Genomic DNA, 66,457 nt, shown 5'->3' with positions numbered 1-66,457 from the left:
GTCCCAGGTGTGTTACAAAGTATTTTAACACGGCTTCCAGCCAATCAGAATCAAGAACCAGAACTAACCGTTGTATAATGCAAATTAAACCATGGTCGGAACAACAAAAGACTGAGCTGGGGAGCCCACCCACGCGTATAGCGGCATATCTCAATAAAGGCTTTGTTGCCATAAATTAGCTGGCTTCTAGCAGCCGATTCTAGCAGCCTAGCAGCATTCCGTTCATCATAACGCAGGCGCCTTCACGAGTATCCTGGATTTGGCGTTCATATTATAATAATATTCTCTCGTTCAAAATAAAGCAACTGCCAAAAGTTAAAAGTCTTTATTGAGATATGCCGCTATAGGCATAGGGCGTAGGTAGGCACCCCAGAACTCCTGCCCTTTTCTTTTTTAAATAATCTTCTCTATTCTATAATCTAATTCTGTCAAAATGTTCCAATATACATTTAGGTTGCAAAATCAGGACTTTATTCATAGGCATATTTTTTATCATTATTTTTATTAGGCCTACACCGCGAATCTTTAGTGTTAATATTAACTGTAACCCTACTAACACAGTGGGTTGCAGCAACGTTGCACATAAGTTGTACTTAGGTAAGTTGCAACGTTACCATCAGGCGATGTTGTGACAACGTCCATCTAAGGTCGAAAATAACTTTACCCTCCTAAGTCTAATTAGACTTTTCTGCAACGTTGCAGAAACATTTGCAATATGGGTCCCTGCAACGTCATTAAATAAACGTTGCAGTGACGTTGGATTAAAGTCCTATTAGGCTAGCATTAGGATTGCTATCGGGCTATCCCGTGACGTCACTGCTTGCTGGTTCACAGTTAAAGTAGGCAGGATTCTTTGCCAAACTGCTCCTGTCTTTTTTAATTTTTTTAAATTTTCGCTTATATCCTTCATATTGTACTGTATGTTGAGGTTAATAACGCATCTTAGAAATGTTATTGATTGTATATTTCCCTGTTTGTTATAAATTGAATGCTTTTTCATTAATTAAAAAAAAGTCTAACTTTTCGGTGTCGACCAAGATATCATTTTTCAAAAGACGTGTCGAGAAAACCCATTCATTCTCTCGGCATTATGGAGCGCTTCCACTAGGGGGCGATGAGATTACTTTCCCTCCCTATAGATGGGTTCGCCGCCTACGTCACAGCAGAGCGAGCACGCAGCCTCTCGGTAAAAAGGAACGAGCGAACGAGGAACGAACTCGCTAGCTACTCGTTTCATGTAGCTAATTATGCCTCAAAGCTGCTGAGCTGTGAACTGTACAAACAGAAAAGGACAAGATGATGGCCTCAGATTCTTCAGCATCCCCTCGAGATGTCCCCCTTTTCAGAGGAACCGTCGAAAGCTGTGGTTTAAAGCCATAAAGAGAACAGATTGGGGACCAACAAACACAGTGTGGTGCGCACTTCATCTCTGGTAAGTTATACCAGTTACCTCGGGGTTTTTTTCCTCATCAAATTACATTGATTTCACTGTTGGTTTAGCTATTTATTTGTTTACTTACCGGTAATAATTTAAGTAAACAGAAGTAACTCATAACCTGCACGCTAAACTAAGTTCAGGAATTGGAAGCCTAATGATAGCTAGCTAACATTAGCTAATGCTAGCTAGCACGCTACCACGCTACCACGCAATCTAAAATGGCCGCTGGACTGAGGGAAATGTGAATATGTGTTTGTTCGACTGCTGAATTTGAGACTCACATTGGGAGCTCGCTCGTGTCAGGCTTTCTAAGGCCATCACGAATCTTAGGCTAATTTTACATAGGCAAAGGTGAAGGCGAAGCCAAGATAATGCTTTATATATTTTCCATTTGTCTGGAAAGTGGGAGACTGAGAACAATGCCACCCACGAGGTAAGCGGGTTACCATGGACAATAGCGTTATAGCTCGAAACAAAGATGGAGGCAGCTTTGTTTGCCACATTAGTAGTATCGGTGTGTATTGTTGGAGTTCGAGTCAAAAACAGGCGTTCCTGTTAAAACTGCGAGTAGTAACGCGTGATTCACAGGCCTTATACATTTATTCTGTGCACTGCAGTGGCTAATGCCTAAACTAGCTTCATGTTTCCCACACCATTGATTGATGATTGACCGCCATTGACCGCATCTGTCCTGGGCCGGCAGAGAATCAAAAAAAAAAGAATAGAATAGTGGCGTGTCACTAATTACTTATCGGCTGTAATGACTTGTTGAATTGTTGTTTTAGTCGCTTCTTCCCCTCTGCCTACTTTCCCATAGGGTCCTTGTGTGTTTATAAACTTAATATTTTTTTGTTTATTGGGCAGACTATTGCAGTGTGGAGTTTCTGGGGGAGGACACTGTCGGTTGTCCCAGTATCCTGGCTCTCCAAAAAGGATGGGGTAAGAACATGTTTGTGTGTTTGGTGTGCTATTTTTCAATTGTACAGGGAAGCGGCTACTAATGGTTTCACTCACAGTTGCAGATGTGTTCCTGGCCAATGAATGAGTCAGCCAACGGATAAAGAGCTGTGTGGAACCTAACCCTGGCTGGGCGCTCCACAGAGTCCGGGTTTTCCCAAAGTCCACAACTGGTACTGTTTGCATTTTAAGCTATTAAAAAATACTGATGGGGGTGGGGGGAAGATCATGACTCATTATTCTGAGGAAAAAAGGATGGCTGAAATGTATTGATTATGGTACTTTATGCACACAGATCATTACGAAGGTGCCAGGCTCATGGCAAAAGTCTTTGAGCAGCAGTCGTCAATGGACGAGTGCCAAGACGTTCGAAAGAGACGGCGCAACACACGCTATCACTCCAGTGACGAAGGTAATATACTAAAGTGCATTCAACAGTCCCAAAAGAGTAGTACTTTTGAAATCGAGTAATCTGAGCTAATTTACTGATATTCCACTACATATTCCAAGCCCCGGGCAGCCATTGGTCCCCACTATGCAGGCCAAAGACCAGGTGCCAGGTGCCGGAGTTGAAAGGCCTCTGCCAGCGGTCCAGTACAATCCACGTGTGCTGTACAATCCAGGTATGCATGTTTGTGTTGAAATGAAATGTCTATGCCTACTGCACACTGATAGTTGGACTATTTTTTATTTATTTTGAATACCATTTTACTCATCTTGCAGATTTTCCAAGCTTGTCCCATGTGGGCGAGCGGGGCCCAGGCCCCATGTATAGCACCCCAGCCAGATCATACAGCACCCCAGCCAGACCAGGTAAGAGTGGCATGTACTGCTGTGGTGTCTACCTGTCTTGTCTTTATTTAGTTTCCCTCCAAATGCCAGAAGCCAAAGCCAACACCATAAAGTTTCCTGCTAATCCCTTTAGGTTTTCAGTTAGCTCTGTGATTGGCTTTTTTAGATTGAATACCATTTACTCATCTTGCAGATTTTCCGAGCTCATCCCCTGTGAGCGAAAACCATGCGAGCCCAGGCTTCATGTATAGCACCCCAGCCAGACCAGGTAAGAGTGGCATGTACTGCTGTGGTGTTTTGATGTCTACCTGTTAATGTCTTAATTTATTTTCCTTCAAATGCCAGAAGCCAAAGCATGCTGCCAACACCATAACGTTTCCTGCTAATCCCTTTCCTTTATCCCTTTTGTTTTTCAGTTAGGTCTGTGATGCCGTCGCCCAATAACACGGCTCCAGCACCATTGACTCCATGTACCCCTCTACCTAATCGATGCTGCTCTGCAGATGCTGGTATGGGACTACTTCATGTTGCATGCAGGGATATATTTTGAGTTTCATTTAGTTTTATGTCAATGTACTTATAGCCACATCTGTGTTTATCTAGATTTCCAGAGGTCTGTACATCAGCAGTTCTCAGAGATGCGGGAGCAACTCCGTGAGCTTACACGGACTGTGAGGGAACTGGCCCAGAGCACGCGGCCTGTGGAGTCTGGAGCCCAGGGAGAAGTGCTGGATGTACTGAACCCTGCCCAAACGGACGAGGAGCTGCAGGTCTGTGAGGCCAGGTTGAAGGACCGGGAACATCAGAGGAAGATGGTGAGTGTCTGCAGGGCGGAACTTTGTCTTATTTTTGCAGTGCAGGTAAGGGTACAGTAAATGACTGTCTTTGTTTTGCAGACACAATACCTAGGTGCCATTGGTGGCAGAGACTTGGCGGACACAGTCCGGCGGGTGCTGTCAGCTGTAGCCACACATGCGGTGTGGAGCGCCTACAGTGTGCACGGGAAGAAGGGGAAGAAGCCACTGAAGAGTATGACACTCTTCAATGTTCTAACACGTAAGAAATGGTTCATATTTTGAATATTTTTTAATACATCGTCTTTGTTCCATGACCGATGTGAATTGAAACCATTACCTTTCTTGATAACTTAAAGGTGCAGTGATGGTCTCCATGCCAAAGGCTATGATGGCGTAGGTGGCCGCCCAGCTGCAGGAGACATTGAAACATGCCCCTGCTAAATGCAGAAGGGTAAGTGATGTCTTTTTTTTTGGTTTCTCCTACCCAGTGTGACTGCATGGTTCCAAAGATTGTGTACCACTTTTTTGTGCATGTATGTGCGTTGTGTATTTACGGCCATTTAATTGTGTCTTTAGGTATCTGCAGAAGTCCGCCTGAGCACAGCCCATCCAAGAACAGTCCATCTGAGCACTCCCCAGCATTCTGATGAGGAAGACTTCCCTTCCTAGCTGCCCCCAAGCCCATCTGACGCCCACCCGCAGCCCATCTGAGCACAGCCCCCCCCCCCATCTGAGCACAGCCTGCCTTTTTTTTTTTTTAAATAACTTTTTTTGTAAATAACTTTTTGTATTTTTTTTTTTTTTAATCCTTTTTGTTTTTAAACTTGTTTATCATGTTGCAGGCCAGACATTGTGTACTTTTTTAATAAAATAAATTGTTCTTGACTGAATGGTGTTGTGTCATAACTTTTGTACCATAATTTTGCTTGCTGCATTGACTATGACATTAATAGGCTCCTTGCACAAGCTCCACTACTTCCTGACACTCTACAGGCGTATTTCTTTCCTGTCCTATACTAGTGGATGGAAGTGATTGATCAGGTGTGCTGCACACCGGATTCATCGCTATTGCTATCCAATAGTATAGGACGGTAAAGAAATATGCCTGTAGAGTTTCAGGAAGTAGTGGAGCTTGTGCAAGGAGCTGATTTGTTTTGTAATGCAAATTATAAATGTAGCCAACGGAAGTGTAGACCACGTTGCAGCAACGTAACAAATAATATATAGTAAAGTAAAGTAAAGTAATATATAAACGTGTATACAACGTTGCAGCAATATACATCGAAATCATCGCGGAAATCACAACGTTGTGTACACATTGCAGGCACGTTGCAGACACGTTGGACCTGCACGTTGCAGCAACTTGTGTGCAGATACCGCGTTTGCGTTGCATGCACGTTTAACTTGACGTTGAGTGGACCATACAAAAGTCTAAATTGCACGTTTCTGCAACATTGCTGCAACCTGATTGTGTTAGTAGGGAAATTAGAAATTACACACAAAACAGACATGCAGGATTGCTCCTCATTATTACAATTCTGTAACTGTATGACTTCAAAATGTATTTTAAAACCTAAGTAATTTACAAATGTTCTGACCTACTGTGACATGTACATTTCCAATAAAGTCCGGGTGGGACTGTAATGTAACAGCATTGTCACGTCACTTAATTACATCGTAGTTACGGATTTCAGCAGCAGTGGCGGCTACGTTGCCCTACAGTCTCCCTGAGGTCGGTTATTTTGGTTATTTTGCGACTGTATATGCACTTGTCAGCTAGGTGTCAGCTAGGTCCGCTGTTAGTACCGTCGCAAATCTACCAAACCACGACCATGTGTCCCGTCGGCTTTAAGTACTGTGCTAGTAGGGTAGTGCTGATAAGACACTGTGAGGGCAAGCGATTACAAGAATTCCAGTCTACCTACGCAAATAAACTTTCAATTTCTACTCTAATGGACCTGTGTCGTTGTCATCTCTGGATAGATAAAAGTCCATGTCGCGAGTTTCTTGTGTCTTGCATGGCTTGCATCTCGCATCTTCTTTTAACATTTTGGTCGGTGTTATAGGTGGTGATGCCATTACATTAGCCTCACGACTACATTCTCTAAATAAGTATTTGCTTTAGCAGCTTTGTTGGTGCTGCAAATGGATTTAGTTATCTATTTATCAATGTGAGGTGACACAAGGCTAATTTGAGACGCAAACTACTCGATGGATGTCACAACCCAACATCCGCTTAGAAAAAACCAGGCCAGGTCAAGCCTGGCTTATGTGCGTTGGCTGGCTTGTTTCTGCGCAGGACTGGTAGGACTTGTTTATGTGCAGGACTGGTAGGACAGTTATGTCTGATAAATAAAGATGGGTCTTGTCACCTGGACACATCAGTTCCAATGCTTCCAATGCTAATCCAGCACAATGAGAGCGGGATAGCCAGTTAGCTCATGGGCTCACAACAACTAGCAGCAGCTTTCATAACATTAATGGTAGCGGTCAGTGGCTAAAGCAGTTACACTGATGATTCATTGTTATTTTGCATGTGCATGTTGTGGTTGTGACCATCTTCGTAAAGAAGAGAGGCATGTAGTGCACATGTATACAGTAGTACAGAGTCAGTTGTCTATTGTATAGACAAGGTGTTCAATTGCTCAAGTGTTGTCAGGTGTTGGTTCGAGTGTACAGTGGTGCATAGTCAGTTGTCTATTGTATAGACAAGGTGCAAGGTGTCACGTGTTCACTTGTTGGTCCAGTGGGTGGCATGTGTGCCATTGTTATAATTAGAGTGAGGGCCTATGTATAGTACAACCAGAGTACTATAAACAACTGACTCTGCACCACTGTACACTCGAACCAACACCTGACAACACTTGAGCAATTCTGTCACCATCTCTTTCACCATCTGTGTCTTCATTTATCTCATCCAAATCTGCATTGTTTTCCACAGCTAGGCCTACCTGTACGTTGCAACTGTAGCTGGCGCGTTCTCCTCGTCCTCGCTAACATCCCTTGCTTCGGTTGCTTGTCTAATGCGAGCAGCAGTCTTGGAGGGTTGAGTAGTGGAAACAAAATTGATCAGGGGAACACGAGGCCACCAGATTTTTCCTCTGCTTTTCCTCTTTACGCTTCAGTGCGCCTGACTTGTATTTTTTGCTTTTCAACATTTTATTCACAGAATAGGGTTACTCCTACTAACGCTCCTACAGCTACAGTTCAAGTCTAACCGATCATCGCAGCACTGCACTTCAAAAGGTCACTGCTCCCGAGCGTCTCGGACAGGTGGGCCCCCTATTAAGGTGCACCCAATACAGCATGAATCAGACGATTTATTCAAGAAAAATCAACGTAATTCAGCCAGATTAGAATCGCAGGAGGAGGGCACCTGCTGACATGTCTCGATTCATATCATTGATTCATAGAGGCGCACGGGCAGCTAGCAAAATAAATTCAAATAAATCGGCTGATTAGGCCGCAGGGGTGGGGGGGAAGGGGCGCCCGCCCCAGTCCCGCAGTCCTAAGGGGCCAGAATCAGACGATTTATTTGAATTGCTCAATGCTAGCTGATCCCCAAATGATTCCCGAGCGTGGCACCGCTGCTGCTCACCGCTCCCCCAGGGGATGGGTCAAATGCGGAGTACAAATTTCACGCACTCAGGTGTGTGACAATCAGTGGGACTTTAACTTTACTGTTCCCAGGCATTATGATTCTACTGTAGGCCTACAACCCCATACAAATAAATGGGCTGATTCATGCCGTATCGGGTGCAATGGGGTATGCTACTGAGGGAGTGTCAATGACAAAACAATAATTTTTATTTCATATTTTATTTTAACTTTTTATTTTTTGCCGCAATCAAGACACACTAAACAAACTTTATTCAAAATATTCAACTATACAACAAACTGCATGTTCAGTCTTGGGCCGAAGGTGGGCCCTACAAGACTGTGGGCCCAGGGGGGGTGACCCTTTGCCCCCCCCCCGCTACTGTTCCCTGCAGGTATTAGGCTTCTACTGTAGGCCTACAAGCCGATACATAGCCAACGTCAGGAAACAACATAGCAAACATACACCACTGTCTGCAGGCCTATACAAGTTGCCTATTGACAGCAACTGCTATATCTCCCCGGAAGCATCATTAACATTTCCTATCATTATTGGGCTCTGTAATATGCGCTCTTCAGCGCCTGCCCAAAATCATCTGGCATCATCTGCCCAACGCGATTTGATTGGCTAAAACAATTTCTAAGCTGCACCGCCCAATACTATGAGAAAAAAATACTCTATACTATATACAGTACTACATAAACTTTAACAAATAGGCCTACACGCCCATGGTGCGGACGATTGGCTAAAAAACCTTTAAACAAATACATGCCCATAGTGAGGACCGACAGACAGAAATTGTAATCCCGATGTCCCGGCAGCTCCTCAGGCTTCGCCCTCTGGAGCGAGAAAAAAATGACATGAGACTAAATCGTTTCAGACAAATTGCACACTATTTAATTGGTTAGATATTGTTTGACCTACACACCAACTAAATTAACATTCACATGCTTTTTATAAGATGTCAATACAGAATTACCTGTCTAGACAGCAATAGCCAATCTACAGTAATAAAGTGGACCATAAAAGGCCGACATTAGAGGTAACAGTTGTTCAATATCAGCTTATACTAAACATTGTTACATGTATTTGTAAAACCATATCAATCAACCGATTAAAAAGGCAATCAAATGTAACTTAAAGGGTTAGGCTAAGACATCATAACATTAGTAGTAGGTTTTCACTTCATTTAGATAGAATCATCAATTCTTGCAGGTGTGTAAATTCTCCCAAACACATTGTCAGTTATGGAAATAATTAAGATTTTAAGGCCACTGCACAAAATATATTCAATTGGATACAGTAAGTAGTAGTAATAGTAGTAGTCCACGGCTTAAAAAATCAACAGATAACTTAGCAGCCTACTTCCAAACTTGTTTCACACTTCACACAATTGGGTGGTGTTTCTGTTGGTGTATTCTCAAGTTTTGTTTTCCTGCAAATCTTTTCCCACAGTGCTCACAGGCGAAAGGTCGCTCTCCCGTGTGCACGCTCTGGTGTGTTTTAAGATGGCCGGACTGTGTGAACCTCTTCCCACACTGGACGCAGCTGTACGGCCTCTCGCCTGTGTGAACCCGCACATGAGTCTCTAGGCTCCGTGACGAGGTAAAACACTTCCCACAGAAGTTGCAAATATAACGCCTGTCCCTCACGTATTTGCTCATCTCTAACGGATCAACCTTGGACGAAGGGCCGAGTCCTAGATTCATCTGATAGTTGGTGGAGATCAAGTCAGACACTTTGTCTAGGTGCCCTACTCTTTGGTCCGGTTTAAGGTATTGTCCGTGCTGCATGGAAACCATTCCCGGCAGGCCCTGATTGCTCCAAGACGAGCACATCTCCAGTTCCACGTCATATGGTAAGGAACTGAGCACAGAGACACCTCTCTTTGGTTCGAAACCCCCCGCGATGGAGTTAGGACTGTTACCTGACCCAAAGAGAAATGGCTTGTGAGCAGAGTGAGCCGAGGGGACCTCGGAGTCGGATTCAGAAACTAAATCGAAAACTTGCTCCTCAGACTCGTTTTCATCTCCCCCTGGTGGACTGGAGGACCGTGGCTCGCTCTGTGTGGCCTCAAGCTTGTACTCGATGTTCTGGGTCCTCGGCCTTCTAGCCTCGTATCTAGACAGAGTGGACTGCTGGGAACTCTCATTCTCAGAGTGTGGGGTGCTTTCCTCTCCACTTCGGCCCCAATGTCTCAGTGTTGTTGTGGTTGTGGCAGTAGTTATCCGTCTGGATGGCCCCTCTTCACAGTCATCATCTCCAAGCACCTCCATGCCTTACAGAAGATAGTGAGAGAAATCATAATAGGTTAATTAAAAGGATAAGTACACTGAATTTCATGTTTAGCCCTATTCCTGGCTTCCCTGGCATGTATCTGACTACTACAGTACATTTCGAAACAACAGCTAACTTGTAAACAGTACTACTTTCACCGAACATACAACAACCATCTCTTCACGCTGTAAACCTCCGCACACCTCCGCACAGATCAATTTCGTGGAGGTTTACAGCATGAAGAGATATTTGTTGTATGTTCGGTGAAAGTAGTACTGTTTACAAGTTAGCTGTTGTTTTGAAATGCAGAGGCGAAAGGACCTATGGTGTTTACAGGACGACTTCAGAGCTTGGTAAGCATAAACCATGTAATTCCTGAACTTGAAATCCATGTATATCATACTTTTTAGAATTTTTCGAGTGTTCCCATGGCAATGAGCCAGGGCGCGCTCGCCAACGTTATTGACACAGAACTCTGTACTGCACAAAACAGAAATATTTTAACCTGTACTAGTCAGATACATGCCAGGGAAGCCAGGAATAGGGCCAAACATGAAATTCAGTGTACCTATCCTATCCATAATTAAAATGTCATGTCTCTGAAGTGACAATATCTCAGGGAAAGGTTGGGGATAAGCTTGGCTTAAGAGGCTTGTGTGTGTGTGTGTGTTACTGAGATGTGCTCCATATCTAACTTGTATTTTCCTTATTATCTGACTATTCTTGTTGCTCATTGCCCTTAGCGGAGTTAGTGTCTGTTTTCCTTCCTCTGCTCAGTTTTTGTCTTCATGTTTTCACCTGATGGAACCCACACTTTGGGCAACCTGACCAGTTGTAAATATTATGCGTGTAACAAATAAAGATGACTATGACTGTGTGTGTGTGTGTCTGTGTGTGGACATAGTTCCATCTGTGCTGAGGTGCTTCTGCCATGACAGGCAATACTGAATGGTGGTGGAGGTGTGTGTGAGAGAGACGGAGCATGTTTGTAAAATTAGAAACTTCACTAAAGTACAATCATTTAACAATAAAATGATGCTGAAAAAATGTATGCATGCCTTTATTTCAAGCCGACCCGATTACTGTAGCCCAGAAAAAAAAAAACCTGCAGCTCGGCTATTAACCACAATCAAGAGGAGAGAGCACATTAGTCCAGCTGCTCTGCACTGGCTTCAGATAACATTTAGAATTCATTTTAAGCTTCTCCTCCTTATATATACAAAGTGGGCTAGGACCAAGCTACAGTACATTGCTAACTCCCTTGTCAACTACTTGCCTTCAAGAACACTGCGATCGTCTGCTGCTGGTCTATTGGAGGTCCCCCCAGCTACAGCCGGAAGATGAGAGAGGATGCTGCCTTTGTCAATTATGCCCCAAAGCTATGGAATACACTACCTATAGATATCAGGGAAGCCAGCTTGCTACAGGGGTGCAAACTCATCAGAGGTGACAAAGGTGACAAATATGCGAAATACATTTTTTTAAATGTCAGTTTTAAAATGTGGATTAACAGTTGATTTTAGCATCAGGGCCCAGTATTTCAAAACATTCAATCTGGATCAGAATAATCAGGATAGGATTAAATCTCAAATTTGGGTATTTCAAACCAGGTTATGTGATCCTGATCCTCCTAAATTGGGATATGGATTTGGTAATCCAATCCTACTCAGAATCCTGATCAAATGTTGTTCTTGGTTATTTCAAAATTCTAAGGTGGAGATTAAGGTAGTTTTGATGCTAAAAATCAGGATTATCCTGATCCCACTGGAAGGGTGGATCAAGCATGGATTCAAGGTGGATGTAGAAACATGTAGGATACATGGTACATATTTAATCATTATTTTATTCAATGATTACATATTAAAGCAGCCTAACACAGACCATTCCAAACCAGTATCCATTCTAAATTAAATAATTAACCAATACAATATTTTCAATTAACTCCCAAAAAAAACCTCCAAACCCTTAGAAAAATAGGTAGGTGCAAGTACAAGAATGTCACATCTTCATCCGAAACTGCAATGCCATCATCTTTCAGCCTCTAAGAGGCGAAAGGGAAATTTTGTTTCCCTCTGTTGAAGCAAGGTCAGTTTAATCTGCTCCTCAGCTAGAGAGATCACTTTCTCTGCTCTTTCAGTTTCTTTCCTCACCAGATCCCATCTTGACTTACGAATCAGTATGATAATAAAGATAAAATCTATCGAGGCTTGACTTAATATGAACATAAATATAATATATGATGCACAGCAAAAGAAAGGCAGAGTACCTTAACTCTAACATTTCAGTGTGCTGTGAAGCCAAGACAAAGAACCTTAACTGATATTAAGGCCTTCTTCCTTGGTTCTGTTGCAATTTTGGAGGTAACAGCAAAGACAACCCACTATTTTCTCGAAAAAAAACAACACAATTGACTCAAGATATTTGTCCACATTTTCGACCAAAAATTAAGTTAAGGTCTCTTGCCTTTGTAGGGTAGAATAGTTAGACCAGACAGATGGTTATGACCAGATCCTATCTGGAAAATCTTTGAAAAACCAGGACAAAACATACAAGATCAATTTGATCTGGGATAGCTAAAAGGGATTACAAAATTAAATGTTTTGAAATACTGGGCCCAGGATATAGGGATTTCAAATCAAATCCAACTTTATTTGTATAGCACATTTCATACAGAGGCCACACGATGCGCTTCACAGAGAGCAATGGGGGGATGGTCATGGATCCCACCCCTACACTTTCCAGAGGGAAGCAAAAAAACAGTTCACCCCGGGGCCGAAAAGGTGGGCTGTAAAAACTCTCCCCTCACTTCTCTGAACAAGACGATTGAACAAGTTCCTGGAAAAAGTCTATTGGCTAGGAACATTTACAGAGCACTAAACATGGGCTAAATACTTGATAGGACAGACAGTAGAGTAGATTAGAGTTACAGAGATGTTACCTACATGGCAGGCCATTGTGTTAGCGATCCCTGTGGCCCGTAATAGGATATTTCAGTGTACCATATTAAGGCACAACAAGCACTTAGCAGACAGGCTCCTAAAGAATATTGAACAAACTAGATATGCCTTGTAAGGGTAAAAATTAGTTCTGTACGAAGTTACAATGAGAAGACAAGGGGTTGGGGTCACAGAGAGGTTTGGAGGATGTGTGTGTGTTTGTAAAGGGGAGCTAAGTGCCTTGGTAAGCTGGTTATCTTAACAACCAGGGTGAGATAAAAACTTAAAGGACAGGCTTCAGTAGTCTATGTCCTGGGGAACATTACCACATACACCTGGAAGTCTAGATGAGTGGGCAGGAAAGGGAGAGTTGCACTCATCTGCCTTAAATGGTGGGGCACAGATTGCACTGGGCGCTCTCTCAACTGACCAGCCTTGCTGCAGGTTGCACAAGAAGCCACTCGAGTGTTTGTGACAATCCTTGGATGAATAAACTCTGGTAACTCTGTTGAACTGTTTTGCTTCTTAACCCATATTGAACGAGAAATTCTTCAACAGCCTATAGCCGCTAGCCGAGGGGGGGGGGGGGTCACAGAGTTAATGGGAAGCACTGGCATTTTTGTTTTCTCCCTTATCTTTTCAGGCGCTGCCGTCTCTTTCGCTCTGCTGTTGGTCTAGTAAGCAGAATCACCGCTTAGCCATGAATACTACCAGTGTAAATTCTGACAGCAACATTTGATTTAGTTTCAATCTTTTGACTAAAATGCTATTTAGTTTTGTCATATCTTATTCATCTGAATTGGTTTAGTTTTAGTCTAGTTTTAGTTGACTAAATTTAAAATCTAACAGGTTTAGTAAAAGTATAGGCCTAATGCAAATAGACTACATTTCACAGGACAGCATACCGAGACCAGGTAAGATTAAGGGGCTTCCCATCGTGGAATAGGTTACACATGTTCACGTTCTCCTGGGCCCCGTGCACTTCCATTGCAAAGAAATTTGAGTTGGACGAAAATGTCGATCTAGCTCAATACTTGAGAGATTAGTGAAAAGGATGTTTCAGGTTCATGTTATACATACTGAAAATAGGGCTAAATGTCCAAAATAGAATACAGTGCTGCACTCTTGGACAGCATCAAATAGTTAGGCTATCCTATCCTATCAACAGGCACCCCAGAAGAATATAGCCACGGATTGACAGTGACTCAGGTGGAACTTTAAGTTAACCCAGTTATTAAATTAGCGTAGCTGATGGCCAAAACAATTTTCATGCAGATAATGAGCAGGCTTCCAGTGAGGGTGTGGATCTAGTCGTAACCTGATGCGCCAGATGAGGGAAACAAGTGAGCTCACGTGAGAATGGTTTTATGAAGCCCAAAAAAGTTGTCTCAATTAATTAATGTGTTTTTTTAAATTACACATTTACGTCCATTTCTCTTGGTTATGACTTGCGTATGATAATCTTCCTCAACATACGATAATTTTAAGCCTCTGGTACGATACTTAAACATTTCCCATCTGGCAATGCTGGGCCTAATGCATTATTTAAGCGTTTCTCTAGAATTTCAAAACGCATACTCCTGCAACATTAGGCTGAGGGTCAAAGCTATTGAATTATCTTTCTCTGATTCATTATATAGATGCTAGCTTTCCTTTTAGCTTTTAGTTTCCTCTGTGTCAGAGCTGAAGTACTGTCTTTAGAAATAGATGTACTTGAAAAGTCTCAATTGCCGTGCCACTCACTCACTCACTCACTCACTCACTCACTCACTCACTCACTCACTCACTCACACTCACACACGCGCACGCACACACGCGCGCGCACACACACACGCGCACACACACACACACGCGCACACACACACGCGCGCACACACACACACACACACACACACATGCACACACACACGCGAACGTGTGTGCTTTCCCCCAAACTCTTATAGGCCTACTCCTGGAGGAAACATTAGGTCACGGGACAAAGCTACTAATTTATCTTTCTCTGATTCATAAACTCAGAGTACCGAATGCTTTCATTTGAGCTTTTATTTTCCTCTGTATCAGAGCTGAAGTATTGTCTAAATAAATGTACTTGAAAATAATCTGATACCATGCCACTCTTTCTCTTTCTCTCTCTCACACACACACACTGAGCTTTTTGAGCCGTGCACTTGTGAGACGTATTGTGGACGATACGTTTAGTAGCAAACAGCCAAAAACCCAAAAAGTTTTTTTTATTGATTTTGGTAGGCTACTACCAGCCCCCTAGTTTATCGTGGTACAAAATACATTTCATGAGATTTTATGGATGTAGAACACATATTGAAAGTGAAAGTTTGTGTTGCTTTTTTAGCAGCCCCATACAAACCATATACAAGCTAAACTGCAAGCGCAAGTGCAAGCTAGCAAGACAGCTGATATAGCTTGTATAGCTAGACATGAGAATGCAGGCTCCAAGCACGAAGCCTTTCTTTTGACAACTCAGAAGACGTGGTTCTCCCTCCATCCCCCATTTCAAAAACTCACTGGATCTACACGAATCACACAAATAGAGTGCCTACGCAGAAGTAGGAAGAGCCATTCCATGGGACCTTATTTCGGCGAAAAACAATTTCCTGATCCTGTTTGAATTGTGCCATGACCATACCAGGGCTCGAAATTGCGACCGTTTTGGAAGCATATGCTACTGAAATTTAATCTGTTCGATCTCGAAATATGATTGGGAGCATTTGTGCGAATTCAAGCGGGATCAAGAAATTATTTCTTTCGTCATTCGCCTTATTCACTTCAGCTGCCATATTGGTCAGTCTGATGTAATTGGGGGTGTGGATGCGGAAGTGCCTGTTGACTTCAATGTTAAAAGTTCACTGTAAAAACACCACTTCAAGAACCAAAATAGTCAAAATAACAGACTGAATACACTATCGTGGTTACAAACTCATCATTACCAGACTGATTGTTTTTCACTGCTGCTGATTTCGCGTTTGGAAATACATGGGAGTGAATGCAGCTGACAGCCATGTATTTCCAAACGCGAAAACAACGGCAGTGAAAAACAATCAGTCTGGTAATGATGAGTTTGTAACCCCTCACAACAACCTCAGCCTGTTATTTTGACTATTTTGGTTCTTGAAGTGGTGTTTTTACCGTGAACTTTTAACATTAAAGTCAACGGGCACTTCCGCATCCACACCCCCAATTACGTCAGACTGACCTGAAGTGAATAAGGTGAATTGACTACTGTTCAAAGAAAACAAAGGCCAAAATCGACCAAAATCGTTGGTTGGTCGGGAAAAAATTGTTTGTCAGTCGACCCCGATTTTTTTGGGTTGAAGACAGCCCTAACTGTCTCAAAGATGAAGGATAGTTACCATCTAGGACAAAGGCATGAAGCCTACCATCCCACTGGAGGACCACTACCTTGGGTTACAATACACAATATTAAAGATGATCTCCCCCACAAAAATAAATAAATAAATAAATAAATAAAGGTATTGCAAAGGTATGGCACACACTGTTTTTATGTGAAGCACTCAGTGTATGTTTATATATATATATATATATATATATATATATATATATATATATATAAAATGTAATCATGCAATTTATTTTTTGTAAAGCACTTTGAGCTGCTTTTTGGTATGAAAAGTGCTATACAAATAACATGTATTATTATTATTATTGTTGTTATTATTACAATCTTTTCACTTACCATCCTCATTGAGTAACAGTTCATCCTTTGAGTCATTACTTTTCAGGTGTCCTTCTCGCCTCTCCTCCTTAATCAAGACAATGTCAGGTCCGTTCTCTTCTTCCTCAGGTGACTGGAAAATCACCTTGTGTGGTGGGTGACACAGTTAATAAACACTTGCAAAACGTTTTTGGCAGTCAAGAGTGTAATGGTCCCACAACAAAAAAATCAAACATTACATTTGGGACATTTGCCAAATCTACTAATCTACTTCATTCCACCACAGACTGAAACCATCAATGCGATGGTCTCTAATGGTCTTGAGTGGGAATCCATTAGAATAGCTTCTGGTTTGTTTTTTCTATCAGCAAGGTAGCATATCAAAACAGAACAGACTGCTTGCCATCAGTTTGTCCTATTTCAATGTTACCTGTCCTTGACCTGTAATTGTATTCTTAAAGTCGCACTGAAACGGACGTTTGAGATCATCTAACTTCCTTAGTTTGAGGTATTTCCGACGCAAACAAGCTATGAGGGTGGGACATATGTTTAGAGGAATTTGATTGGAACATTGACAAGTGGACGGGTTTTAAGAACTTTAGACAGATCTGATAGAAGGATAGCGTTGATTGACGGGTGGATGTCGTGAGATTGGCCTAAAATCTAAGGTACCTGTTTTCGTCATTGCACGTGACCTACCGTTTTCCAGGAAGTAAGAAATTATATACTTTGAAATAAGATTACAACAAAAGTAGAATTTTGTAATTTTTTTGGCATACATCGTTGAATAGGTGAACACTATGACCAATTATGTGAACCAAAATGGGACAGAATGCTTTTTTCATTTCAGTGCGACTTTAAATGTTATCATACCATTCGTAATTATTGTAGCATGTTTGCTGGTCTATTGCACCGTGAATGTTAAATGTAAGGTAAGGTTTGTGGCTGTCACATTGTGAATACTGCTACTTATAATACAGTAGGCTAGGGAAATTGCTAGATAGAATATAATATAATGTTTGTTTGCCATATATAACCAGTACAGGTACATTGGAATTCTTATCGCTTGTCCTTACAATATCTTATCAGCACTATTCAATTCCTCATTCCAGTTCCTAGGTACACAACTAGACATTATAAGGTTCCCAATCTGGCAATTTACTCTCTGCAGTCTATCAGTCTATCAAACTGACCTTCATCTACTTATTCCATCCAATTATGGACGACTGTGTCTATGTCCATAATATGTGCGGTTAGTAAAGTTTTACAGTTGTGCAGAGTCAATTGCTATTGTCCATTGTACAGGCAAGAGTCAATTGTTATTGTATATTGTATAGGCAAGGTGTTCAATTGTTAGGATAGATAGATCGATGCAGAGGCGTATATTAGAAACAATATTCTAATATAGGGCTCTGGATCAATGTATTCCAGATCAATGTATTCCAGTACTCCTAGCAAAGGCTTGGCTCCTACCTCATTGGTGTCAGGCTGCTCTGTGGCTTCCCTCACAACCGTGGTCTTCCCCCCTCTTCTCAGGCTTCCCTTTGGCTGCTTTCCACCCGATCCAGAAACGCCGCGCTCTGGGAGGACATGAGACTCTGTTATCCTTCATATCACATTATCATACACACAAAGAATTATTAGTAACTGAAAATTAAGCCGTGACCTAAAACTATAGGTAATCCTTCCTTTTACAGTTCCCTAATTACTATACCAAGTATTTAGGCCTACTTGGTAAAAAATATGGTAAATTGTGGGGCTGCATGTAGCTCAGGAGGTAGAGCGGCCGGCTAGTGATTGCAAGGTCCGCGATTCGATCCCAGCTTCCGGAGTGTGTCGAAGTGTCCTTGAGCAAGACACTGAATCCCAAAAGTCCTTGAGCCAGACTGAACCCCTAAATCCCTCACATGAGGTACGGTGGTGGTCACTTCACAAGAAGGCGGGCCTAGGGATGTGCACAGCAACTATTTTCACTGATGACTAGATGGTGGTTTTGCAACTGACGGTCGCTCTCCCCAAAACAGTACTTCAGCCTGTCTTTACAGCTCATTACTGATCTAAATCTTTGCTGATTTATTTTGTTTAATTGAAGATTAGACTAGCCTAATAGCCTGTAATATTTAATTAGGCTAAAATTAGAAAATTGATATTAGCCTATCAAAGGTCATATGGGGGGTGAGGCAGACATCTTCTCATGGTGACCCCCGTCAGTAGCTGTGATTAACCACCGCAAGCAAAGCAAAGTCTGCCAACTGAGGGCCATCACCCGGGCTGGGGTTCGGCTGCCACAGGCGGGGAGAGCAGCCGGCTCCCAACCCAGAATTCAGCAGCTGAACACCGAAGGGCTCCGAGTGCACATCGATGGAACACTCCTGCCATGCTGTGCCGAACCAACCTATCTCGGCGTGACTCTGGACAGGTCGCTCACGTTCCACTGACACCTCGAGTCACTACGCAAGAAGTTAACCGCTCGTGTGGCATTGATGAGACGACTCGTCCGATCAGGCTGGGGCGCCGGCGCTAAAACACTGCGTACGGCAGCCCTAGCCCTGGTCTACTGGACTAATGAATATTGTGTACCGGTGTGCTGTCGCAGCACTCACACCAACTCGCCTCATTGATCCGCCTATCAACGAAGCCTTGCGTATCATGACAGGATGCCAGTGTCCCACTCCTGTGGACAACCTTCCCATCCTTGCAAGCATCCAGCCCGCTGGCCTCCGCCGCACAGAAAGCACAGCACGTCTTGCCTGCCGGGCCGTGGAGCCTTTCCACCTGCTCCACGACAGGCTCACTGCAACAGCAGAGCCTCCCCGGCCTCTCAAGTCAAGACACCCTTATGTTCCTGCCGCACAGGATCTCCTATAGCAATGCAGAGATCTTAACATCAGCGAGGCAGGATGGGCGGACCACACCTGGCGTGCGGAGTGGGAGGAAAACGGTCCTTCCTCTACCGGGATGGACCTACCCAGACCGGCGTGGGTGAGGCTTAATCGTCTCCGGACCGGCGTCGGACGCTTCCGCTCATCGATGCACAGATGGGGCTTGGCATCCCATGCGGCGTGCGAGTGTGGCGCCGAGGAACAAACCACAGACCACGTCATCTGTCATCTGTGTCCGATATATCAGGCACCCAACGGAATGCATGGCCTGACGGTTGTGGATGACGAATCGGTGACATGGCTCCTGGAGGTGTGCTGGATATATAGCTCGGGTGACCCCTCACCTAGGCTCAGGGTGGTAGAAGGATAGCCCCTCGGCCCCGAACCTGGGGGGGAGAGGAGAAACAACTTGACCCAAACAAAGAAGAACAACAAGAGTAGGATTGGAAGACTAGTCACTATACATAGAGGACTGGTAAACTAGCCACTATTATATAGAGGACCGGTCACTAGCCAGTAGGGCCCAAAAAAGGATGTTCCAGTGTCATCAATGACTACAGGCCAGTGGCACTGATTTCATGAATGTCTTCGAGAGACTGGTTCTGCGGCGCCGTAGGCCCATGGTGAGTGACTTCCTGGACTCCCTGCAGTACCACGCCCAAATCAGCGTCGACGATGCCATCATCTACCTACTCCACAGAGCGTATTCACACCTGGAGAGGCCAGGAAGCACAGGAAGAGTCATGTTTTTTTTTTTTTACTTTTCCAGTGAATTCAAAACCATCCTGCCCCTCCGGCTTGCAGAAAAGCTACCAGCCACACCGGTAGACCACGACATGGTGGCCTGGATCACGGCCTACCTCAACGGCAGGGCTGCCTGTCTGATGTGGCAAGCAACACTGGTGCCCCCCAAGGAACTGTACTGTCACCTTTCCTGTTCTCCCTCTACACCTCCAACTTCAGCTACAACTCTGGAGTGGGCCACCTCCAGAAGCTCTCGGAGGACTCCTCTATCGTGGGCTGCATCAGTGAGGAGGTAGAGGATCAGTACACGGATGTGGTCGGGAGATTTGTTGGGATGATTTGAGGAGAACCAGCTTCAACTCAAAAGTAGCAAGACCAAGGAGCTGGTGGTGGACTTCAGAAGGAACAAAAGGCCCCCAACCCCTATCACCATCCAGGGGGAGGAAATTGAGATGGTGGACTCATACAAGTTCCTGGGAGTGCACTTGAACAACAAACTGGACTGGTAGGACAACACTGAGGTCCTCTATAGCAGCAGTCCCCAACCACCGGGCCATGGACTGATACCGGGCTGCGACCTGTTTGCTACCAATCCGCACGGAAAGGATTAGTTATTTTTATAGGCTATATAAAATTAGGGCTGACCCTGATGATTCGATCGAAGGAGCCTGATTCGAACGGTAATCTCTCACACCAATCTTATAGTCAATTAGTCACAGTAGTGGGAAAATGTGGTTATAAAACAATGGATCATTCCATCCGAGCGCTGAATATCTGCTGACATAGAATTGCCTGGAATTACTGGTTTCTCCCAATGAATCATGATATATAGCCTATTTTGGTATAAATATCAGCCTATTAATAAGGATGTATCTCTATTGTGTGGGACAGCCTTATAGAGTAAACACATGAGGATGTCTGTGGTTGATATGCAAATTAGCCATGTGGGAATTATCGGTTAAAAATATGGAGCAAATCCAAATTCCATGTATATGTACAAGGCATAGATATTCACCATGAAGTGCTGAAAAATAATAATTTTGATGAGACTTTGTCAGACAGACAGTACTTTTTTGGGTCTTTTTGTGCGTTGGCTGTAAGACAGTGCAGCATGGAGAGCAAATGTCCAACTGTCCGTATGTCCTGGCGTTGTTGACCTGCAGTTCTATGTTGCTACCACAAGAGGCAGTGGTCCCAGAACATCAAAACAAAAAGACTCCACAGATTTCCCAGGTCAGCGATGGCCGAGTGGATAGTGCTCTGCCTTGCACCCGAAGATTGGGAGAAAGACTAGTTGGGGAGTTGTGGGTGATCTTAAAATAGAGTTAAAGCAAGCCCCAGAATCTTATTTCCCTGCTTTCCTCTATGTGTCAGGATACTCTACCGCTCTGACCGCTCTACACTTTGTATATAGTTTCTTTATCTCATCTTATTTTGCACTAATATTCTGTACTTGCTCTTTGAACTGTCCTGTCTTTGCACGCCTCGTCTCTGCACCCTGTCCAATGTTGTCTCCATGTTATGCATCACGCCACATTTCTAGTATGTTGAAAAACTACAATGGCAATAAATCGAATTATGATTGTATTACTAATGTAACAGGAAGCGTCACCAAACCATGTGCCCGTCATGCATCATAAACAAATAAATAAAATAAATAAATAAAAGTCACCCCTCGAACTCACCAATACTGCCATCGCACACCAGCGCACCGGTCTCTTGAAGGTTGGCCAACGCAAAGAGGTTCTCTCTCTGCCCACGGGCGATGATCGTCTCAATCAACTCAAGTTTCCCTCTCAAAGCTTCGTTCTCTTTGTGGCTTCGAGATATTTCCAGCTGTAACACCGCGTAACTGTCATCTACAAGCTCGCAAATCTCGGCCACAGCCGCTTTGGTCAATGCCTCCATGATGGACGACAATTGAGTATGAAAAGCCTTGTAGTTCGTCATTGTCAACTGAGGTATTACGACAACAACCTCGTTTGTTTTTGAAATATATTGACATTAATATATAATTCGACTAGAAAACTAACACTGCATTACACCGAGTCGATGTGTGAATGTGATACCCATTCATCGGACCGTTGTTGTAAATGATACTGTCGTGTCAATCTCTTCTGGTGCTCGTCGTCGCTGCCAGTGCGAGGTTGTTTCTGCTGCCTCTACTTCCGTGTTGCGGTTTTCAAAATAAAAGCTCCCCTGGTTTCACATTCAAAGACGGCTCGTCAAGCGCCCCCTGTCTGTATAATGTTGTATAACATCGGTAGATCTGTTAGTGGTTTCCACAGCAACGACTAACAACCTGTGCTGACAAAAAATGGTCTACAGTAAGTATGAATCCTTCAGTAACATAAAAACGGAAATCATTTGCTTAGTTGATATCGAAAAGCAAAGGCTTGTGTAGCTATGGGGTTACACCTGTACAGCCATGGCCTGCAGAGCTAGAGAGAGGGCCTCTCTGTGAAGCTAACCAAGCTAACGTTAGCCCTTTCATCCATAACTAATATAACTATTAGGCTAATACTTCGTATGATACCTCCATAGCTATAGTCACACATATATGCATGTCATGTGTCCAAGGAATGATTTGAGACCAGCATCTGTCCGATCATACAAACAATCTTGTCAGACCATTTGTGGTGTGGTAACAAGTTGATCTTTCTTACTTTAAAAAAAAAAACAGCCAAAAATGTGTCCTTCAACCTCATTAGAAATACATTCTGTCCCCCTCTTCTTTCAGTCACAGAGGACATGGTTCGGCGCCGGGCTGAGCACAACAACTGTGAGATATTTTCCTTGGAGGAGGTGTCTTTGCATCAGCAAGACATTGAAAGAATAGAGCATGTTGATAAATGGTGCAAGGACCTACACATTCTGTACCTTCAAAACAACCTGATCCCCAGAATAGGTGATTCTGTTTCTGTGCATAACCCTTTTGGTTTGTAGTTCTTGTTAACCTGCAATGAAGTCTGCCTTTATGATTTAACTGAATGGTTTTCATAGATTTTCATCATCAGTGTAAAGGTAATTTGTTTAATCTATTGGGTCTTTTCTCAACAGAAAATGTCAGTAGATTGAAAAAGTTGGAGTATCTAAACCTCGCCTTGAACAACATTGAGCTGATTGAAAACCTAGAAGGTAAACTGCATGCATGCCTTTGGAATCGATCAAACATGTCTTATCATACTGGTGAATTTAAGTGGACTAGATGCACTGTGGGACTACATCTCCGCACTGGCCTATGAGCGGCTAAAGATTCCCCAGGCAGAGCTGGTTGATGCTGCTAGGGAAAGGGATGTCTGGGGCCCCCTGCTGGAGCTGCTGCCTCCGTGACCCGGCCCCGGATAAGCGGATGACGATGGATGGATAGATGTACTGCACTCATGCTAACTCCGCTAACCCACCACTAACTCAACTACTTCACAACAGGATGTGAGAGTCTGCAGAAGCTGGATTTAACAGTGAACTTCGTGGGTCGCCTGAGCAGTGTGGAGTCGTTGAAGAGCAACATCCATCTCAGAGAGCTGTTCCTCGTGGGAAACCCCTGCACCGAGTTTGAGGGCTACAGACAATATGTAGTGGCTTCACTGCCCCAACTGAAGGTAGGAAGAGGAGGGTACCATAGCCAACAATATTGAGGTCACAGCTCAGGATGTCGGCAATGTCGGAACTTGAGGTGGACATCTTGTTTTCAAAGCATTTGGAGAATTTGGGAGTGGGCTACCTTAGAATTTAAGTACACTTACAGTACAACACTGGTAGGTGTTTAATGTTTAGTGAATTAATTGATTATTGATGTTTTGTAATAATTTCTCGTTTATCTCAATGCAATGGCATGTTTTTGCTTGATGCTCATTTACTGTTTAATGCTTTTATTTACTTTGCTTCTCTCTTAAGTGGCTGGATGGGAAGGAGATAGGGAGGTCGGAGAGGATCCATGCTGGACAGGGGTTGGAGGAGGTGAGGCGGCGGATCCAGCAACAGGAGCAGGGATACCTGAAGAAGAGAGCGGAGGAGAAGGAGGAGAGTGGAGGAGGAACGTTGGATGGAAAGAACGATAACAAGACCCTCACCAATGACAAGAAGCCAGGCTTCAATGGTCGCTGGTACACAGATATCAACACCATGGATATGTATGTGCAAGCAAAGGTTTTCCCAGCTAACACAGCATTGTACTACATTGTGTTATATGATGTGATGTGCCTGTGTAGGTCCAGCAAACCTAGAAAGACTCCTCCAATAGCACAGCATTGAACAAAAAACGCCCAATTGGAATTAAGAGTAGTATCACTCTTTCTGTTTAGTGAATAGACAGGGAGTACAAACAGAAGCAACTGGAATAATAAACATTGATCAGATGGGTTTTAATTCCTCTAGCCCTAAATCGATTGGTTTATTTACTTCTAGCGATGAATCAGAAGACAACAATGAGGACCAGAGGATGGAGGAGACAGAGAAGGAGACAGAGAAGGAGACAAAGAAGGAGACACCCAGCCTCTCCTCAGAGGACCAGGACAGGGAGTTCTGGGAGAAACCGTGCGCCTTCACTCCCGAGTCTCGCCTGGAGGCCCACCGGCACCTCGAGGAAAAAAGAAAGGGGAACGAAAGGTAGATCATGCGTTCAATGAAAAAGAGATATATTGTAGATCCCCCAGTCCTTTAGAAGTCATCAACTCTATCCTAGGAACAAGTGGGTAATGCTAGCGACTGACTGTGTGACAACAACTGGTTCATGCCTCAAGAAATATTAACTTGTGTATTTCACAGGGACAATATACATTCATCAACACAAACATGTATCTATAGTATTTAAATGATGTAATCAGGCCACACACCACAAAGGTATCTCTCCCTTTCCCTCCCTCTCCCTCATGATCCATAGGTCACCCTCCTTCCCTATTAGCCAACCAGCTCTTTTAATCAAAAATGTAATCAGCTAACATGGCAGTCTATAGAAGTCAAACCATCAACAATACTCCAGAGAAATGTCACAGCTATCCATGACATTAATGACAATTAGAAGTGAGAGAGGGTGCATCTATAATGCTTGTCAACAACAACAACCTCATTAATACCAATGTTGCACTCTCCTATTTGACCTTTGATAAAGATAGATAAAGAAGTTTGAGTGACAAGTGCATTCTGATTTCAACTCTACAATGTAGAATAGAGCAATGTGCCCCAAAAGCTATTATGCTAAAGTGTGCCAAAAACCTGATGAATAAAATCCATTAATGCACTGTTTACAAACAATATTTTGCTCAAGACTTCATTTAAAATTGACATCTGTGCTGTAACCATGTTTTTCTGCAGGTAACTGATTTAGCCACTGAGCGTCACTGTAACATCAACATCCATTTGAACCGCTAGTACTGCAGCTCGCACTCAAATTAAATTAGACATAACTGAATATTATATAAAGCTCCAAGTTCACCCGCTGTATCATGCAAAGAAAAACATATTTTTTAACCAGTTGCAGCCTCAAGGCCTTCAAACACAGTTTGCTTATCACACTAATTCAACTGTGCCAGAGCTACAGGTTGTTTTGAAACTCATCCTAGTCCTGTTACAGAACACACAGTGTAGAAGGTCTGGAGCGTATACACTCCACAGAGCTGTTCACCAGCTTCCATCTCTGTACTCCCCCCTGAGGAACGGGGTAAATCAAGCCTAATTAATCTGCCCACCATGCCGTTAATTAATTGCAGCCTGCTCACCATACAGATGTCCCGCTTGCCAGTGGTGTTAATTGGGAGTGTTTCGTATCTGCTCTCTCTCTCCCCCCCCCCCCCTCTCTCTCTCTCACCTTAATTACACCAATAGGCAGCTCTACAGTCGCAGCTGCAGGTGGCTGCCACTAATGAGGAGATACACAGCGAGCAGACATTTACAGTGTTGGGATTTATATAGTGCGACACTGTCAAGAATACTTGTAAATTACTGTCAAGTTGGCCATTTCATCTCAGTGGGGGTGTTTCCTTAAGTTGGGGCTGGAAGCTGGAACCTAAAAGGACAGGATGCATTGGCTTATGGTCTGTTTGCCTACAGTATAATGTTACTGCAGACTATTTGTTGGCTGTTTTGTCATACAGTAAGTGCATTCTTTCTTCGTAACAGTCCACCAACTCCTGACCAATAACTAGAAAATATAGTACTATAGAAACGGTATATGGTTATGGTGGTAGGTGTGACCGTTTTGGGAGCAAGCCAGTAGATGACAGGTGGCTGAATGAATGGTGATGGAGAGTGGAGATGGTGTTCCAGATGAGTGTGCTGCAAAGGTGACATACACAAATCATAAATCATGGAAGTCTAGAATTGACTGACAAATAATAATAATCTACATTACTAAATATATCCTCAGCTATCAATGCAGCCATAACATCATCAATTAACTAAACAAACAAACCAAACAACAAATGTATTGCTATGCTATTAAACTAACCAAGACATCAAGCACACACCAAAATCAACACATCAAAAGAAACAGGTACAAACTGGACTCACGTTCTAAACCAGAAGACGCACACAGAAGTGTTGTTTGCCAGCAGTGGAGGGGAGAATGAGTGAAGTGTACAGAAATGGGTTGCTAATTATAACAGGGTTTCTTCCAGGGGTGAATGTGTGGGTGTGGTTTCCTTTTCTTGGCAGCAGATTCAACAGAGTCAGTATAGGGAAATAACATAGGACAGAAAAAAGAAGAAGAAAAAAAAAAAAAAAAATATATATATATAGTGGCGCCGCTTCCAGCAGTTGGGGAGTTCTTTACAAGTACAGTGAGTACAGTGTTCTTTGTCAGTATTTTTAGCCAAATATTGGAGAAAGCTTCCTTGTGCCAGCAGCACTATATATGGAAATGAGTGTTGGTTATGGCTAAAAATAGGAATTCCCTTTGAAGTAATCTGGATCTGTATTTATGGCCTCTACCTCTTTTATCTACTTATCTGCTGACTGGCGCGCCTTGTTAACATACTGTAGAATGCTTGAGACGTAGAATGTCGTCCTGAACACTAGCAACAACATGATGATGTAGAATGTTTGAGACGTAGAATGTTTGAGACGTAGAATGTTTGAGACGTAGAATGTTTGAGACGTAGAATGTTTGAGACGTAGAATGTTTGAGACGTAGAATGTTTGAGACGTAGAATGTTTGAGACGTAGAATGTTTGAGACGTAGAATGTTTGAGACGTAGAATGTTTGAGACGTAGAACATCTTCCTGAACACTAGCAGCCTTCACCTGATGAGTGGTGCAGTCTGTCTTTTGCAGTATCCTGCTGTATTCAACAACTACACACTCTCTTTCGCTATCTCTCTCTTTCTCACTCTCTTTATCCCTCATTCTATCTGTTATTTTCAGTTTCAGTTTTCAGTTTTTTAAAGCCTGTAACAACACTGAATTGACCCCAATTCCAAAATATTGTTGGTAACTTTAGCCTATAAGTGTATTGAAAATGAAAACTAGGAATTGAGAAGGAAGTGGCACACCAATGTCTTAGTAAGACATGTACTATAAGATGTAAGATACATTATCACACAAAAATTGGGAAATTCATCTCTCAACATTCAATTCAAAGTACTTTGTTTTCCGTGAGGATCTTCATTTGTGAACATCTGTAGTGAAATGACAGTAAAAATCCAATAACCCTCAGCCAACCTGAAAATAGGTATCGGGGAGAAGGTGTCCAGGTCTAGGCTCTATCCCAGTTGTCAGTGCTGCCTTGATGCTTGCACAATATGTCATCCCTTCACCGTACTGTCAGGAAAGATGAATTTCCTGATCCTGAGGTCGAGTCGGTGACTGCGCTCAGAAAAATAGTGCCTGTGTGTCCAACCCTTCATCTGTAGCACCAAATGAGAAGGACCTGTTCCTTCATGTGCAGGAGAGGTTAACTCAAGGTTTCGCATTTACATCCTGTATAACTTGGGGTTTTGCATATCTGCCAAGCCAGGGTTCCCTATCCTGTGCTTTCACTGTGCTTCACGGAATATTATAATGTGTTCTTTTTGGGGGTGTGGTGTTTTTGTGTACTTTACCAGACCATTTCCTCTTTGCATTATTGTCAAAATACGCTGTGGTAAGTGGTGGCCCTTAAAGAGAGTGAAAACGTAAATGAAGTACTTTTGACCATTCCTCTAACCAAAAAACACATGTTGATGTTGTTGTAGCATTTCTATTTCAGACAATGGAGTCTTGCCATGGCAATCGATCGATCGATCAATCAATCAATCAATCAATCAATCAATCAATCAATCTTTATATCATACACAACGTGCAACTCCAAGTGATGGACACAAAAAAAGCAGAAAAACACAATACAAAAATAAAAAAAAGGCCAGCTAAAGCTGAGTTGTGTATCTGTCTGAACACACTGTGCCCAGGTGGGACCCCAGAAGCAGCCAGGGGAGCTGCTGAGACCCAATGTCCCGCTGACTCAGGCCGGTCCGACCGATGCTCCAGCCAAAACGTTTCCAAAGGGGGGGCTTTTTTATTGGTGGTGTATTGCACCACCACCACCTTCTCTAACCTTGAGAAGTCAAGCATGGCAATAACAGGATGAGAAGAAGGAGAGATCGAAAGAGAGAGAGGCAGAAAGAAAAAGAGAGGGAGTCAGAAAGATATATTGGAGCACAAGATTTAAGGTATATCAAATTTTTATAAAAAAAAAAAAAAGGCGTGAAGGCATTTTGAGTAAGAGCCCATATTTGGCTGAGTCGACAAAGTTCCCTTTGTGTGCCTTTCAAAAGTTTGATCTCCAGGACGGAGAATTGAAGAGGACAGCAGAGTGAAGGGAGATCCCGGCCTGCTGTGCATAGCTGTCAGCCCTCATTCCCTCTGCTGCCCTCGCGGGTTGATAGACTGCAGCGATGCCTCTAATGGTCAAATCCCCAAAGGGTGCTAAAGGAACAGCAGTAGCTTGAAAGCCCTTGACCAGCCGTTGCCATCCATCTGCTACTGGGTCCTCATAATGATCGAGAGAAAGAGCTGCCCTGTGCGTCTGTAGAGGGAGGGTGCCATCTCTCTCACCTCTTTCACTCAATCTGTGTGTGTGTGTGTGTGTGTGTGTGCGTGTGTGTGTGTGTGTGTGTGTGTGTGTGTGTGTGTGTGTGTGTGTGTGTGTGCGTGTGTGTGTGTGTGTGTGTGTGTGTAGAGGCTGGACATTTGCTTCTATTCCTGCTGCTTCGTCACATTGTTCTCAACACATCCTAGTCAACGTGGTCAGATCTCTCATGGTGACGCCACAGCTGCTTTTCTAAAGGAGCTCCACCACGCTTGTGTTGTGGTCAAAGCCTCGCCTTTCACGTGCGACTTTGCGAACGAGGGACTTTCCACATGCGTTGAGATGAGTGTTCCCCCTGTGACACCTCGCATCAAACGCTCCCGCTCTGGGTGACACCTCGCACTACAAACGCTCCCGCTCTGGGTATATGGGTCTCACCTCCATCCTGATGGCCCCATAATTCTGATGGCGTTATTACTGTAGTTGTCACTCAGTCCAGATAGCTCACACACGCACACGCGCGTACACACACACACACACGCGGTTCATGCTTTGCTTCCTTCCTGCAGGGAGAAGGACCCGAAGCCCAAGGCCCCGAGGACACTGATCACCCCAGAAGGACGAGTGCTGAATGTTAACGAACCCAGGTGCGTTCATGTGTACGCATGCAGGTCGATGCATAGATGCACACGCACCTCCCATCCCATACACTCATCATTCAACCCACTTTAATGACATTTATTAACTAACTCAACGTTTTTGTCCCATGGAATAAATGTTGCGCCCGCTTGGAACTTGTTTTACTACCCCGTGCAACATCGTAGGAGAGAGGGATAGCAAAATCCAATCTTATTTCACAGGCTGTGAATATGTGAGACAAGCACAACCTGTACAACCTGTCTGACAACGTCACCCTGAACAAAGCCAGCGATCAAACCGGCTTATCGACAACTCCGTCTTTAACCGCACACTATGAACTTGATGACTCAGGGCCTCTGTTCCAATATCCTCACATATCCGTCCTAATGATAGAATATAGAGCGCTATCCTAGAATACTTCAAATTAAAGCAAGTTGTTAACCATGATGCATCCTATGGGATTTAGTGTGGATATTTGACTAGAGCTTTGGTCTGTTTGTAGCCCCGTCCCTCACAGCTCTCATACACACACACACACACACACACACACACACACACACACACACACACACCCTAATAGCTTTTCCAGCAAGTATAGTCAGTGATAAGAGCAGACCATTCTAGCCAGTTATGGCCCAGAGTGTCCTGTAATGTAACATAATAGATTCCACCAGTCATAAGAGGTGCTGTCTGTCCACCACCCACAAGCACCCCAGATAGCAAGCGGATGTGTAATGATTCTGGGCCATATATGGGCCGGAACTAAGCCACAAGGGCCAGATCTGGCCTGTATATGGCCCAGATCCGCTCGCTATCTGGGACAGCACAGAGCAGCCAAACCAGAACACCTCCAATCAGCCAATCCATTTATCGTTTAAAAAAGGTCATGACTTCTACCTTTTACAGTTTCCCCTGTACCAAGTGAAATCTTTTTTTTTTCTTCCTTCCAACTCTCTTGATTGTTCTGCTTTGTCGCCTCCATGCTTGGTCAGCGGGCCTCTGGGTAAAAGCTCGGCCAGGGAAGGTGCTGTGATTGGTACATTAGTGGCCTTCACTTTTGATCTTGAGGCTGCCATATCTGCCGTTGAGAAATGGGCCCACCTAGTTCCTCTCTATTAACTTGCGGTGTTTATAACCCCAGCAATGTGTGTGTGTGTGGGGGGGGGGGGGTCACAGGTCAAGGCCGTTAACAACATGGCTGATTTCATTTCTAATTTGTTTCCTCTACCTGTAGGTTATGATATCAGTTTCCATCAGTCGTGAGCTGGGGCTTGTAGTTTTATGGCACTGTGGACGGTGACATGTAATAACGCATTAGCTGCAGTACCACTCAATCTAGTTGTTGATGGATACCAGACCTATTGACAAGAGTGCTTTTCATAGAGGATACAGTACCTCAGATTCAGCTCGGGGGTTAGGTCATGTTGAGAATGCTCAAATCAACCCTCTCCTCCTCGAGGCGAGCTCTGATCTAACATGATTGGATAGGCAGGCATGATTGGAAAGCATGGGCTCCTCCCTCTGCACAGCTGATACCAGTCCAGATATATATCAGTGATTTTCCAAGGAGGGTAGTATTCTTAGAGAATGCAAAATGCAGTCTGTGAGGCATTTACTATCAGGCATTTACTATCAGGCATTTACTATCAGGCATTTACTATCAGGCATTTACTATCAGGCATTTACTATTCGTGTGATAATGAGACCAATGCAGATCAGATGCCATTTTGTTCAGGTGTTAATAGTTTGGCCCCGTTCTCATCTCACTTCAGAATAGTTTCATGTTAACGTCAGTAGCAGTTTAACGCACCGTCTAATCACAGCGTTGTCCATAGGCTGGGGTTCGCTCTGACAGAAGACGAGGACAAGAACAGCCTGGTTTTGGATCTGGAGGTGTACAGGTATAGTAGTCACCAAAACCCAAATAGACTCAGTCTTCTGCAGTTCCTATAACTCAAATTCCCATCATTCTCCACACACAGACATATGGACACCTCCCTGCTGGATGTTGATGTTCAACCTACGTTCGCCAGAGTGACCATCAAAGGAAAGGTACTACTTGACTATGATGGTTACAACGCCAGAAACACCCTGGCAAGCAATCGTAACTGAAAATGCAGCTGTTGCCAATTTTTTTTCCCTAATTGCACATACAGTATAATAGACATGTTTTAACTACTGTACCTATTTCTCTGGATACTTTTCAATGCTGCTCTGCAATCCATATCGACACATAATGTTTACGTGAGTGCGATAGCACGTTCTCTATTAGCAGGGGCGTGCAGTAATATAGGGTAAGGATTGTCACCTTCACAGAGTGTTGATGGCGCTGACGAATCCAGCAGCTACTCCCACACACAGTGCGGAGCGAGCGGGCTACAGCGGGATCGCTGCCAGGCAGACAGCGGGCAACCGGCCCAGTCCTGGGATTACACTCTTGAGTAATGGCTCTTCCGGCAATATTTTAGTGGGCGGTACATTTGCTAGGTGCAACGGCCTGTTCCAGCTTCCCTTCACTTTTACTGTCGGAACAAGTTTGGAGGCCCTCCAGGGTTCTGTTCTCTTGTTTTATGAAGGTAAAATGTCACCATGCAGACTGATTAATTCATGATTTATGGTTTGTTTCTTTCAATTCATCGAAATGTTATTCCGTACAAACGATTTAGTGTGCAGACCAACAAGTCAGTGTAACTTGAAGAGCATTTATCATTGCAAATCAATTGAGGTTCAAAGATAGTGAATTTGAAAACTTGAGACACTAAATCAAGTTGGGTGGATGCTAACTACTGAAACTTTAAACTTTTAGCCTATACTTGATAGCCCCTTGCGAGGGCTCTGCTCACTTTTAAGAATAATATGAGAATTTATGGTAGATCTGTGAAGTAATTTTCTGCCTGTGACCTTTTGTGTTTTCAAACATGACATCTGTCCATTAGTAGACGGCCATTCTGCCAGCGTTGTGCATATAATCTCCTTCATTACCATAAAGTGTCCGGGTCTCACCATCAGGAATGTGCCTAACTTCATATCTAGTTGAGACAGACTTTCCTCAGCATGATGGGTGAAGTGTTAGGTTTTTAATCTCCCACAAACAGGCAAATGTGACCTTTAAGCCTGATTAAACAGCTTCTGGCCGGCAATGAATCCAAGAACTGTATATTGGTTTTTGTTCGTTTTTATACTGAAATGTTTGGAGAAGGGCTCCTCGGCACTCCGACTGGGTCTGTCGGTTCTGTCACGGCTGCACAAGTATATTTATGGATCAACGTTTTATGCGAAGGGTCAGCTCTGATTGGCCCGTGGGAGATTTATCTGCTGATCCATCAACTTGGGAAGGGAGGAGGCCTTTAAAATCCCTTATTAATATGAACTCATTTAAGGAAGCAGGGGAAATTGATTTTTAGATTCATCAGAGGGGTGCATACACTATATCAGGTCCACTTTACAGTCTGAGGATCTTTTACTTTTTGACAGTAAAAGGGAGTCTGAATAAGCTGAGGGCTGTTCTGTTCTCTCTACTGCCACTGCAGACTAGGTCTACCCGGATGTGTAGTTCGCTGAAGAACTAAAATAGAGAACGTAGAACGTAAAATAAATAAAAAGTACCTTAGAGAAACCGCACATTATTGCGATGGATATATATGGATATAGTTAGTAGTTTATTGCTTTATCCATCCAAAATGTTATTTGTTAAGTTTTGTGTTGATATCGATTTATAATTATTTTAACATTTTATCCCATGAAAAAGATAGGGCGGGTGTGAACCCAACCAGTAGAGGGCGTAGTTTTACACTTTGGCTCCTGACTCCCACAAACCGCTTGGAGTAAAACTACAACTGAACTTTTTGATTCCACCACAATACATAACTGAAATGAACACTGTTTTGGGAGAATTGTGAATGATGGATGAACTCTGATGATTTACCTTGAGCTATTCTTACAACTGTCCCAACTTGTCTTGAAAGTGTGTCTATAAAAAGCCCCCACTAATGATTTAAGTCATTTGACACACAGTAACTAACTACTGTACAGGATCAGGGCATTAATCTTGGTAATTAAACGTGTGAATAATTTACGCCACAGATCTTTCAGCTGGTGCTGCCCGCTGAAGTGAAGCCAGACAGCTCCACAGCAAAGAGGTCCCAGACCACCGGCCACCTGCTCCTCACAATGCCCAAGGTACAGTATACTCACACTGACCCTTGACCCTTGATCACACTACAGGATTTTAAAAATCCCAACCAATTTCGAAACTGGGTTGCATCACACACATAAGGAGAATCTTATCAGATGTTCTTCTCTGGAATCTCAAACATGCACACACAACAAAATGTGTAAATAATGGCTCGTCACACACTATAGGATCTTGTAAAGTAGTATCGGTTGTAAAGTAGTGACGTAATAATCTTAAATATCAAACATGTTTGACATTATCGGGGTGGCTCCGATGTGTCTGCGAGCCGATCGGGAGGTTTAAGATTGGATCTGTAAATCCCTCACATTACAAGATCATATGGGCCGAACACGCTGGTATCGACCAATGTTCCAGACCAGACTTCTCGGGGATAAATCGGCCCAAAAATCCTGTAGTGTGAGCTCAGCATAAGCCAGATGTAATCATACTTATAGTGCCGAAGGTATGTTATCAAACTTGACCATCATATTACCAAAGGTATTTAGCCTAATCATCTACTTCATCATAGTAAATCTAGTCTTACTGTATCTTTAAAATATACAATAGTCATTCTACAAATGCTTCATCTCAGAGATGAATGCATCACTATGTGCTCACTAAATGAATCTGGAAAGCAGAAAGTGTGTATGTGAACGCCCTACATAAACATGGATTCATGCTCTATCAATCTCATGTATACTGTAGAATGACTTGAATGTATGTTTAAAGGACTAGTTTAAAGGACTAGAGGCCATGGTTCTCAGCAGGAAACCGGTGGCCTGTCCGCTCCGAGTAGGAAATGAGTCCTTACCCCAAGTGAAGGAGTTCAAGTATCTGGGGGTCTTGTTCACGAGTGAGGGAACCATGAAGAGGGAGTTTGGCCGGAGAATCGGAGCAGCTGGTGCGGTTCTGCAGTCGCTTTACCGCACTGTTGTGACGAAAAGAGAGCTGAGCCAAAAAGCAAAGCTCTCGATCTACCGGTCTATCTTCATCCCCACCCTCACCTATGGTCATGAAGGATGTGTCATGACCGAAAGAACGAGATCACGGATACAAGCGGCCAAAATTAGTTTTCTCCGGAGGGTGGCTGGGGTCTCCCTGAGAGATCGGGTGAGAAGTTCAGTCATCCGGGAGAGACTCGGAGTAGAGCCGCTGCTCCTTTGCGTCGAAAGGAGCCAGTTGAGGTGGTTCGGGCATCTAGTGAGGATGCCTCCTGGGCGCCTCCCTAGAGAGGTGTTCCAGGCGTGTCCGGCTGGGAGGAGGCCGCGGGGTAGACCCAGGACTAGGTGGCGGGACTACATCTCTGCACTGGCCTGGAAGCAGCTAAAGATTCCCCAGGCAGAGCTGGTTGATGCTGCTAGGGAAAGGGATGTCTGGGGCCCCCTGCTGGAACTGCTGCCGACCCCAGATAAGCGGATGAAGATGGATGGATGGACTAGTTTGGTATTTAGCATCATAAGCCCTGTTATAAGGTTATTATTAACATTTTGAGAGACTTAGTTAATAGTGCTCATTGCTCATGTCACAAGTCACAAATACTGTTACAGTGCATTTTGAAACAATACACACATAACAAATAAAAAGCACAAAAAAAGCAAGACTATAACATAATACATAATCTTCCTTGGGAAATTGTGATTTAAGTATTAAAATATTACTATCCACATGATATGATAAATACATGCCAACTGTTGTACATGAACTCTGAGAGCGAATTGCACAGCGATGGAATTTCAAGCGAACTTTGGTGAATTAGTCAATATTAATGGCTAGGACATAAGTGTCTGTCCCCATTATGCTGAAATCAATAATTCATTTAAGATATATAATGATGAATTAAGCTTTCCTGTTCTCCAGTGATCTTAAAGGATTTTGTGCTTACATAGAGCATAGGCCTGTTGTGGTTTTCACATGCCATGATCTTTAGAAACGTCTTTCGAAACGAAATAGCTTCCTCACTTGCTCCAGCACTAATGCGCACAGCGCGCAATCGTTGCTCCAGCACGCTGTGCGCATGCGTGCTGGAGCAAGTGAGGAAGCTATTTTGTGTCTAAAGACGTTTCTAATATATTATTACATATTTATTCCATATTACAGAGGCATGTGAAAAACTACAACAGGCCTATGCTCTATGTAAGCACAACTAGCGATTCATCAAGACAGATTGATGAAAACAACCGTTTCGCGGCAGAAAATAGATTTTTAGAAACTGCATTCTAAGTGCCCCGACCACCGCCATTACATGGATATACTGGCTCGCGCTGGATTTTAAATTTCTTCTACATGCCTCTGAACTACACCAAAGTGATCTCGGTGAGTCAAACGTCTTATAATATGTCGTAAATAAGGTCCAGGTTGTCAAAAACGAGCATTGTCCTTTAAAGGAGTAGTAAAGGGAAAATACATGTTAAGCCCTGTTTTAAGGTTACTTAAGATGATATACAATGGTTCAGATCAAAACATTGACAAAACTAGCACTTTTGAGAAGGTCTGATAATTGCTCTACCACCGTTTTGGTCATATAATGGATATGGGTGGGCACCTTGAAAAATCATCCAAAAAACATGTTAAACTCTCAATTTCAAAGACAAGAAACTCACCGAGGTGTTAGTTGGTATTCACCACACCACATTATCATTCTACCGTAGTACACTAGCTTACTTTCTTACTCATTATCTCATCCTACTCATTATTAGTATCAATATATAGCAGTGACCCTTTATAAGCCTCGTTAGTAGCCATGCTAAGCGTGTCAACCTGTGTTGCAGTTCGCTAGTCGGGTTCGGGAGCGCGGGATCGTGGGTTCGATCTGCGCTCAGGGCGAGTTCTCTACTCCCTCGCCGTTTGCTCAATACTCTCCAGTCCAGACATTTGTACTGTATGACTTGTTGTGACAGTATGCAGTATGAGCTGAGAGAACATTCCTCCACAGAACCTCCTCCCCAGTCCTGGGGCCGGGGTTCACTCATACTCGTGACTATAGTCTCTCACAGGTTTGATTTAGCACAGTATCATCTGCTTTGTCGTTAAGCAAACAGATGCTCATGAATACGCCAGGCAGGGCAGCTTCAACTGGAAGCCACTCTTTAATCTCCTGCTCACAGAGTCTGTACTTAAGACGACACACAATTCATCTTTGATTCCCTCCATCATCTAGTGGGGAGAAAGGTGAAACATAACTAATGATACAGTATGCTTCTGAATTATGGGGATGAATTATATACTTCAGGAGTCATGATTGAGAAGCTGCTAAATCAAAGGAAAGTTTGTGGAGGAATATGTTGCTAATTTGTGATGACTGAGGACATTGCTGACAGGGATTCAGTGATAATATAATACTACTACACTGAATCCTTTGATTTAGCTGCAAACGGTCTGACATTTCCCAAGTGCAGGAACAGCATAACTCTGTTTGCTTCGTGTTGCCATGACACAAGCAGAAAACAGACAGTTGAGTCATTTGTGCCGTTTTCTGGATTTCCAGAAGGGAACAAAAGTGGCTCTTCTACCTTTCATATAGAGTTTGGAGCTCCAGGAGTTAACTAACACATACATTCATGTTTATTAAGAAAATTACGTTCCCACTCCTTCATTACCACAAAGGAACATGCATCATGGGTGGGGGACAACATGTTTACATCCAGCTTGTTGTCATCCTTCTTTGGGTCAAGAGGGAAACCGCAGTGAGGGCCCGTGGCCATTTTGTTTTGGGTGCATCAGACAAGCTGAATCAAATGTGCCTACGTAGGAGCAGCCATGTGAATATATGTCATTCAAAGCCTGCCTTTACACCATTGCGGAAAAATGACTGCGGTGCGGTTCTGAAAAGACCGGAAGTCATTAATTTCCTATGAGAGTCCGCAGACCGCATGCGACAGGGTTCCGAGGGATGCGGTGCGGACAAAATTCCGCTAAAGTCATTTGAATAGTTTAGTAAGATGGTGGTGGTGGTGGTGATGGTGGTGGTGATGGTGGTGGTAGTGGTGATGGTGGTGGTGATGGTGCTGGTGGTGATGGTGATGGTGCTGGTGGTGGTGGTCATGGTGGTGGTGGTGGTGGTGATGGTGGTGGTGATGGTGATGGTGGTGGTGATGGTGATGGTGGTGGTGATGGTGGTGGTGGTGGTGGTGGTGGTGGTGGTGATGGTGATGGTGGTGATGGTGATGGTGGTAGTGGTGGTGGTAGTAGTGCTAGTAGTGGTGGTGGTGGTGGTAGTAGTGCTAGTAGTGGTGGTGGTGGTAGTAGTGGTAGTGGTGGTGGTGGTGGTGGTAGTAGTGCTAGTAGTGGTGGTGGTGGTAGTAGTGGTAGTAGTGGTGGTGGTGATGGTGGTGGTGGTAGTAGTGGTGGTGGTGATGGTGGTGGTGGTGGTGATGGTGGTGATAGTGGTGGTGGTAGTAGTGCTAGTAGTAGTGGTGGTGGTGGTGGTGATGGTGCTGGTGGTGATAGTGATGGTGGTGGTGGTGGTAGTAGTAGTGGTGGTGATAGTGATGGTGGTGGTGGTGGTAGTAGTAGTGGTGGTGATAGTGATGGTGGTGGTGGTGGTAGTAGTAGTGGTGGTGATAGTGATGGTGGTGGTGGTGGTGGTAGTAGTAGTGGTGGTGGTGGTGGTGGTGATGGTGCTGGTGCTGGTGGTGATAGTGATGGTGGTAGTAGTGGTGGTGGTGGTGGTGGTGATGGTGGTGATGGTGGTGGTAGTAGTGCTAGTAGTGGTGGTGATGGTGGTGGTGGTGGTGATGGTGGTGGTGCTGGTGGTGGTGATGGTGGTGGTGATGGTGGTGGTGGTGGTCATGGTGGTGGTGGTGATGGTGGTGGTGCTGGTGGTGGTGATGGTGGTGGTGGTGATGGTGGTAGTAGTGGTGGTAGTAGTGCTAGTAGTGGTGGTGGTAGTAGTGGTGGTAGTAGTGCTAGTAGTGGTAGTAGTGGTGGTGGTAGTGGTAGTAGTGGTGGTGGTGGTAGTAGTGGTGGTAGTAGTGGTAGTGGTGGTGATGGTGATGGTGATGGTGGTGGTGATGGTAGTGGTGGTGGTGATGGTGGTGGTGGTGATGGTGATGGTGGTAGTGGTGGTGGTAGTAGTGCTAGTAGTGGTGGTGGTGGTGGTGGTGATGGTGCTGGTGGTGATAGTGATGGTGGTGGTGGTGGTAGTAGTAGTGGTGGTGATAGTGATGGTGGTGGTGGTGGTAGTAGTAGTGGTGGTGATAGTGATGGTGGTGGTGGTGATGGTGCTGGTGGTGATAGTGATGGTGGTGGTGGTGGTAGTAGTGGTGGTGATGGTGGTGAGGCATAAGGGTGTGTGCTTGCTGCGTGTTAGTTGAGGGCAACTAATAGTTGAGGAACTTTTTACCCTTTACAGCAAAAGGAGACAAAAACTGTATTTTGCTGGGTTGATTGATGAAACACTTTATAGTTCCAATAAAGAGAGCCAGATGCTGTTTTTGCAGACCTGTCTTCCATAAAATCTCCATATGGCTTCAGAACTAATCTGCACCATAGAATGTTGACAAATTCAGAGACGCAATAGCAGACATTAAAATTACAAGGATGATTTAGCAAATCATTATATTTCTGGTATCTCTTATAGGCTCTAGGTGAAATCAATCCAACTAAGATGACATCGAGACCTTCAAAAGTTTCTCAGTGCAGCAACACGCATGAAGAGAAGACAAGGTAATTACTATTCACCCCTTTGATTTCAATGTCAATAGCAACACTTTTCATAATTGTAGGCATTATCGAAATGGCAACTATGTAATAACGATGTTACCCTGTACTTCATTCCAAATCCATTCCAAAAAGGAGGGAAAAGATCCAAGAGTACTTACACTGACTTAGACTGACCTTGCGTAAAGCACCACGTTTCTACATCATCTCCATTGCCCTTACCAAGCATACTTTTCACTGTCTCAGCCTTGAATTTAGTATGCATCCTCTGTGAATGTGATTTTTGCTGGTATGCATATTGAACACATTACCAAGCTCTATCTCATCATCAGTGAGCGTGATCCTCATTAGTGACTACATGTCAAGCAGACATAACCTTGACCAGGGACTAGCTTGTGATAAGGACTTCTGCGTTCAGGCCCGTTTATATGGAGTGGGTGGAAATGGCTCGTAAGTGTCTGACCAAGGCCAGGTTTATTTGTCAAGTGGTGGCAAAGTGAAGTTCCGAATGGTTTAGGTCTAGGATGGAGGAGCTTAGTGATCAATCAGGTGTAATTTGTCATATTTTACAAACCTCACTGTTCTCATGACAACCACTCATTTAAAACTTCCTGCAGGCAACTGTTCCTCTGTGGTATGTTTAATTACCTCGCCTAGCTAGGTAGAACCAAAATGTCAAGTGCCCTTGGTGGATCTCCAGCCAGCTGATTATTTGGTTGTACTTCAGCTCTCTCACCTTGCCTTGAGGGGGGGGGGGGGGGCACCGCTCTTTAACGGGCCGGGCCCCCGTCCCTGTCCTTCATATGGCCCCATCAGCCTGCACTATAATCAGCTACACTTAAACATTCAATAAAAATGCTAAGTTGCTCCTGCGCTAACGCAGGGTGAGGGCTGCATGAGCTATGGCGCCATTTGGAGATGGATCTGGAGGTGAGAGCTATTATTGTGTTCAAATGGCTTTACTCCACGGGACTACACAGAGATTGGCAAAACTTTCATTTACATTCACAATAATATAGAGCTACATGTTAGATTAGGGTTAGGGTTACTGGACACCTATGCTCATTGCATACTGGTAGTTAACAAGATCAAGTGATTTGTTATTAATTCAATACATTTTTTTTTTTTTTTGTAAAAACCCTTTGGACTTTCTTGAGTTTATTATTATCATTGTTGGTCGTTGTGCCCTGTTACATTATGAATAGACAATATGGACTCACTTAAAGAAAATGATTACTCAAACTCAAAACCTGTCCCTTATGAAGATGAGTGTTGGGGTTAAATTTAGGCCACGCTCACAGGTGAAGATCGTTAATCTTGCCTTATATTTAATGGATTATTTTAGCTCTTGAGAATGAGAGAGCTGTCAGTTAAAGAAAACTTATTTAGAGAAGAGGAAAAGAGGAGGAACATAGCAACAACCGTTTCAGGCTGTAACTCATTTTAGCCTCTGTGTTCTCTGCTTTAATCTAAATCTAATGAGATAGATAATCATAAAAGCAGACAACAGGCCCACAACAGCACTAATCCTATCCAAACCCAATTTGTAATGGATCCATGGCAGGTAGTGAAGCTAGCCAGAACTCTGGGACAATGTTACAGAGGCCCAATTACTTTCACAATGTGATTTTAAGATTTCAATCGCAGAAAATAGAGAATGACATACAGTGCATCTGGAGAGTACTGTACTCACACCCCTTCACTTTTTCCACACGTTATGTTACAGCCTTATTCCAAAATGGATTAAATTCATTTTTTTTCTCATCAATCTACACACAATACCTCATAACGACAAAGTGAAAAACATTTTTTGCAAATGTATTCAAAATAAAAAACTGAAATATCACTTGCACATAGGTTTTCACACCCTTTACTCAGTACTTTGTTGAGGCACCTTTGGCAGAGATTACAGCCTCAAGTCCTCTGGTGTATGTTTCTACAAGCTTGGCACACCTGTATTTGGGGTATTCCTCCCATTCTTATCTGCAGATCCTCTCAGACTCTGTCAGGTTAGATGGGGAGCGTAGCCGCACAGTTTATGTCTTTCCAGACATGTTCAATCGGGTTCAAGTCTGGGCTCTGGCTGGGCCACTCAAAGACATTCACAGACTTGTCCCAAAGCCACTCCTTCCGATCGTTGTCTTGGCTGTGTGCTTAAGGTTGTTGTCCTGTTGGAAGTTAAACCTTCGCCCCAGTCTGAGGTCCTGAGCGCTCTGGATAGAGGTTTTCATCAAGGATCTCTCGGTACTTTGCTCTGTTCCTCTTTCCCACAATCCTGACTGGTCTCCTTGTTCCTGCCTCTGAAAACCATGATGCTGCCACCACCATGCTTTACCGTAGGGATGGTATTAGCCAGGTGATTCATTCTTCAAAAGATATTTAAGAGGCAGACATCCATTTCAGAGTGTTGTTTTTTGTATTCCACTGCTGGTTTTCACTTCCCTTCGCTATAAACAAGTCAACAAGGAGCAGAGCGGCCTGTGTAACGAGGTACGATGGAGCCCCTCCTCTGCCATCCCGTCATTTCAACAGCTGCGTGGCCAGATTAAATTATAATTGCCACACTCTTCCTAGTAAATCGTTGTCTCGCTGGCAGTGCCCACCCAAACACTCCCCCGTTACGTTGGCTGAATGGAGTTGAGGGCAATGAAGCTGTTGAATTAGCTTCATATTGTCAAAGGGCAAAGGTCACGTCCTGTCTCTGCATTATCACACATGAGCTGGCCAATCAAAACACCGCCCAGCCTCCCCGTTTAATTAGAGTTAGCCTTTTGATTTATTTCCCATATCGAACTAACAGGGAAATGTCACACGGAAGATAAGGGTGGGAATTATATAAAGATTAAGTGTAAATGGAGAGAAGGTGGCCAGAGGCAGATATTGGATTCCTGAATAAAACATTTCTGTCCAGCTAAGCAAACATCAGCAGTGCAAATGCAAGTATTGGGATTCTGCATTACAGTATGTATGAGTGACCTTGAGCGCCAGGCATCTAGTCAATCCCTGACTCAATTTTTCTTTTCATTTCAGCTTTATTTATATAGCACAGTTTCGTACAAGTGACTGTAATTCAAAGTGCTTCACAGTGATAATAAAACAGTACAATGGTTGAGTAATACAATTAAATAACAGGGAAAAAATCAATCGATACAAGCAGTACAATGGTAAAATGGATTTTTTTTAATAAAATAAGATAAAACCAGATAAATGGATAAAATGACAACAACAAAAATAACAATAAAATAATAAAAGTAGGAGCACGTGCTATAATAATATCTGGACTTGAAAATAAAATACAGTTCAATTAAATGATTATTCAAAGGCCCGTTTTCAGTCTTGATTTAAAACACATGACAGTCACTCACTGAACATGTACCTTTCTCTCTTGGAGACTTCTGCTGTGGAATAGCTGGTTTGATTACTACTTTTAATGAGTGTTTCCCAAGATTATAAGCAGCACAATAATTATCTCAACAACGGAAATAATTGTGGTCGACATCGTGTTGGACATACTTGTGCTGTACACTGTGTGGTTGGTTAGCCAGCTAGTACTTGTTGAAGCAGATGGCCCTTGTCACGTAAGCAAGTGAAGACATCTCAGAATTCCCATAGTATTCAAATGGCCTGATACAGATAGGCCTATAGTGCATTAAGTTATAAACTTGTACTTGTAAACTTTTATGTAGCTACATTTAAATCACTCAAAGATTTCTGAAGATTTAGTTTATAGTTTTCTCATAGCCCTGCTGGGAAACTCAGGATGTAAGTGGCATTAATTTATTAATTGGCAAATGTGATGACATCATCCTGTGAGATGGGACTGTGAGGTGTGGACGCATGGGATGAATCTGTCTTAATGACAGCAGTGTCTAGCCTAATGGACTATAATTCCCCGGGGATATTTATGTATGTTCTCACCAGGATTGTTTAACATTGTAGTCAACTTTGCTTTTAACAGATACTTACATACCCTGCCTTGGAGAGTGACTCAGGAATGAGTTTTGCACTGTCATAAGCACGTGAAACGGGGTTATTTGTCTGCCATCTTGGATTAGTCAAACCACAATAGTATTCCAGTGTACAGTAATTGAGATTTGACGGCTTCCCCTCAAATCCAGTACATGTCTGTCCTCTTCTTACAGGCTGTCACTGTGATTTGATATGCTTGCCTGAAGAGTTGATCTGTTCAAAAAAAGTTCTCTACCCAATTGGATTTATATCCCAGTTTGTAATTTGTTCAAAGCTCACTGTATTAGGTTACAGTAACTTTACTCTATGAACATAAAATGTTATTAAGTGATAAGTGGGAAACCATGAGTGTCCTTTTGCACAAAGTGTTGTATATTTATGTTCAATTTATATTATTATAATAATTATTATAATTATAATTATAATTATTACTATTATATATGTATTTTATTCATATTTATGTTTAAATCCATAGGAAACACAGCAGGCATGAACGTCTGGAGGTGGACTCCAGCAAACACGCCGGCATCGACTTAGCAAACATCGTACCGAGAGAAAAGACCACCAAGAGGGGCCCACTTGAGTTACCTTGGAAACAACAACCCACAGCAACAGAAGACTCCGCCTTTTCTGCTGGCTTTGTGGACGACCCCGACGTCCCTCCACTGATATGAGAGGAGAAAGCCGCATTCCCAAATCTAGCAAAGTACAAAAGAAAACGGTTGGTGAGACGCCATCACAGGAGACTACAATGAGGATTTTTTGACTGACCTTTGATGCAAAGTTCCCTCCTGTTCTGGATAATTCAGAATGATTATTTGCTGGGTTGTAGGCAAGGTTGTAGTATATACTCCTTTTGTATTCATTGTAATATTGCCCTCTGCTGCTTAACATAGGAGCTTACATACATTTAAATATTTGTATGAACTGGAGATGAGGAAGTCCAGCATCTATTGAAACATATATGTTAATGTTCAGAAGTCTACATTGTGTACCAATGGATGTGTGTTTCATCTATGTATTTTTCATAGCCGTGAGTTTTGTTTTGGTTTAAAAGAGTTATCTTTATGATGCACCTCCCAGGCAGCCAGCAAAGTACAGACACACCTTCCGCCCAGAGGACAAAATAAAGACTTTCTTTCCTTCTTTTTTTTTTTCTTCAATCCCCGGTAGTCTCCTCATTTTTCACTTGTGTTTGGGTTGTCATTTGAAAGGCTTTGAGGTCACTTCGTCTCCTCTTTCTTGCTTCCATCTGTCACCACAGCCAGAGCTTTGAGATGTTTTCATGTTTTGAGGTTGTTTTTCCCCTGACAGGCGGAGTTGGCCCGCTCCTTCTCATCCCAGATAGCTACATCCTTTTTTCCCCAAGAGAGATGGCCAGTTTCTACATGTAAGAGAGTAGTACATGAATCCCTCAAAATATGATAAATCTAATCCATATACTGTCTAAATACAACGCATTGGTGTGTATACAAATATTCAGAGGTGCAAACTTGTCAACTTTAGGTGAAATTCACTGTTTTGAATCCAAAATAGGTCTTTGTGTGATTCGTGTAGATCCGGTGAGTTTTAGAAAGGGGGAGGGGTCTGAGAACAGAGTCACGAGAAATGAAATAGGTAAATGGACGTCTTCTGAGTTGTCAAAAGAAAGGCTTCTGTGCTTGGAGCCTGTGCTCTCGTCTAGCTATGCTAGCTAATAGCTATAGCTGTCTTGCTACAGTTAACACTTGTAGCCAGCTAGTGGCCCATTTAGCTAGACATGGCATGGGGAATGTTAACTAGATGGTAAAAGGACAGCGGAGGGGGTTTTATACGGTAGGAGCAGTTGAGCTTGTGTCTGGTTTGTAGGTATAGGTGCTCTACATCCATCTATTTTGTATCATGATAAACTATAGGGCTTATAGCCAAAATCTATCTCAAAATGGCCTAAAAAAAACATTTATAGCTGGGAGGATTTAATTATCTGGACTCAGGCTACAATGTCTCACAAGCGCACTACTGCTCGCTCGAAACCCTGCACGTTCACACCCTTTCATGAAGGCCCCCATCCTCCATGTGAATCTAATAACACACCTGCTTTTCTGTTGTGCGAAGGGAAAGCGCAGCGTGCTTTCCCAGGTGTATGAGTTAGGAAATTCTAGAGAAACGCTTGAATAATAACTAAACCTGTTGAGACCAACAGCAGGAGCAAAAGAGACACTAGCACCTGATTAGATGCAGGGGGAAATCAAAATGTCAGCGCTTCCCACTGACCCTGACACATCCCTACATCCTCATGGGAACATCCACTGTAAATCCACCTTTTAAAGCTGAGATATTTAAAAATGTTTCCCCTAGGGGGGGTCGCATCTTTGTCACCTTTTTCACCCCTGATGAGTTTGCACCCCTGAATATTAACTCTCCATATCATCCTTTATACAATTATGTAAATATGAAATATTTACAGTTAAGTATTCATAACAAGTATTGCAAAAATGTACAAATACCCCAGGTCCAAGAATGTTTTATTCAACAGATTTACCCACATGATATCAGAAGGACTGGTTGAAAGAAAAGAGCACCATGTACCTCACAAAATGGCACTTAATGGAGCTTCATTATTTATTAATAGCCTAATGTGAATCTTTGCTTTGGCAGTTGGTCTATAAAGATTACACATTACGTGCATGCTGTTTTCATCGGAATCACTTCAGTGTAATGAGGCAGACACAACCATTTTAAATATGCTCACTCTGCTTCATGTGTTATCAGAAACCCACATGTTTGGGAAATGCCTAATTAGTGATATTTAACAATTCATTTAACCCATTAAACCTCATCCGGGTTCATTTGGTCAACTAAGTCCAACGCCTTAGCAATTATTTGAACCTGTGGTTCCCAGTGTATCTTCAAGGGCCCCTTACATAATTCACCATTTAACTTTGATATGGCTCACTGACTTATCACTGATGGCAAATCCTGGTTTACAGTAATGTAGTTGTCTAAATACAGATTTCCATCCAATTACTGTACCTACAGTATTAAGAGGTGTCGGCTTTCAGAAATACCAGCGACATTTTTATTGCAAACAAGGATTTACCTGATAGGTATGAAAACACTTACCTTTATTCCTTGAAAAGAATGAGATAAAATATATATATAGGCTATATATTTCAATACAATTGTTTACAGAACTTATTTTCTGTATTAAAAAGGTGCCAGTTATTAGCGATGTTAAAGAGTATTTATCAAAGATTATACAGTATCTCACATACACACAAAGCCCGTTGTACAGTAGATGCTCACATTCACATATGGTACAGTAGGAGTTTTTTCTTCCACCCCTACATAACCAGGACAACGCTGTAAGGGACGTTCTATCCCAGGTGTCCTTGAGGCATGAGATGGTCATGTTCCCCCTCATTATTCTTCCAGCCGTACCTACTGTAGGGACACTGCAACCTGCCCAGCGTGACGTTAAGCCCCTCCCACCCTCAGATGCACATGCTGCAGTTTAGACAGGACGGTGTCAAGCGGTTTGAACTCCTCTCAGAGTAGCGTCCATATCTCTGCCTCGCCGCAAGGTCTCATTATTCCATGCACAGCCGATTATGAGTGATTCTTTCTGCGTCAACGGGCTCCCCACAGCCCCCCCCCCTGTCGCTTTGATTTATGGGTAGCACATCGGCTCTAAAAGACAACGGTGCAAGGCACGTCAGGCGCAATTCTCTATGTGATTCCTTAACCACGTCACCTTTGTGAACCCTGACCCCCAAAGGTTGATTCAGTCAGGTTTAGTCCCATTCTGCTCCATCTCAGCAGCATCAGTAGACGTGTGGGATGAGGAGCAGCCTGGTGGGATGAGGAGCAGCCTGGTTGATCAGTAGATGTGTGGGATGAGGAGCAGCCTGGTTGATCAGTAGACGTGTGGGATGAGGAGCAGCCTGGTGGGATGAGGGGCAGCCTGGTTGATCAGTAGACGTGTGGGATGAGGAGCAGCCTGGTTGATCAGTAGAGGTGTGGGATGAGGAGCAGCCTGGTTGGATGAGGAGCAGCCTGGTTGATCAGTAGACGTGTGGGATGAGGAGCAGCCTGGTTGATCAGTAGACGTGTGGGATGAGGAGCAGCCTGGTGGGATGAGGAGCAGCCTGGTTGAATGAGGAGCAGCCTGGTTGATCAGTAGACGTGTGGGATGAGGAGCAGCCTGGTGGGATGAGGAGCAGCCTGGTGGGATGAGGAGCAGCCTGGTGGGATGAGGAGCAGCCTGGTTGATCAGTAGACGTGTGGGATGAGGAGCAGCCTGGTTGATCATTAGACGTGTGGGATGAGGAGCAGCCTGGTTGATCAGTAGACATGTGGGATGAGGAGCAGCCTGGTTGAATGAGGAGCAGCCTGGTGGGATGAGGAGCAGCCTGGTGGGATGAGGAGCAGCCTGGTTGATCAGTAGAGGTGTGGGATGAGGAGCAGCCTGGTTGGATGAGGAGCAGCCTGGTTGATCAGTAGACGTGTGGGATGAGGAGCAGCCTGGTTGGATGAGGAGCAGCCTGGTGGGATGAGGAGCAGCCTGGTGGGATGAGGAGCAGCCTGGTTGAATGAGGAGCAGCCTGGTTGATCAGTAGAGGTGTGGGATGAGGAGCAGCCTGGTTGATCAGTAGACATGTGGGATGAGGAGCAGCCTGGTGGGATGAGGGGCAGCCTGGTTGGATGAGGAGCAGCCTGGTTGATCAGTAGACGTGTGGGATGAGGAGCAGCCTGGTTGATCAGTAGAGGTGTGGGATGAGGAGCAGCCTGGTTGAATGAGGAGCAGCCTGGTTGATCAGTAGCCCAGTAGTAGCAGGAGGAATCTCAGCTAGCAGTAAAATGGAACAATGTTGCTCCACAGTCCGTTTCATGACGTCTAAATCACCCCTGTGCCACGGTCACATGTATGTAAGTATTAGAACTATTCCAACATTTATTCCCCATTGCAGTTCTTAGAGGGGCCCATTGGCTCATTTGGCTGAATTATCACACCGTCAACTTCCATATAAGTGAACTGAGGAGCGCACATGAAGCCATTTTGAGATATAGCTCGGGAGTTAGAGCGGCCGGCTGGGGATTGGAAGGTCCCTGGTTTGAACCCAGCTCCCAGCAGTGTGCCGAATTGTCCTTGAGGAAGACCCTGAACCTTATTTCTCAGTGGTGGCTCACAGCAAAAAGGTTGTGGGTTCGATTCCCACATGGGCTGTCTCCCGGGCCTCACTTGGGCTCCCTCCACATAGAACATGCAGAGGACATATAGCTCTCCTGTGCGTCCCTGACCAGGACTGGACAGAGCGCTTGGATTTGGACATTTGTTCAGCCGTGTCGCCTCAATGTCATTGTCAAAGCACTATTTCCGACCAATATCTGTTATGTAAAGTAAAATTGAGATCCTCTTGGCGCAAAGCTGAAGAGAAGCACCTTGAATCCCTTTAATTAACACAATATAGTGCCTCTCACAGGGCAGATCCTCAAGGGCTCTGTTGCATTTCACATCACATTATTCCATGGACAACAGATCCCTTCCCCTTTGGCGATGAATTATAATAGAATATTTGATTGTCATTGTTTAATCACATAACACACACACACACATAGGACACGCCAAGGGGAAGAGTAACACTAGAGTGAATGACCACATTGTCTCCTGAGCCACTCTCTCTCTCTGTCTCTCTTTGTCTCTCTTTGTCTCTCTCTCTGTGTCTCTCTCTCTGTCTATGTCTCTCTCTCTCTCTCTCTCTCTGTCTCTCTCTCTGTCTCTCTGTCTCTCTCTCTTTGTCTCTCTCTCTACGTCTGTCTCTCTCTCTCTCTCTCTCTTTCTGTCTCTCTCTCACACAACGGAGAACTATAGCCTATCGCAGAAGATTTTGTAAATACTAAAATGATTAGAATGATCGGTAAATAAATGATTGAATGTTACTACTGTGTGTTTTTGTGAATATATATATATATATATGTAGTAACCGTTGTAGAAAAGCAATTGACCACTCGAAGCAGTGGGTTACACGGGATTTTATAACGGCTACGGGGGTATGAACAATGTGGTCTTATCAATCAGAACGCCCCCTAGCTGTTTGTAAAATCCTGTGTAACCCACTACCTCGCATGGTCAATTGCTTAATTAGAGAGGTGTGAGTCCAGGAGTGGTTCTAGCGCAGATCCTTTTAGCATTGCTCTCATAGTAGAAGCGTTAAACGCCAAGGCGCACCTACAATTGATGCATGATTTGGGACAATGTTTAAGTCCAATGTCTTGCATGTGACATGACAAAAAAAAGAGAAATTGAGTCTATCAAAGAGGGTTGAGATGATTGATTGATTGAATTTAATAGAAAATATAGTATACAGTACACCACAAGATCATAGCTCCCAGAAATGCAGTACACATAAAACTATCAAGGATAAAAACCCAATAAAGTCAATGACTTATTTCTATTGTGGTCCTCTTATGTACAGGCAATTTGAGCAGCAGAATGAAAATAGTTTATTTGAATGGATAGGCTTCAATGTGCCTGGAAAACAGTTCCATAAAACAGCACCTGAATGAGAACAAGCGTGAATTGCAGATAGGTGCGTGCAGCCAGTCATACAGACTGGGCATACTGAGCCAGGGTAGGCTACTGTGATTATCTGACCAGTCATACAGACTGGGCATACTGAGCCAGGGTAGGCTACTGTGATTATCTGACCAGTCATACAGACTGGGCATACTGAGCCAGGGTAGGCTACTGTGATTATCTGACCAGTCATACAGACTGGGCATACTGAGCCAGGGTAGGCTACTGTGATTATCTGACCAGTCATACAGACTGGGCATACTGAGCCAGGGTAGGCTACTGTGATTATCTGACCAGTCATACAGACTGGGCATACTGAGCCAGGGTAGGCTACTGTGATTATCTGACCAGTCATACGCTGAGTCAGGGTAGGCTACTGTGATTATCTGACCAGTCATACACTGAGCCAGGGTAGCCTACTGTGATTATCTGACCAGTCATACACTGAGTCAGGGTAGGCTACTGTGATTATCTGACCAGTCATACACTGAGCCAGGGTAGGCTACTGTGATTATCTGACCAGTCATACACTGAGTCAGGGTAGGCTACTGTGATTATCTGACCAGTCATACACTGAGCCAGGGTAGGCTACTGTGATTATCTGACCAGTCATACACTGAGCCAGGGTAGGCTACTGTGATTATCTGTACCATCTATACTGGAGCTTGTTCATGCCAGCTGTTTCTCTCTGCGGAGGATTCAGCATTACTTGTGTCCCATAACAAGCTGTTGTTGAAGACATGCTTAGCATAGAGCTAGCACAGAACATGAACAGATAGGGAGTCTCTCACGGGCGTCACCTTAGCGCAGGCACAGTGCTGGAGGCAGAGGGGGCGGGTCAGAGGGGGCGGGTCAGAGGGGGCGGGTCAGAGGAGGCGGGGCAGAGGGGGCTGGGCAGAGGGGGCGGGTCAGAGGAGGCGCGGCAGAGGAGGCGGGACAGAGGGGGCAGGGCAGAGGGGGCGGGGCAGAGGGGCCGGGCGAAGGAGGCGGCGGCAGGCGCGGCGTGACTGACACATTCCTCAGCAATTGACGTGCCCATTTTGGCACAACTGATCCCAGTGACTTTAGACAAAGTTCCATTTACCTTAACCGTTTGGTCTTTTCCTGTCAAACAGGATCTGACCCATGCCAGGGATACACTGTTAAAACCTCCTGCTCCCAATTTGCAAATTAACATTTTGTGATTAACAGTCCTGAAACATTACCCCTATCTATTTCATTATTAAAATCAGTAAGGTAGAGTAAGCATGTGCTGTATCTCTGGAGTAAGACTTTTACTGAACCAGATTGGAACTGCAAGTCGTGGAGAATCTTTTGATTACTGTATATATTCATGGATGCTTTCTTCTAAAACCTTGGAGAAAACCCTCAATATGGAGACAGGTCTGTAGTTGCCTTGTTCCAACCATGGATGTACTGTATTGGGTTCCAACCAACTGCCTTTTTGCTAGAGAGGGATCACTGGTGAGTTCCAGATCTTGTGGAACCTTACCCTGCTCTATGAAAGATTGATTATATGAGTGATACACTGGCCAATCGATAGCTACACTGTGAGCTACAAGCCGGTGAAGATTAAAATTTATTGACAGACCTTATCAATATGGAATTTTCTTTCAGCAATACAATTACTATTAATGTTTTCACACAGTCACAATGTCGAAACATTTGTAAATGAATAAATGTAGATTCAAATGCATTGGCTACAGCATGAAATCCGCTTGTCAAGTGACCTTTCCATGTGACCTCCCCAGCCATGTTCATTGGGCCACTTCATTTGTAGAATGGTAGTCCTAAAGGTAATTACAAAATCAATTTCATTATGCTGTAATGTCACTGTGTTTGTAATGTCACTGGCTTGTTGAGAGGCTGCTTTTACAACCAGAGCTTGACATGTGTGCATTGCATTCTCACACTATAGGCTGTTGGTTGAGTGTGTTTCATGGACAAAGAGGTATAGACAACTTTTCCTTTGTAATGGTCACTTGTAGCAATGCATAGATGCATGCAATATATTATGTGTTTCCTCTTTCATAAATAATATAAATTCAACCACTTTCACTAGAGTCAGGTCATGATTTACACAGACCTATGTGATGGATATATTTATTTTTGCATTTTTGCTGAATCGTCGGGCCTTCCATGTTTTAAATTCATACACAAATTCAGCACCGTCTCAATCCTTCAGGATGGGGCATTTTTCCCATGGCAGTAGACACGTCACCATGTTAAGACTTGATTCATGGCGGACTTAAGTCATTGAATGCCTCCGGTGGCAAGATTGCATTCACTCCATAGGTTAGCACAAATATCAAGTTTTCACCTTTCCTGTAACCTGACTGGCTTATTTGTACTATAAAGATGAATAGATGACTCAGTTGCAGAAGTAGTAGGCTAAATTGAATTATAACAAAATGATGCAAAATGTGATATGTCTGGTTCTATGTTCTGACTACCACGCTTGATAGCAGCTGCTGGCTCATACAACAACAGGCTCGGTCATAACAGTGGTCACACTTTACAATAAGGGTTACAAAAAACATGAGTTAACTGTTAACTAATGCTTATTTAGGGTTAGGTTAGGTTACTAATGTTAATTAATACCTTAGTTAAGGTTAGGGTTAGGTGAGTTAACCTTAGTTAACATAAATAACATTGGTTGATGGTTAACACATGGTTAATAGAGACATTAGTTAACTGTTACTTAATGCTTAATAATGCTTTAACTAATGCTTATTAATGTACCCTTATTGTAAAGTGTTACCATAACAGTTAGATATAGTTTCTTATTTCATTACTCTTTCAGTGCATATCAAGTGTCAGAATGCAAATTGTAAATGCTGTTCTCTTTCCAAGGAATAAACGGCGAAAGAGGATTCCAAAAGGCTCTCCTCTGTTTTTCAAGGATTTTCTGTCTGTTCTCAATATTCTCTACCACTCCTACATTTCTCTCAAGATTTTGAGAGAAATTAATTGAATGCAAACATTTCCCATGACTCTATTGACAAACTATCAACACAAAGTAAACATAATGAGCATCATTATGAAATAATAGTCTCTCCTGTAATGTCTGCAAGGCCTCTGGCCATTGACATCCCCTCTAATGAAAAATGCTGAGTTGTCCAATGTCCACATGGCCAATCTAAAGGTTTTCTGTGAGATAGAACCCTTGTGTAACAGGAGTCAGGAGGAAGACGTTGACCAGAGTTAAGTGCTGACCGAAGGGGTTTATTTTTCTGCCGTCTTGTTGTTGTATGGAAACCAAATCTCATGCTCAAGGGCTTTGGACAGCCACATTTTGGTCAGTAATCAATGTATGCCATATCGGTTGGCTCTGAATCAATCCAGTTTGACTCCGGGCGTTTCCCTCATTTTTTTCTTTACATTTTTACCTAGACCATAAAGGCCAAAGTCCTGCTGATTAGGGATGCGCATCGAAAACCGGTTCTTGTTGAGAACCGGTTCCCAGTGAATCGATTCCTTTGAATCGTTAGCCAAAATCCTTAACGATTCCGCTATCGATTCCTGTCGTTGCTGCGCATGCGCGATGACGTTGCACGCACGATGCCTTGGCTGCGTTCTGAATCGCATACTTCTACTTCTTACTACCAGTACCTACTACAGCTGCCCTTAGAAAGTACATACCTTGCAAGCAGTAGGCATCCAATTGGGACATACTACCTTGTCATAACATTGCGCCTTGGAATTTGCCCACATCCGTCACTGTCCATAACGCGACATTCGTCTACAGCTGTCACAACTCGCACATGTGACGCACATTTCCGCTGCGCACAGGATTGTGGGTCAGGATAGCCAGAAAAGCCTGCTGGCTTGCATACTGCGAAATACGACCGGATGTAGTAGGACATCCTGGTATTTTTGCCATACTGTATGTGGCATACTATGTATTGGGACATACTACATCCTGTTTTGGTATAGTATATAGTAGGGTAGTATGCGATTCGGAACGCTTTTGTTTTATTAGACCGCGGTAGAAGAGGCCAGCAACATGTCGTCTAGGCATAAACGTTCGAAAGTGTGGTTACATTTCACACGACAAGATGACAACACGGCCACTTGCAATGCTTGCAAAAAACGTATATCATCAAAGGGGGGAAATACTACAAATATGCAAAAACATTTGGCCACACAGCATGCGATAACTTTGCAGGAATGTCCCGTTTTTGATGCGCTCCGGTGTGACGGCAGCAGCGCAGCTAACGTGTAGTCGAAGGTAAACTCCTCCAGAGTCTCTGTCTATTGTGTTAGTGCCATTTGTTTAATTGTGTAAACCAGCTTTAACTATATGAATAATCTCCATTTCCATCCATGTAATTTAGATGATAACGTTCAGAGTCAGGCTCGTGGTCGGTCTGGGTCAGAGGCTACTTGTAGAAGTAGTAGAATTGTTAATTCTTCATACAGTTGATGGTTGCAGACCTACTCAGTTCCATTGGACTTCACTTGATTGTATTTGTTGCCAGTTGCCGCTGCTAGTTTTATTTTTGTCAGCTCAGCTCATATACCCTTTTTAAATGGAAGGAGCATTGTAATTTCTACAAGTAACATGTTAGACTGTTATTGGATTTAAAATTCAAAAGAATAATTGAGGTTTTATTTATCTTTTTCTATAGAAAAAATATTGATTTGTTTATGACAGTTTTATTTTTAGTTCAAGGTGAATACACCTAAAAAAAAAACAGCACTGTAGCCTAATTGCCATGTTCAAAGTATATATAAAAGAAAATTAATGTTAATAAACCTGTTTGTACTCTTTTGCCCAATGAGAATCGATTAGAAAATCGATAAGGAATCGGATCGATAAGCAGAATCGAAAATGGAATCAGAATTGCTAAAATCTTATCAATATCCATCCCTACTGCTGATTGGTTTTTATCTCATGCATGATTTAACTATCATAGTGAGGACTTCAGGAGCATTATTTGCCCTCTAACCCCTTATTATGAAACTTGGATGAAGTAGATAAATAAAACATAGGCCAGGCCACTGACGAATCAAGGGGGAATAACAGTACGCCTGTAACAGCATCAATTATTCAGCTGGGACTCTGACCAAGCCCCCCACCCCCACCCCCATGGGTCATACTGGACTCTCCCTTTCTAGACATGGCTCAGAACAACCATTCTGTGTTGATTACATTTGGTTTATTAAGTGTTGTTATACAGTGATACTGTATATCAGTTTTCAAGGTGGCTCTAAGGCAATTCTGTAAGCTTTTCAGCTAGATGATGGGAAAATATTCCGATTTTTATTTGGCCAAGTAGGCTTGCACCTACTGTATGAGGAATCTGTCTTCGTCTGTTAGTGCATGACATAAACAGAGTGTAGTGCAAGATCGAAAAGTTAGGTTCATCTCTCAGAGTCCTCACTGAAATAATCATTCATTTTATTTTTAAATCACTTTTCATTGTGAATCTCAAAGTGCTGAAACAATGTCAAGGTCATAAAGAAAACAGACAAACAAATTAGATAAAATTATATATTAGATAAAAAGCTTTTCTAAATAAGTCTTTAGATCAGTTTTAAAAGAACCCAGAGTCTGTGACTCACTCTAAAAAACTTGAAATGAAAAAAGTAGCAGAAAATAGCAATGACATCAACCATTGCTGTGTATGCTCTGGTTATAGCCCAGGCACAGCATTAGGTCAAGCCATGGGGGGTTCTAACCCTAACCCTAACCCTTACCCTAACCCTAACCCTAACCCTTCAGAATCAAGCATGTCTGTGTCTCAAAATCCCTTGATCATTACTCTCAGAACTATACCCAATTCTAGCAATTTAAGGTTTCAAAATCATACAACTTTACACAGAGCTATTATCAAATAAATAGGAAATGGCTCAGTCAATTGGTGTCAGATGATGTCAGTGCCACCTTCTGCAAACATAAATGTCTTCAAGATCAGGTCGTTACATGTTAGCGGAAATAACCGTGTTTCCCTCTCAGATGGTGATGAACTGGTCAGAGGACTAGAGGGGTTCCAATAATAAATAAACTACAACAAAATAGAAATTATCTTAGCCGTTAGACAAACATACTCCAGGAGCTTGCTCCATCGTCTCGTTGAGAGGGGTCAGGGAAGAATTTTTGCAGCTCACTTTTCTGGCCCCTGGGTGATACTGTTTTTTTGCTTCCCTCTGGAATATCGGGTGGGACCTATGCCCACCCTCCCATTGCTCTCTGTAAAGCACATTGTGTTGCCTCTGTGTATGAAATGCGCTATACAAATAAAGTTTTGATTGATTGATTGACTGATTGATTAATTGAAATGAAATTGGTGAAAAACAAGATGTCACTGACACACTGTGTGTGTGTTTCTCTCCCTGCAGGGCGGTGACGGTGGGTGGAGCCAGGAGGGTCGTTAGCGCTGATTGGGAGCACCTGGGCGCTCTGCCCAGGGGTTAAAACCTGCCTCAGGCTCGTTATTCAGGGAGACTCCCTCTCCCTGAGCACATCCATAGTTCAGTTCCCTTACATGTTTATGTTATATTGATATGTCATTAAACGTTGGTTGGTTATTCTAAGTTCCCTTTTGGTTTGTTATCCTTGTTTGTCACGGCCTACGAGCCGGGCAATTATATAGGTTGATCAATTTTGGAGCCAGACGATCTCTGGTGTGTTATGATGCTTTTAATGGGCTGTCACAATTAATAATGAGAAACACTCTTCACCTGAAGACTGCACTGAAGATTAGCTTTCTCCCCCCAGACGTGTGCAGATAGTCAGCCTGTCTGGGTGTGTGTGCGTGTGTGTGTGTGTGCGTGCGTGAGTGTGTGTGTATATACAGTATATGAGTGGTTTGGTGGTGGTGGGGGGCATGGCATATGCCTAGAGGCTTCCTATGGACTGGTGTTGAAAATTAGCACTTGTGCTACAAACACTCAAGCAATCCATCTGGTCTGTCCATTGACTGTTCCAATGTAACTGTGATGTCCATATTAAATAAAAGATTAATTCATTAATTCATTCAACAAGAGCCCCCTCCACCAGCCGCTTGCTCTGCTTGGTGCTCCTGGGCTCGGTGCTGCTGGCTGGGCTCGGTGCTGCTGGGCTCGGTGCTGCTGGCTCGGTGCTGCTGGGCTCGGTGCTGCTGGGTCAGTTCTGCTGGGTCAGTTCTGCTGGGTCAGTTCTGCCCGGCTGCCCCTGGCGCTCAGCCGTGAAACCCTGGAGAAGAGCTGGAGAACAACGGAGAGAGAGAGAGAGAGAGAGAGAGAGAGAGACCACCCGGTCCAGTCTGGCAGGGTGGGGGGGGGGTCGAGGCCGGGGGAATCAGGGAGAATGGAGATGAATGGTGCTGTATTTGGGAGGGGGGGGGGTGAAGGATGTTAACGAGGATGGATTGGATCCCAGACAGCGAGATTCGTCCTCTCCAGATGAAACCCGTGGATGAAACCAGAGAAGAGCACATTTGCACACAGCAAGATGCTCCTGCTGCTCGCTCTGAAACACTGTTTACATGTGCCTTGGCCTGGACAACAGGACCAATCACCCGTGGATGATTCAGAGCCAGTAGAATGACATGGATGATCTCTGCTTCATTCCCATGTGCATGTCAGTATGTATTGATCACACGGCTCATCATATGCCATCACTTTAAACGGACATATTGACACAGGGAGTGCTTTGAAGTGTTTTATGGAGATGCATAATTCACCATGTCTATCTTAGGTTTGCACCTTTGAAATGGACATCGATGAATTATTGAAAGGGTCAGCAAGCTTGATCCAGTTTGCTGTTATGTCTATGGGGGTCCTTATTGATAAATATTGAATATTGGTCTTTTATCTCTCATTTTGTAATGAGGCGGACCTTTTTATATACCTATTTATATTGTGGAGGGAGGGATAGATCAGGGAGAAAACCAGAAGATGTATCAGAATCGACCTGGGTTGAAATACTATTTGAAATCATTTAAATTACTTATCTGTGCTTGATTGATCATATGGTACAATATATGGGCCAATGTGTGGAGGAGAGAATTATTCAATATCAAATCACTAAATATTAAATAATCACATAAATATTATACTGTATATAATACAGTGAGTAACTCAGAAAAGATGCATGGATTTCATAATAATGACGTGCATTTCTGAGATATATGTCACCTCCGCCTTTTCATTTCGTGACTGCCTTTTTCATTTCATTACTCTTTTTGCAATAGACACAGGGGGCACGTCAATCACCACGAAACCGGCGATTGGACCCGCAGGTCAGCAAAGGGTCATTCCTATGTTCCCAGGGAACATTCCTTGTTCCCTAGCTCTATAAAGCACATAATGGGAACCTGAAAAAGATGTGCCTACTGTATGTTCCCAGGGTCCTATGTTCCCCAGCTCAAAATAACACATAATGGGAACCTGAAAAGATGTTCCCCAGCTTGGTTTTCACGTAGTATCACATGGGCTATTGTGGGAACTCGTGAAAGGGGTTAGGGTTAGAAAATCAGAATGGGTGTTTACATGTTTGGGCATACATAGAGTGAGAATTAGTGGGAACATAGACTGGAGTAGAACATGGAGCCTTGGCCTTATCCGGGATCTCTTTACCTGTGAGTGCTCATGTCTGCGTACAGTAGTGTTTGGGGTTGTGCTTCTTTGTGTGGTCTGGCCGTGGTTTGGTCTGGTGCAATTAGTTGGCCTAGGGATTCGTCCTCTCTGGTTGGATTTTTCCTTGTCATTATATTGCCCCAATGCTCCAAGAACGTGGACGCCTGAGAAAATGAGTCCCATAACAACTCATTCAACCTTTTGTAAAGTTCATTAATGTGTGTTTTTGAACTGGGAACATGTAACTTAGGACCCTGGGAATATAGGACCCTGGGAAGATAGATACGCTCCCATCAGCAATCTAAAGTAATCGATCACAAAACTATTGGTGTGCAACTAGGTGGGTATACCAAGACCAATACAGGATCATGGGCTCACCAAGATTCAGACATGTTCTTAGCCGTGAGAAAAATATATTCCAGGAGCTTGCTCCAGGTTGCATGTTTTAATATCTGTGTTGCTTTTATGGATCTGTGTGCTACTAACCCTGTTCTGCCTTCCCTCTCCCTAGTGCCTCTCTCTCTCTCTCCTATCTTCTAACCAGGTCCAGTGGATGCCCCACTGTCACCAGCAATGGCGGACTGGCCATTGGGACGTTCGGGAGGTGGGCCGGCCTGGTTGCCCCCCCCCCGTCAACAAATCGCACGTGCACGACAATCGGAATTGCCTTTACTCCCCCCCCGCTCAACAACTTGCTGACAGTTTAGTATTCACAATCGGAAAGCCTGTTCGGTGGGCCAACTGGAGCTACATTTCCCGGCCTGAATTCTTTCCCCAGTCCGCCCCTGGTCACCAGCAGACCACCCTGAGTCCGATAGATACCCCTGTGTCTGCTGTGGATGTCGTAGCATTTGGTTAACATATACAAATAAAGTTTGATTGATATGCGTTGCAGAGCTGCAAATGAGTTAGAAAAGTGTTACAATTATCAAGCTAGCTTGTATTGTTGCTAACACTCAGGTAGTGTGTGTGTTGTGTATTCCATGGGGGGGGGGGGGGGGGTTCTCTGAACAGGCTACTACAGTCAAAGCAGAATGTATTTATATAGTGCAAGTTTAGTTTAGTTTAGTTTATTCGACATATCAGTCTAAAATACATGTCATGCATTAAAACAAATATCAAGGATAGCACAAAAAGTCGTGGACTTATTTCCGTTGGGGTCCTTTGTCTCAACATAAAACACTTAAAACACAAACACATAAAACTACATAACACAACATGTACACATACTAACAATCCCTCCCTCCCCTACCTGGCTATTCTTGGACTTTGGCTAGTAGCCATTTCCTAACATTCACCTTAAAACTGTGTGGGTTTGTGCTCTGTTTGATGGTCAAAGGCAGTTCATTCCTCTCCTGTGCTCCTTTGTAGGCAAATGAGCATTGCCCCATTTTGGTTCTACACCTCAGGGGGAGCAGATTGGCTAGGCTGGACCTAGTCCTGTGGTTGTGTGATTCCCCAACTCTGGAGAAATAGCTGCTTAGGTATGCTGGGGTCGTGGTGTTAATGACCTTGTGAACCATGTTGAGCCTCAGCTGAGTCACTCTAGCCTCTACTGGTAGTGAGTTGAGCTCTTGGAAGTACCTCCTTCCAACATGGTCACGAGGGCCTAGCCCCATCACGACCCCAACTAGCTTGAGTTCATATAAGCAAATGTAACACACAGTGCTTTACAGAATAATAACAGATAAATAAAAACAGAGTTCATAGTAAATGGTACAAAAAAAACAAGAAAACAAAGCAAGACAGATAATATATGAAAAAAGAGAATTAAAAAAAGTTTTTATATAAATTTAAGATAAAAGTGCAATGCCAGAGGACCCCAGGGACCTACAGTACTTGGTGTATACAGTATCTTAAAAACATGCCCCAGGTGCATAACTATGGATTGATTTATAAACTAATAAAATAATCTTAAAATATATTCTAAAACTGACAGGTAACCAGAATAGTGATGATAAGACTGGTGTGATGTGTGCCCTCCTTCTGATAGTGAGGACATGTGCTGCAGCATGTGTATCATTTGAAGTCGACTAATAGCTTTCTTTTATAAGAGAGCATTACAGTAATCCAACCTGCAAGTGATAAAAGCATGCATTAGTCTTTCAGTGTCTGCCGGAAGAGAAAAGCTTTCACCTTAGCAATGTTTCTCAAGTGATAAAAGGATGTCCTTGTCACATTCTTAACTCAGAATTAAGATATGAATCAAAAATGAAACCTAGGTCTCTGCCCTGGCATTTGGTGTTGTGTCAGTGTTTTTAAATGCCCAGATAGTCTCTCCCTTTAATTTTTTTCACCAATAATCAACACGTCTGCTTTGTCCTGGTTTAACTGGAGGAAGTTCTGTCACATCCATTTGATTTATATCAGCAATACTTTCTACCAAACGTGCAACTGAGCTATAATCATTGGGTGTCACAGAAATATAGAGCGGGGTGTCATCTGCATAGCTATGGTAGCTTATATTGTGCCTCTCCTAATGACATCTCAAAGGGGTAGCACATACAGACTGAAAAGTAAGGGCTCTAGAATGAATCCTTGTGGGACCCCACATGTCATAGAGGTGTTTTGTTTTTTTTAGCTGTGATCCCCAAGGGTGATGAAAAACTCAGGGCCAGTTAGGTCCTGAACCAGTCAAGGACTGGGCTTGAGAGGCCAACACAGTTCTCAAGTCTTCTAATTAGCATATCATGATCTACAGTGTCAAAAGCTGCACTCCAGAAGGACAAGGACAGAGAGTTTTTTTTTTACATTACATTACAGTCATTTAGCTGTCGCTTGTATCCACAGTGACTTACAATTGCATTTAACATAGGAAAAGCCAATGTACTACTACAATTAACATATAGAAAATCATTTAACTGTTTGAACACATTTTTCTATAATTTTACTTAAGAGTAGTTTGAAACTTAGTCTTCCTCAGGACTGCTGAGTTATTTTTCTTCAGAAAGGGTTTTGCCAGGGCAGTTCTATTTCGTGGAGCTCTGCCCCGCAGGGCTCCGCTACTAATGGTTTACCCTATCACAGCTAGCTATGCCCACTGAAAAAGAAAAACAATGTGCACAACTGCGGCTAATCAGGTTATAGGTGCTACACTACAGTATATAAGCATGCTGCACCCAGCGTCCATCCTCCCAAAACATTCAGCTTGACACAAAGCTAGAAGAAGAACAAGAAGTGTTCTGAAGATGAGGAAGTTTGCCCAGAAGACGGCAGCGCCACCGGCTTCCCCGCCCAGGCCAACCGCTCCACTTCCAAAACCTCTGCTGCTGCGGTGACCTGGATAAGGGTGACGGCCACAACCTCTGCTTCGTCTGCAAGGGACCGCGGCACGTTCGGGAGGGCCTCGCGCCCAATCCTGCCTGCCAAGCCTGCACGCTGCTTCCTGCAGCTGAGAGAATGCACCGAGCTCAATTCTTCGCTTAACATCCTCCGCCACTCAAAGACGCCTTGTCGTCATACAGGAAATTATTTTACAAAAGTATTAAAATACATTAAATTACAATTATAAGGTTAATTAAAACTGGAGTATTCAGATATTCACTTCTTCTCATAATTTGGGTTAGTTGGTGCGGTCCTCTCGCCCCAGGCTCTGGGCCGAGGCTATCCTTTTACCACCCGAGCCTGGGTGAGGTGGTCACCCGGGCTATATATCCGAGCACACCTCCAGGAGCCACTTCACCGTTTCGTCATCCACGACTGTCAGGCCACGCATTCCGTTGGGTGTCTGATATAGAGGACAGTCCTGGATGACGTGGTCTGCGGTTTGTTCCTCGGTGCCATACTCGCACGCCGCACAGGATGCCAAGCCCCATCTGTACATTGATGAGCAGAAGCGTCCGACGCCAGATCAGAGATGGTTAAGCCTCACCCACGCCGGTCTGGGGAACTCCACCGCGGTAGGGGAAGGACCGGCGGTGTTCACCTCCCACTCTGCACGTTAGGTGTAGTCCGCCCATCTTGCCTCGCTGATGTTAAGATCTCTGCATTGCTGCAGGAGATCCTGTGCGGCAGGCACAAAAGGGTGTCTCGACTTGAGAGGCCGGGGGGGCTCTGCTGTTGCAGCGAGCCTGTCATGGAGCAGGTGGTTAGGCTCCATGGCCCGGCAGGCGAGACGTGCTGTGGTACCCGTGCGGTGGAGGCCAGCGGGCTGGATGCCTGCAAGGATGGGAACGCAGGCATCCTGTCATGATGCGCAAGGCTTCGTGGACCAATGAGGCGGGTGTGAGCAGACTCCTGGGGGACGCTGTTCTTAAGGCATCGCAAACTGCTTCGCTGTCCACTACTGGTGGTGAGGGTAAAGCTGCGGTTTCGGACAAGCTCCATGATCATACCGACCATGTGCCTGTCCAGCATCAGGCAGAGCAGCTTGCAGATGAGGCCGCGGTGCCATACGGTGTCGTAGGCAACCGTCAGGTCGATACAGATGGCTCTGGCCTTCTTTTTGGGCCGAAAAGCTGTCCTCGATGTTTTGAGTCAACAAGTTGATTTGATCTATGGTCGATCTCCCACGTCGTAGCAGGTCGATGATTGGTTTGACGCAGGTATAGATGAGACGCTCGAGGATCTTGAAGGGGATGCATAGCAGAGAGATGGGGCGGTAACTCTTGGGGTCTCCTTCAGGCTTGTTCGGCTTAGGGATCGTGAAAACTAGGGCTCTTCTCCAGATTTTGGGGATCTTGAGTTGGCGCAAGCAGGAAGAGAGGAACGCTCTTAACCTGGACTTCAAGGCAGGCAGATAGAATCAGGCCCCGGAGTTTTTCCTGGCTTTATATTCTGGACGGTGGTGAATTCACCAGAGATGTTACCCCTGCTAGGAGTTGTGGCCTTCCAGAGGTCAGACACTAAATTTGCCATGAGACGTGACGATTCGCGGTCTTTGCCATCGTCCCACTTTTCACAAATTGTGATGCAATTTTGTTTGCAGAGATGGGGCAGTGACGGGGGGATTGTCTGGACCTACCAGTGAGGTTGTTAAGGATGATCCATGCCTTGCGGCTGGAGTGTGAGAAGTTGATGGAGTTAATGGCCTCCTCCCAGCGCTCTTGTCTCCTTCGGCTGAGTCTAGACAGCAGGGCTGAAGCAAGTCTGTCTACTCAGCTCCTGGGGGGGCCCTGAGGAAGGCACAGTAGAGACTCTCACACTCCGTATCCCAACACGGTTTGTAACTGTTGCGATGTCCGTGTGGGATGCATTTTTGTCACCTGGCATCTCTCCTACCCCGTTGTTGGCTTCTTCCACGCCTGCTGCAGCATTCAGCACCATGGTCACCGTGGAGAACACTGCCACCTCTTAGGCACTGTGCCACCACCCACTGGAGAACAAGCCACCACATCAGTCCTAATAATTGAAAACAGTCAGTTACACAGAGGTAGCCTAATTATGGACAAAGCAAGACTGCGTGCAAGTCGCTATATTTTCCCCACGCGCGTTACGGTTTGAGGGCGATGACATGCGCTGACAGAGCACCGAGGCGCAGGCTTTGTACATCCAACGTAAACTGAAGAAGCACAGCGCGCGCTTTCTGCGGACTGCCCAAAGCATTGTTTACACTGCGCTCGCAAACGTTAGTACATCTGCCCCTGTGTTTGTAGCCTAAGCCAAAGAAATGTCTATCCCAAATCAAAAATTTGCTGATTTTGCTGATCATTTGATGGGCTTAATCCCTGCCAAACAGATTAAACTTGAGCTGGCACAGGCTGGAAACAAGCAAATGCTTAAGGAATAGTATTTCAACCCATGTCTGGTTAATGCTTTATTTACAGCAGGGTTGCACAACCATGTGTCACCCAGGTAATTATTAAAATCCACCCTTTCAGCTCATTTAACTGAAATAAATAACTTAAATAAATAGGAGGGTATTGAGCCACGTGCAGTCTATTTTCAGATCAGTAGCTAAATGTTTTTCTTGGTGTGTGTGTGTGTGTGTGTGTGTGTGTGTGTGTGTGTGTGTGTGTGTGTGTGTGTGTGTGTGACAGCAGGAATTCTTGACAGATATTTCAATTAAGCTTGGGTTCTGGAGATCAAGTTAATCGGAGGTCTAATGTACTGTGTATATGGCACACTATATTGTGCCAGTGCAATTCTGTTGCTATGGAATTGAAAATCACTTTTCTTTCATTGTACATTATAATCTTGTTATATCAAGGACTGATGCACTTTTCCTTCAAATCTGTATGATACATTTCAAATACTGAATGGTGCATGATGACATGGCATCTATGTCCCCCGTCCGATGAGATTGGAGGCCATGTGCAGTGCGTGCGTGCGTCCGTCACACTGCGGGTGCTAGCCACAGTTCTTTTTTTTTGCCCATTACCGATACATATTGTTTTGTACACAAAAAACTTTTTTTCACAGTTAAACTACTGAGGGGCCATTTTACTCTCCAAATATACAGAGTTTAGAGCTCGAGGCGCTTCCTTGTTGTCCTTGTACATGATTCTCATAGGTTAGTGTAGAAGTCAGGTGCATTGTGGGTACAGTTATTATTAGTTTTAGTCTTTTATTGTACTTCACAGGATATATTAAATGGTTATTAAGGTGGTTTGATAATGTTGCATGTATTAGAGTAGACTAATGATAGAGTAAGGGTAGGCAACCCCAGAGAGGCCAGAGCTCTGGCATGGCCACTTGGAGAGACCAGGCGGCCACTTGGAGAGACCAGGCAGCCACTTGGAGAGACCAGGCGGCCACTTCAGCACAGAGACTCTGCCCACAGCCACTTCAGCACCATGGACAGCGTAGCCCGGCTGTGGACGGCATCTCCAACCGGTCTCCCAGGCAACGGACACAGCTGTCCCCACTTGCCTCATCAGCGGCCCCACAGGAGAGGAGGCAGCTGACGTGAGTCACCTCATCAGGGTCAAACACCCTCAAATGGACACCATAGACCTCATGCTTGGGGTATAGGGTTGACGTGAGTAGACTGCCTAGGTAGGGAGCTGAACTCCAGCACATCTCTTTCTTTTCGCCATGCCCTCTGCCAGGAGTAAGATGGCCGACCCCCGCGAAGCACAGCTGCCAGGAGGAGAGAGACGCCGACGGGAGAAAGACTCCCAAGACCTGATTTGTTTGGTCCTAGAGTCCCTTCTTTTTGTTTTTGTCCTTTAATAAACGCACCTTTGAGTGTGGACTAGTTCAACCCCGTGCCCTCAAATTGTATGCGTCCCACCTGGCCTGACCTGGTTGCCACAATATTGATATGTATATTCACAGTACAGTATCTATAGACTGTAGATACTAGAGTATAAATATAAAGTGTTGTTGTGTTGAGTGTAGCTACTGAGTTTAGTCCAGAGTTTCCACAGGCAGTGTCGTCATTCAGGATCCTGATGGACTAAGGGAAGAAACTCCTTGAGTTGGTTGCGTATGCGGTACCTCCTCCCTGACTTGAGCAGCAAGAAAAGGCTGTTGTCCGGATGCCTGCGATCCTTCTGGATTTTCCTGGCCCTGGTTCTGCACCGCCTTGCGTCGATGTCCTGGAGGTGTGGGAGAGACACCCCTGTGATACGTTCTGCTGACCGTACCTCTCTCTGAAGTGACTTCCGGTCTTGCATGGTGCTGCTCCCATAGCAGGAGGGGATGTTGCTGTTCAGGTCCTCTCAATAGTGCATGTGTAGAAACTCCTAAGTATCTGGGGAGACACTTGGATTTCCTCTGACGCCTGAGGTGGAACAGCCTCTGCTGTGGCTTCCTCACCACCGAGTCTGTGTTTGTAGCCCATGTCAGATCCTTGGTGATCTGGACACCAAGATACATTAAGTTGTCCACTCTCTCCACA

The 66,457-nt window shown here is 43.9% G+C and overlaps 2 protein-coding genes across 2 annotated transcripts; one reads left to right on the top strand and one right to left on the bottom strand.

Moving 5' to 3' along the window:
* Positions 1 to 8,476: 8,476 nt before the first annotated feature.
* Positions 8,477 to 22,224, bottom strand: LOC311325436 (uncharacterized protein). The gene is made up of 4 exons (XM_084458138.1): positions 21,798 to 22,224; positions 17,960 to 18,066; positions 16,508 to 16,631; positions 8,477 to 9,860 (listed from the first exon to the last, which is right to left on the bottom strand). The coding sequence occupies exons 1-4, from the start codon at positions 22,060 to 22,062 to the stop codon at positions 8,968 to 8,970; spliced, it is 1,389 nt and encodes a 462-aa protein (XP_084314264.1). The 5' UTR covers positions 22,063 to 22,224; the 3' UTR covers positions 8,477 to 8,967.
* Positions 22,225 to 22,429: 205 nt separating this feature from the next.
* On the top strand, positions 22,430 to 44,227 carry dnaaf11 (dynein axonemal assembly factor 11; the record flags this gene model as incomplete). The annotated part of the gene is made up of 12 exons (XM_084457939.1): positions 22,430 to 22,439; positions 22,853 to 23,020; positions 23,173 to 23,250; positions 23,542 to 23,714; positions 24,010 to 24,245; positions 24,553 to 24,720; positions 29,683 to 29,760; positions 31,588 to 31,653; positions 31,735 to 31,804; positions 33,836 to 33,931; positions 39,505 to 39,590; positions 44,029 to 44,227. The coding sequence occupies 12 exons, from the start codon at positions 22,430 to 22,432 to the stop codon at positions 44,225 to 44,227; spliced, it is 1,428 nt and encodes a 475-aa protein (XP_084314065.1).
* Between the last annotated feature and the right edge of the window lie 22,230 nt (positions 44,228 to 66,457).

Source organism: Borostomias antarcticus (assembly GCF_949987555.1).
Source record: "Borostomias antarcticus genome assembly, chromosome: 24".
NCBI classification, from domain to species: domain Eukaryota; kingdom Metazoa; phylum Chordata; class Actinopteri; order Stomiiformes; family Stomiidae; genus Borostomias; species Borostomias antarcticus.
Note: the sequence above shows the minus strand (reverse complement) of the source record. Positions and strands in the feature narration are given on the sequence as shown.

Bases quoted from the DNA above. Each gene is read 5' to 3' on its own strand.
- LOC311325436 (XM_084458138.1), bottom strand. From the start codon at position 22,062: ATGACGAACTACAAGGCTTTTCATACTCAATTGTCGTCCATCATGGAG. The intron at 18,067-21,797 runs GTGAGTTCGAGG...ATGTCCTCCCAG, and splicing joins GGTGTGCGATGGCAGTATTG to AGCGCGGCGTTTCTGGATCG. The intron at 16,632-17,959 runs GTAGGAGCCAAG...CCACCACACAAG, and splicing joins AGCAGCCTGACACCAATGAG to GTGATTTTCCAGTCACCTGA.